Genomic DNA, 72,089 nt, shown 5'->3' on the forward strand with positions numbered 1-72,089 from the left:
GTGTATGCTATCGTGTTGGTGGAGAAGAGCAGGTTCTCTGTGAAATATACATCCGGATCCGGTCTGCAGTCAGTGCATTAAATAAGGAGTACACAGAATTCCAGTAGATTGACTTGCATTCATGACAAACAACTCCCCTGATTCACTGTACACTTTACTGTAGTGAAACCATTTTTTTTTGTTTTTTTTTTCTCCTAGTTGTTCCTGTCCTCCATCACGAGGTCTCAGACAAGAGCACTGGGAGAGACTGGACCTGTTGTTAACTCTGGATGAGCTGACCAAGGCCCTTGAGTCCTTAGAAAACAATGAAACCCGTTGAGGCGACAGCATAACGGCCGAGTTGTATTCAGCTCCGTGGGACCTGATTGGTAAGGACCTGATGGAGATGTACGACAGGTACCTGGCAGGTACCATCGGCGAATCCATGAGGAAAGTTATCATCATTCTCATCTACAAACGGGAGGGGGAGAGGGAGAAAATGAGAAATTGGAAACCAATATCATTGCTGAATGCAGACTACAAAACCCTACCTAAAATCGTCGCCAACCTTGTCAGATCTGCTTTGGGTTTAATGATTCACGCCGACCAAACTGTCCTACGCAAACCATCACTGAGAGCCTCGTGCTCCTCGGGTATGCGGTTGCATACGTACCGGACAGGTGGGTGAAGGCCTGCCTCATCAGCCTGGAGCAGAAGGCCGTTGACGGGATAATGAGCACCTACACGTGGGACATGCTCTCTTATTTTGGGAGGGACTATGTCGTTGAATCAGAATGCTCTAAACCTACATCGTTAGTGCAAGCTCAATTAATGGGTGGGAATCTAAAAGATTCCTGATCAGATCCGCAGTCAGGCAGGGATTCCCACTCTGTCTTGCCTTGTTTGTGCGTTATGTAGAACCCTTTGCGGAGTCCATCAGAAAGGATTCCAACCTGAGGGGGGGCGACTACTCCAGGCAGCGGATACCTGCAGGTCAAAGCCACCTTGTACATGAATGACGTCACTATTTTCTGCTGTCAATGCACAAACTCATGAGCAGCTGTGAGCAGGTCAAACTTACCTCAAGGGGCAAGGTAAATCCAGGCAGGAACGAAGCCATGTTCTTTTGGAACTTCGCAGACAAATCCTTCATTGCTTTCACCTTCAGGACCGATTACCTGGACAAACTGGGAATATGATCCATCGGGGCTGGGCCATGGATGAAATCTTGGGAGGACTAAAGCAAAGTAAAGCAGATACTGATCTTTTGGGATCACTGCTTCCTCCCCACTGTGGGTAAAAACTGACCACAAGTTGTGAGGCACTCTCCCCGTTATTCTACGCTGCACAAGTCTGACCCATCACCCAAAACTGTGCCTAAGATAGACCAAGTCTGTGGGGAATTCATATACAAATCTCTGAATAAGAGGCCTAAGAACGTAACTAATGTTCCTGTCATCCTGATGGCTACCTTTGTGTGTGGCTGCACCAAGCTTCGCACAGACCCTCAGCACTCAAACTCCAAATGTCGCTATATACTGAGGTTCTACTGCCCCCTGTGTTACGAAGGACGAAACCGTGGAACACTCCAAGTAGTTGGTTCACTCGTTTTCCCCAGTCCTGTGTACAGAAATTTACCAACGAAAACATGTTTCATCGCAACTCCATCAGAAGTGGTCAGCATCGAGTATCCTCGAGAGCCTGAGAGAAAAGGAGATAATGGATCATGTGCGTTTCCCTGAGCAGACTGTCAAAGTTACTTGGCAAACTGCCTCATCGCCAGAACTTTCCAACAAGCACTAATACATTGCTTGGCTGATGCAGAGAAAGGCACTACCTTTGGTATCCTTCATGAATACCTGGCCAGCCAGCGCCAGCGCCACCACATGTTTCCCTTGAAGTTGCTACGGGGATTTGTGACTGTCGTACATCTCCTTCTGGAATGTGCCTTTGCAAGTGATGTCTGCAGGAAGATGCAGCACTTTCTGTCAAGGTTCTTCCCAAGTGGGTGGCACGGTGGCACAGTGGTTAGCCAGGTTCAATTCCCGCCTCAGGCGACTGACTGTGTGGAGTTTGCACATTCTCCCCGTGTCTGCGTGGGTTTCCTCCGGGTGCTCCGGTTTCCTTTCCAAAGATGTGCAGGTCAGGTGAATTGGCCATGCTAAATTGCCCGTAGTGTTAGGTAAGGGGTAAATGTAGGGGTATGGGTGGGTTGCGCTTCGGCGGGTCGGTGTGGACATGTTGGGCCGAAGGGTCTGTTTCCACACTGTAATGTAATCTAAATTAATCAAGTAGCTCTGTCATGCGGGATTCTGTGCTCAACTTTGTTTTCATTAGGTGCACACCGAGATAGACATCAGCTGCACCAGGACGGACCATCAACGTAGTGAATGTTCGCTCTTCGGTCTGCCAGAACTTTGTTGGCCTTCCAGAACAAGGAGCTGACCTCGACTGAGTGTCGCAAACTGGCAAATTCCAACGTCCAGGACAACGTGCTCAGGGATGTACGAAAGACTGGGGCAGTTGCTGCCAAAGCGCATTGGGGAAAGACCACACTGTGAGGTCTTCCTGCTGTAGGTAAATGTGTGTTGAGTTATCAGACTCTCCTCGTGAGTAAGAGAGATCTTTGGTTTTGTGGATAGCCAAACTCCGATGTTTTGTGTATTTACTATTCAGCAACTTCAACTACGCTATCTATTGCTCTCGATGTGGTCTCCTCCATATTGAGGAGACAGAACAGCAACTCTCAGAACATCTCAGGTGTCGTCTGTGGGCCACATTTATCCTCCAACGCCACAGCTATGTGGCCGATTACTTCAACTCCATTCGATCTCCACCCAAGGACATACAAGCCTTGGGCCTCCTCCACGGAAAAATCAAATCTACCCCACGAGTGGAGGATGAACGCCTTATCCTCCAACTTAGGACCCTTCAAACATATGGCATCCCCTTCTATTTCATCAGTTTCCAAATGTCCCCTCCCCTATCTCATCAAAACTCCAACCCTCCAACTCAGCACCACCCTCGTTACCTGTGCCAGCTGTACATCCTTCTTCCCACCTATCCCCTCCATCGACGCCACTGACTTAGCCCCTCCATCGACGCCACTGACTTAGCACAATCAACCACCACCTGCATCCACGTATCACGTTCCCTGCCACCTTCCCTTCAACTACACTAACACTCGTAGAACTCTCAGTCCCCTTCAAACTCCCACAAACGTGACGAATGATTTATGCCCAAAACATCGACTTTCCTGCCCCTATGATGCGACCTGACCTGCTGTGCTTTTCCAGCGCCACGCTTTCTGAATCTGTCAATGTATACATAAAAAGAGATTTTGTTTTGGTGAACAGAGTAGAGTATTGAAATCAGAAAAGAAACACTGTTGTTCTCTCTTTTAGTCCCGAATTGACGTCAATTCTTGTTCTTGACAATTTCCGGGCTCCCTCCAAGTTCTCAACATTACCCCTGAGATTTCCAATCCATACGTACAACTTGTGAGCCCAAAATCTGTCCCTGCTCAAAGTTCAATCACACCTTCCACGTCTCTGACATCTCCCTCCCCTTCCTGGACCTCTCCATCTCCATCAACATTGACCGACTAAACACTGCCATTTCATACAAACCCACCGACTCCCACAGCTACCTGGATTATATCACCTCCTCCCTACCTTCTTCCAAAATGCTATCCCGTATTCCCAATTCCTCCGCCTCAACCCCATCCGCGTCCAGGAGGAGCAGATCCACAACAGAACACACTAGATGTCCTCCTTCTTCGAAGACCTTCCTCTCACACGTGGTGGAAGATGCCCTTCCACGCATCTCATCCGGCACCTCTGCCCTCAAATGCCAGCCCTAGAGCCACAACAAGGGCAGAACACCCCTGGTCCTCACCTTCCACTCCACCAATCTCGGTATAAATCACATCATCTGCTGACATTTCCACCACCCCTACCACATCCGATTTCCACAAAGACCGTTCCATCCACGACTACCTGGTCAAATCCACGCCCACCCCCACATAAACCCACCCTCCATTCCTGAAAGCTTCTCCTGCCACCGCAGGAATTGCAAAACTGCGCCCACACCTCCCCTTTCAGCTCCGTCCAAGGCCCCAAAGGAGCCTTCCACATCCAATAAAGTTTCACCTGCACTTCCACACGTCATTTATTGTATCCATTGCTCCCGATGCAGTGTCTTCTACACTGCGGAGACCGGATGCCTTCTCGTGGAATGCTTCAGGGAACAACTCCGGGACACCCACACCAATGACCTCATCGCCCCATGGCTGAACATTTCAACTCGCGCTCCCACTCTGCCTAAGAGATGTAGGTCATCGGCCTCCTCTACCACCATTCCCTCACCAACCGCACCTGGAGGAAGAACGTCTCATCTTCCACCCCAGAACGCTTCAACTCCATGGCATCAATGTGGACTTCACCAGTTTCCTCAGTTACCTCCCCCCCACTTTACCCCAGTTCCAACCTTCCAGCTCAGCACTATCCTCATGACCTGCCCCAGCTGCCAACCTTCCTTCTCACCTCTCTGCTCCACCCTCCTCTCTGACCTATCACTTTGACCACCATTTCCATTCACCTATTGCATTCTCAGCTACCTTCCCCCCAGTCCCACCAACCTCCCATTTATCTCTCCACCTCTGCGACTCCCAGCCTCATTCCTGATGAAGGGCTTTTGTCCGAAACATCGATTTTCCTGCTCCTTGCATGCTGCCTGACCTGCTGTGCTTTTCCATCACCACTCAAATCTACACTAATCTCCAGCATCTGCAGTACCCACTACTACCTAGCTGTGTTAACACACATACACATTCACAACACACACGAACAAATAGGGTACTTGTGAGCGTTAGTGTTGACCTGCATAAATAGGATAGAGGGGTGATTACGGGATGTCATGAGAGAGTCAGTGTGGGGAAAACAGACCTGGTCAGCGCATGAATTACAGATCCACCGAATCAAATCTTCTAAGGATGTTTCCTGTTTCAATTCAAACTCGTCCGACTCTTGAAACCTCCCGAGAAAACAAATCCAGGCCCTCCACTCTTTCCATGTCTATCTCAGGCCTGAATATAATCAGCACCCAAACTCTATGGCAAATGATTCCTTAGATTATTTTCACACTGACAGAAGAAATGCCTTCTCACCCTAACTTCAATGTATCATTCCTTATTCTGAGAATACGCATCTGTTCCTTTATTCTCCAACACGGTGATTGTTATTCCAAACTATCTCGTCCTTTTTCAAATTCAAATGCAGAGACAACATTATTAATGAATTTGTAAAATACGCCTTTCATTATTGAATGTTGGGTGGCAAGCCAACAAAAAAAAAGGCAGCACGTTACAAACCCACGGCCACTTACATCGAGATGACTCAGGGGAGCAAACAAATGGGAACACCATCAGCTGCATGTTCTCTTCCAAGTCATTCACCATTCTAACTTGGAAATGTAACGCCATCCCTTCAGTTTCATTTTGTGAAAATCTTGCCATTCCCTCATGTTCCACATGTTCAAATACGCAGAAAGTATGAGAAAAGCTTCAAAAGGCACGTCACTATTACCTTCTCCATGTGTATTAAGAGTGAGCAAGCCAGCCGGCGAAGCCCACATCTCCTCAGGGAATTAATCATCCCTCATTGGGGAATCATTGGGGAATCGAGTAGACATTTTATAAAAGCAAATGTTGTGAATTTGAGACTCTGTCACATGGCGGGCTAATGTGAGTGTGCAAATGTTTTTTTTTAACTACAACAGTGTGATGACAATAGACATGTCTTAAAACTTACTTTGAGAACAATCAGATTGTGTGAATATATACTCATATAAAACCGTTGAAATGGACGGCCAATTTCAATTGGGGAATATAATGTATTTCCACAAAGTAGGATGCTTGTACCCTTGTTGTCTCTCATAATTTCTCCTACGTTGCAGAACTCATGGCCAAACGGCGGATCACGCAGTCTTCCCTGGCACTGGTGGGCTATCGAAGGCATTCCAGTGACAATGACTGCAGACCCATACCTTCCTCAACGTCTTATAGTGGGCCGCTGTCGTGACAGACAGAGCTGCAAATTCTGAGCACTGCATTTGGCAAGGTGGCCAGAGCAGGGAGGATTCGGGCCACTTTTCTCTGGGAGCAGAAACGCAGCGTTTTTGTTGTCAGGGAAATCAGGAGACCTGATCTCATACATCTCTGTGCTGTGATTATCATCGAGTTACAATTGAATTGGCAGCCAGTACAGAAACTCCGGGGAAACAGGAATGATACATACAGCCTCATCATCTCAATGTCAACAACCGCGTACTGAAAAAATCACCAGTAAGAGAAAGTGAATTTTGTCAAGCTTCCATTTTCAATTTGGAAATATTCCCCATGATTTGTAATCTAGAGAATATAGAGTGTTTCCATTTCGAAACAATGTGTTCAGAGACTTGATGAGATACTTTTCTGCCTGTCTCGAACCGGAATCTATTTGAACCAGATTTAGGCACACTGCCGCTGCACATCAATAACTCCTCAGAATCTCAAGTTTAACACACTTGCTTTGAAAGAATTCGCTGTAATGGCGACAATCAATGTTAATTGCACCTCTACCTTTATGCCCTCTTGACAGGAATGCAACACAGAAATAAGCAACAATTCTCCTCTTGATGGTGATTAAGCAGGCCAGCACAGGAAATGAAACTGGTACTCTCCCATTCACACATTAACCAAAGGCAAAGATCTGAGATCACTTACACAACGCTTTGGTTAAACCCAAAGAATAACAGTGGAATCAGTAATAAGAGCTGTTACACGAAAATGCAGCGGAAAAGAACATTCCTTAAATTGACACTACATGAACCACCACGTGACGCATTTTTGTTTCATTATGAGATCTCCCATCAAAGTGAGGTTGATTCCCATGATACGGAAAGAATCTAAAAGAAGGACAGAATGAAGATGAAAAGCAGATAAACGGTAGTGGATGCGAATAGAGGGGGCTAAACATACTCAGTGTGGAGATTAAACTAAAGTACTGTGTGGAAGTAGAACTGAAAATGCAACTGTTACATTGAATCTCCACATGCTCAAACATGTTACCACACACATACACACACACACTAATAAACATGCACATGCATTTCATACACGGACACCCAAACACACAGAGAGCCTGGTGTCTATGTTCTATTCGAAGAAGGTAGAAAACGTTTCATGTGATCACATCAATGATGAAATTATGGAAAAAGCAGTCGAATCAGCATCTTCAGTGATCCCCCTTCTGAAACTCCACCTCCGTTAAACTGATGTCGTCTCTCTAGATGCTCCCACCTCATTCTTTTGTGGTGGAGATACAGATGTGAAACTTGGAGAAGGACTGCTGTCTGTAACTGCATTGGCTACAAATTACAACACAGCACACATCTTAGGGCGTCGATTGAAATGGGTGTGACCAAATATATGATGTTCTCTTTCTGTGTGCAATGTAGGAATCTGCAGTTTATTTTCTCAGCAGCTCCGAGAATCACTGGTTGACAGCCTTATCTTAAAGTGACTTCCTCTCAGTGTGTGTTTAACTTCCTGAAACACATAGTAGCTTCCAAGATGCTGACAAAACCTCAAAAGATAGATCAATCTCTGATCAAAAAGTAGTTTTTGTACAGGGGTGAGACAGTTCCTCATCACTGTGTCCCAGAAAGCACAGTAGTACACGAAACTGTCTGTTAGTTGTAGACCAGTGATAGTCAAACTGGTGAATTTATTTGCCGTCTGAAGGTCTACAGAGAAGCGATCTTGAGCAAAATCTGCTTTATCCTCATTTCCTTCAGAATATTTGCTCAGTATATACTCGAGTTGTGTGCCTGGGCGCTGTCGGAACCAATATAACCGATAATAGTTGGCTGTCGAATCATAGGTACAACTTAGAGTCACTGCATCGCCTTCTGTCCGAAAATCTGAAGAGAGTAACTGGGTGATTGAATTTCCATGACTCAGGCCTGAAACGAAAGCAGATATATATTGCAAAATATCAGGCTGACATCAATGCAAAATATGATCATATAAAGGAATATGAATGATACTTTCTCCATGCTTACCTATTAGAATTGATCCCCACACTACCCAGATTCTGAGTAGACACATTGTCTCTGTCCTTAATGGAATAGGGCTGCAGTGCATTTAAAGACAGCCGTTCTATAACTCCTCCCTCAATGCACTGCCGCACTGAACCTGCATGTACACAACTCACTGCCTTTTCTCAGTGATATATTGGAGAGGTGACTTCCGATTAATTCACATTCGCCAAGTTGGGTTCGAGTAACTGCCCTGAACAAGGGGCCTTGCGCATTCTAAGACTATGGCTTTCATCTATGATAAGCAATTTCCAGATTCCGAGTATACTTACTTCCAAGACTCTCGCCTTTTACTGTCACTCATCCCCAGTTGACGCTAATTCTTGTGAAAAGCCAATTAATGGGTGCACTGAAATTAACCATGTAAGCTGCATGCGAGATTTAGACACCTCGCGCGATTCTTGTGGGCTCAAGAACTGCTCTCTCTCTCTTAAAATACAATCCCTCCATCCCAATCTCCCCATCACTGAACCCAATCTGAACCTTATCCAGCAATATCTCTGAAATCAATTTTACTAGATTCCCCTTTATTCTCATCCTCTGTTGCTGTTTTCTTTCCTCGTGCTCAGGAAAATCGCGCTTCTAGTTTTTGTTTTGTTCCTGTCAGATATCCTCACTGAGCTGTTTCACAATCATTCCTCCTTCTCTTTGCCTTTCTATCTCTCTGAACACAGAGACTTCACAGAGCAGGATCCATTGTTCTCCAGAACAATCTCACAGATGCTGTCTTAGATTCCAGCACCCTCATAATCTATGTGTATGTGTGTGTGAGACAGAGGCAGAGACAGAGAGACACAGCGAGACTCTGTATGTATGTGTGTGTGTGCACGCATGCGTGCGTGTGCTTTTGTTTGCCCATGTTTGTTTAAGTGTGTTTATGTCCATGCGTGCATTCGAGTATGAATGTGTTTCTGTGTATTTCATTCAGTGTGTGCATTGTGCATGTGTGCATTCTGGTGTAAGTGCTTAAGACAGCGTGTATGATTGTCTGTACGAAGGTTAAGAAGCCCACATTTGTTTTCGCAGACTTACGTCTGTATTTGAATGTTTTTGCCGTTCTGCTGTGTGTGTTTTTGTTCTGTCTGTCCCAGTGTCTGATTGGAACCATTTTCAAAACATTATAAAATTTCAGCTAGAGTGTTGCTTCAGGAGTCTAACACACGGACTGAAAGAATTGGCCATTGCTTTGGAAGGTAAGTTGTTTAGAGAAATGTTAATGAATGGATTAATGAAATAAAACGCTGTTTCCAAATTTTCCTGCACATGTTAAAATTCCGCCATCTGTTGGTGTATGTCCGCTACTGCACATCAGGAATGTCAAGCATATCAGGGATTCAATCAGAGTGAAGCCAGCAGCTGACAGCACCATTCAATCAGACAGCAGCATCAAATCACACACGGTGTCTGTATGAAATATTTGCTGCTCTCAACTCGCTTGCCTGTAATTTCTCAGACGAATTTTGTTCTGAACAATCTTTTCTCCATGTAAGATGCCTCCATCTCCTGTAAACACAGTCCACAGTCTATTTAAAGGGTGCATTTGCTCAGAGTCACTTTGTGGATGAGGGAACTTTTGTACACATTGGGCAGAACTCCTGATTCAATGAGTTTGCTCATTATAGCAGACAAAAAATTGGATTATCCAGAATGTCACGGTATTGTGGGAAAATATTATTTCATTGTTGATTTTTTTTGTGACTGTTAGCAAACCAGACATTCATCCCCACCAGTGGATGCTAAGATGTGCAACTACTCCGATAGAACAAGACTAAAGTAACACAAAATTAGATGATGTTATTCCAGGATTGCATGTCTGCAGAGAGATGACTGGAACAAATATGCTTTGACTTTGTCAGAATGACGACAATATTTCCCTGGAGAAACAGGTGGATTGAAAGGGCTCTTGTGGCGTCGTGGGCAGTGTGCCTCCCTTTGAGTCAGGAAGCCCACGTTGACATGCCAACTGCTCCAGAGCTGTACAATACTACTGGGCAGCTTAATACAGAAAAATAGTTTTCCCGTGTGGGATAGTCCAAAACCAAAGGTTGCAATCTTAGAATAGGGAGTTACGCATTTCAGAGTGAGATTAGGAGAAACTTCTGTTCTCAGAAGTAAATTAATCTTGGGAATTCCTTAACAGAGAGCTTGGGTTATACAGTACGTTCAAGGCTAAGTTGGGAAATGGAATGGTATTGGGGAAATCGTAATGTGTGGGGGAGTGGTGGGGGTGTTATGGGTCTCTGTGAGAGAGTGCGTGTATGTGTGAGTGTGAGTGTGAGTGCAAATAGGTGTGAGTCTGTATGTGTGTAGGAATTTGTGTGTGTTTGGAAGTTTGTGTGTGTATAGGATTGTCAGTGTGTATAGGATTTTATGTGTGGGTGTGAGTGTCTGGCAGTGTGCGTCTGTCTGTGTGTGCGTACAGTGCAATGGGGTCACCTGTAGTGTGACATGAACGCGCCCAGCCACCCCCCTCCACACACACACAGACAAATATACACATACGTTTGTGGGATGAATCTGTACTTCCAGAATTAAATTTTACATGTAATTACATGTAAGATTCTGTAAATCCGTTTTTGTTTTAAGATTAGAATCCGTCTGACCATTGTGGCCCAGACAGTCTTACACAGGGAAGCTCACACCTTTAATACATTTCCTGGGCCAGCATGACACCAATTGTTAAAGTTCACTTGAGGGTGTAACTTTTTAAAATGTTTTGCAATTTACATACGAAAGAACTGAAAACAACATGGACGTTCTAACAGATGAGAGACTTAACAAGTTAATGCACAATCGATAAACTCACCCTCAGTGAAATGCTGACATGTCTCTGGAGATTCTCACCCCACTGCATTGAGGGAAAATGGAAGTGAGAAGACTCACAGAGAATTGATACATCCTGATCTGGGTTATGGAAACTGCACTTGAAATGTAGCACTGAGAATTCTGATAAATGAAATCTATCCATGATAAGCCTTTTCCCAGATTCACATGAGCCTTACTCTCGCGACTCATCTTCTTCTGCCGTCTTTCCCAAATGAGGCCATTTTATATTTTCAAGCAGTTCATGGTTGCCCCCAATGCCACGCTGTTCCCCAGATATCTGCCGCACCTGCAATCCCTACAAACTGTCACAAACAATCCCTTCTCAAATTACAATCTCTCAAAGTCCACCTTGCAGAACACTGAATTTAATCTCAAACTTAACCTGCTAGATATCTGATATTGATTTTATTGTCGGTTATGATGGTCCTCTCCTTCTGTTTCTTTTTACTCAATCTCAAAACTGGTACTATCCCTCTTTTGGTTTATTTCAAAATTCTCCTGAGCTCAGTCTCACCTTCGTTTCACAACTCTGTGGGCGTCTTTCTCTCTCACTGAACAGAGAGGCTTCACAGAACTGGACCCACTGTACATCTGAAAGATGCCACAAGTGATGTCTGAGGTACCAGCACTCGACATGTCAGTCTATTTATGTGAGTTTCCGTATATCTGATAATGTCTGTGCGTGTGTGTGTATGTGTGAGTGTGTATGTGTGTGTGTCTTTTTGAGCGTGCGCGCATCTGGACAGACAGATTAACTGCTTATGTGTATGCACAGATAGGTCTGTATGAGTGCTTCCGTTTACAAATTCGTTGGAGGTATTGACCTGTGTGTTTTGGTAGGTGCATTTTCACTGTGTATTATTCTATCTGTCCCAGTCTCTGGAAACATGTTCAAATGATTTTATCTCCGTTCATCTGCAGTGGTGTTGTGCAGATCGATCATTAGTTCAGAAGCCGATGGCTGTTGCGTTGGGGAGATAAATTGCAACTGAACTGATAATAAGGAATTCATGCAAAACAATCTCAGTGTCTTTCACCGGTTTTCCTCCCTGAGTTGAACACTATGAAATGGCACCTGCTACTATTGGTTTCCTACTCACTGCGCAAGTGGAAAATCAAACGCATCAAGGACTCAAACAGAGGGAGGGCAGAAGCACACTAGAACATTCAAAATGGTAGCAGAATCAGAGGTAGTGTGCTGTCTTTGATGTTCTCCCTTCACATGTCAACCTGACAAGGAAAAAATCAATATTGATATATTAATATTTATTTTGTTCTTTGTTTCGCTTTGCTCAAGTGGCCACCATTGTGAATACCCGTTCCCCATCTCCCATGTCAGTTTCCCAGAATCCACAGTTTGTGAAGAAGGCGTCTTTGCTCAGAGTGAGCTTAAGAATCGGGGACTGTGTTTGGATACACATCTCACAATGAAATGGCACGCATCATTAAAACGGATATCAAGTTAAGTTCTCTGCAATTGGGCCTACACTTCAAACTGTCCTCCCTGTGGCTGGGAAATTGTCCTAAATGATTGATTTGTTCATGGCAACCAGCAGACCAAGCATTCATCGCTATCACTGCACTCTAATGTGTGCAACTACCAACAGAGAGCATCACTAATCTTCCTCAAAGATACACTATATTATTGAAAGGCCAGATGTCTGCTGAGAAATGATGGCGAACAAGCTTGTTTTGTGCTTTTCTCAGAATGAGAGTAATTACTCATTATGTAAGCATGCCGACTGGAGGTCTCTTGTGGCGTCGTGAGATGTATCCAGACTTTTGAGTTAAGAGGTTTGTGTTCCATTCCCACCTGTTCTAGAGGTGTGCCATAATACCTTGATAGCGTGATGTGGAAAAGCTTTTACTCACTTTGGGAGTGATTAGGACCAAGTGTGCAATCCTAGAATGAGATGTCACCAAATCAAGACAGAGTGGAGGAGAAAGTTCTTCACACAAAGGGAAATGGATATGATCAACAGTTGTGCAGAGGCTAGTTTCGTCAGTGTATTGAAGGCTGACTTACGCAGATTCATTAGTCGGAAATGAATCAATTGTTATGTGGAAAGTGCAAGAAAGTCGATTAAATGATTATCAGATCAGCAACGATCTCATCGAATTCTGGAACTGTTTCGAAGGGCAACATTTCACACTTCTCCTGCCCTGTTTTACGTAATTAAAGCCTTTTGACAGCAGTTAAGTAAGAGAGTAGGTCTGTGATCATGAAACTTTCTGCAGTGATTTGTTAAAAACTGTTATGACTTGCTGGAGAGGTTAAAAATGACAATATGGTCAGTATGCAAACAGGTAAATGAATTGACATAGAAGGTATAAACTGCAGCATGCAGAAATGCCAGTATAAAGGACATCACTGAACAAAATTTTGAAACACACGGTAGATATATGAAGGGACGAATGATTGGTTTTTGCTCTTCGCTGTGATTTTCTTATATGACTTGCAAATGGTGGTGGGTGCGTTGGTGCTTTGAGAACAGTGAAAAAGTTTGTATTTTCTCTTGACAATTTTTGCACTGGTCTGGATTTTATCAGACTAACTGTTTGCCCTTATACAATGGCATTCCATGCTCTCTGACAATGGCTATATCCTGATATCAGAAGAGAATGTATGTTTTGAAAAGTGTTTGTGAACAACAGCTCGCTGTTCAACGTCTGGATTGAAACATTTGGTGTATTCATCTAGAAGTAACCGATCAAATGAACACACACGTACACACACGTACACACACGTATACACAAACACACACACACACACACGTGCCACGTTGTGTTGGAAGCAACACGATAAAGATCAAAATGATCACAACAATGATGATAGATTCAACATTCTATCAAAGTACTGAAATCATTATTTGCAGTCACACTCTACCTACAACGTGGCCTTCAGTAATGTCCTGCTGTGTTCCCATATGCTCACGCTTCAATCATTGTCAGCAGTGGGGATGTGAAACTCGGAGAAGGAAAACTTGTTCCCAGCTCACGGTCTGCATCACATGCTCCAACAGATTGTTGGTGGTGGGGATTTGAACGGATGTCTTCACGTGTAATTCTGTTCCGTCTCTGTTTGCCTCTCTTGAGAGTGTGCAATTTAGTTTCCCAGCAGCTCCGATACACAGCAGGGTTAAAGTTTGGTCCAAGGTTGCTTTCGTTTTCTCTTTGTGCTAGTTTGAGCTCGCTGCATCTCATTCTCATTGCCCGGATGCCAAACAAACTCCAACAGATTGATGTTGAACCACCATCGGAGGTCGTTTTCGTACAGGCCTCATGTTGTTGCTCATCACTGAGAGCAGCACTAAATGCATTAATACACGGCAGAGTCAGTCAGCTGTGGCCCGGTGATAGTCAAACTGGTGAGTTACTTCGAGGTCTGAAATACTGCAGAGATGCAACCTTTAGCAAAATCAGCTGAATGCTTATAGCCTTCATTGTCATTCTGCAGTGCGGCCTCTGGCTATATGTCTCGGCGCTTCCAGTATTAAAGTATCAAAGTACTCAACGTGGTATTGTATGCACAGTTTAGAGTCAATGCCTTACCTTCTTTCTGAGTATCTGAGGAGAGCGACTGAGTGACAGAATTGCCACGACTCAGGTCTGAAAAGTAAAATAGATATAAATTATAAAACGTCTGGCTGGTGTCTGTTTTGAAGATGATTAAATAAAGGAATGGGAAATGTCCTCACTCTACATTTTTCTGGAAGAATTTGTCCCAACAAAATCCAGATGCGGAGTTGATGCACTTTCACTGTGAACTATTTAACAAAGATGCGAGATATTTGAAGATACCCATTTTGAAACCCCGCCCACAATTTTGCCGTGATCCTGGACGTTTCAACCTCGTCAAATGATTGAATGATTTATTCTCACATGTTTTGCGGCCAATCCAGTGAAAAGTGCTTGTCTTGTGCTTCTGTGAGATGGGAGGAGGTGTGGAGAATCTTGATAAGTTGACAGACCACTAAGTGTGTTACAATTACTGACCTTAAAGAGGAGGATCAAGCATTCTGATGGATTGACTTTCCTCCATGAGAAGCAATTCATCATATTCCTAGTGCCCTTAATTTCACGTCTCTATCATTTTTCTGCCCCAACAAACGACCAGATTTACGAGCAAATAGTTAATGGATGGCGCTAAATTACCCGGGTACTTCATCTCCTGGCTTTCCACCCAACGCATAATCCTTGTGGCACCATTAAACTCAAACTCAAACTTATCCAGCGGGATCTTGGATGTTAATTCAGAAGCTGATGACTATTGCTTTGGCAGACAAGTTATCTGTAAGAATGAAAACGAATTAATTGATTAAAAGTCCTCACAGTCGTTTTTTTTCCATATTTTTCTTATCTTCAGCTGGATACAATACCACGTCAGCTGGCAGATCAGTGCTACTGCAGAAGAGGAAGGTCAAACTCATCGAAGATTCAATTAGAGGGAGACCAAACAACACACAGCAGCCTTCAAACTTGATAGCAGCAATAACTCGCACACAGTAACTCACACCAGCAATCTCTGCTGGTCTCAACCCGCATGTCCAGCTGATAGTCATAAATTCACTCGTGATATCTTAACGTTTATTTTATCCTTGTTTCACATTCCTCGCCGACATACAATGCTGAACAGTCATTCCCCCATCTCCTATGTAATTCTTTTACTGAAGTGATGGAGCACAGTTTGTTAAAAGGTTGGTGATACTCGAAATAAGTTCATGAGTAAACGATACTTGCCTTACACTGGATAAAGTGTCCAATGTGATGCGTTTGATCATTAAAACATGCAAAAAAATGCATTCTCCTCAACGTTAGTTGCACTTCAGACTGTCCTCCCTCTTCCTGGAAAATATTCTTTAATCATTGATTTGTTGGTGACAATTAACAGAACAGACACTCTTCACGAGACCTGACACAAAAAAACATATCACCAATGATATAATAGAAAAATCGATCCTGGTATTTCAGGGCTGGATAGCTGCTCAGAAATGAATGTGAACAAATATGCTTTCTGTTCATCATCATGAGAATAAATCTTTGGTATCTAAGCGTGGTCGTAATTTCCCATCTTTTGAGTTGGGTTGCCCAAGTTCAGGTTCCACCTGCTTCAGAGTGAAAACTAGGCAAGGTAGTGCAGAAAGGTTGTTGTCCCTGTGCAAGAGCCGAAGACAAGACAGCAGAATCTTGGCATAATGGTTCATATGTTTAAACTGAGATTAACAGCAATTTCTTCTCTCGAACGGAAGTAAGTCTGAGGAAATCTTTACCACAGAGGTTGGGTTGCTAAGTTAAATGCTGAGACAGACGACTGTATTCACAGTAGAGAAACCAAGCGTACTGTGAATTTGATACTTACCAGACTTCATGCTTCGTTAGGATGACTGGTCATCTAATACTTCTATGTCTTACGTTGCTAAGGCTTTATGATTGAGGTGTTGACGACAGGAGATGCTGAAACGTCAGAGCGGATGTAGAGTTGGATTGGAAGAAGGACAGAAGGTCAAGTAATATCGTAGGAGAAAGGGTGTTGACGTTTCAGGTCGGAACCTTTCATCAGGACAGGAGTAGGGGAAGGGGGCTGCAAAAAAAAGAGTGAATTGATGGGACTGGGGGAGGTAGGTGGTATCAAGTAGGGATTGGCTGTGATTGCTCATTGGGAAGGGTGGAGCCAATGAGTGGGAAGGAATATGGACAGGTCGGGTCAGGATATAGGGGCAGAGTGCAGCGGCAGAACTGAGCTTAGAATGGCATAAGGGAGTGGGAGATTTAGAAGCTGGCTAATACTCTGCTCAGGCCCTATGATTGCAACTAAATGACAGAGTAGGCCGTTCGGTGCGTATGTTCATGCAGAGACGTGTTAGCAACTGCGATAAGGAATAAGGGAAATGAGCTTGTAGTGCACAGCGAAGTTGGCAGGTATCATGGAGTCGCGTCTGCCAAGACATCAGGATTGGGAGGTGAATATTGAAGCTCGTGCATCCGAACAAAAAGATAGGCCAGTGGGTAGAGGGGGTGGGCTTGCCTGATGAGTAAGAAACGAAATTAAATCAATAGTAAGAAATGAAGCAAGTTCAGATAGTTTAGAATCTCTGTGGGTAGAATTGAAGAACAACAACGGTTAAAAAAAGTAGAGTTGGTTATGTACAGTAGTACAGGAACCGGGACACAAAATGTAGCAGGTAATAGAAAATGTTTATTGGAAAGGCAAAGTTCGAGTGATCATGAGTGATTTCAATATGCAGGTGGACTGGGAAAGTCACAGTCATAGTGGAGTTCAAGGAAAGGAATTTGTGGGATGTCAACGAGATGGCGTTTTGGAACAGCTTGTGTGGGAGCTGATTAGGGAACACGCAATACTGGACTTCGTGCTGTGCAATGAGGCAGACCTGATATAGGACAATAAGGTGAACGAAACCTTGGGAGGCAATGATCATAATATGATTGCATTTACTCTACAATTTGGTATGGAGTTGATAGAATCAGAGGTAACTGTATTACAGCTGAATAAAGGCAACTACAGAGGCATAAGGAAGGGGCATAAGGAAGGGTAGATTTGACTGTGCGAGGAGCCATGCAAGAAAGACAGTGGAACAGCAACGACTGGAGTTTCTGAAAGTTATTCAGGAGGCACATCTGAGGTTCATCTCGACGATAAAGAAACTTGGATTAGAGAGGAGGAGGCAACTATGGCTGACTTGGGAAGCCAGGGATATCATAAAAGCCATAAAGAAAGTATATAGTGTGGGGAAGGGCAGAAACCAAAGGATTGGGAAACCTGCAAAGGCCAACAAAGAGGAACAAATAAATAAGTAAGGAGGGAACAGGTTACATGTGAGGGTAAGCCGGCCAATAATGTACAGGAAGACTGTGAGAGTTTCTTTAAAAACATAAAAGGCAAAAGTGGATACTGGGCCATTGGAAAATGATGATGGAGAGATAGTTGTAAGGAACAAGGAACTGGCTGAGGGACTGAATAATTATTTTTCATCATTCTGCACGTAGACCACTCGAGGAATCTCCCAAAAGTTCAAGAAGGAGTTGGCAGTGCTGAGGATGTTGGCCATAACCAAGGAGAAACGGCTAGAAAAACTGAACGGCCTGAGGTGGAAAAACAACATTTAAAGGTAGCGATCTGAAGAAATAGCGGAGATGTTAGTGGTGGTCTTTCAGTAATCACTAGAATTGGGGAGGGTCCAATAGGAGTGGCTGTCTGGAAGAAAGCAGTGAGTGGGGATAAAAGGGTCCTTCTCACGCTGGCAACCAGTGACAAGTAGTGTTCCACAAGGTTCGATGTTGAGAATGCAATTTTTCACATTTTGCATGAACAATCTCGAGGAAGGAACTGATGGCATTCCGGTTACATTTTCAGACGGTGCAAAGGTAGGCAGAGGGCCCAGTAGCATTGAGGAGTTGGGAAAGCTGCAGAAGCTTTTGGACAGGTTAGGAGAGTGGGCATTTAGAGTACAACGTGGGGAAGTGTGAGATCATGCACTTTATTAAGAAGAATTAAAGCATGGAATTAAAGAATTAAAGCATACGCCCAGAACAGAAATGCAGCACCTTGAACATCAGAGACAATGGAAGGGAGGATCCTGCCGTCGACCTCACCTATAGTGATCATCAAATTGATACAATCAGTAACAAGACAGATACCCGGTACAGACAGGAGCACAGCGTCACCATATCAGCAACAGGAATCTTACAGAAGACCAGCAATGACTGAGTGAAAATGAATGTTCTTACGTTCAATTTGGAAATATCACATGAATCATAATCGGTCAGAATTTAGAGTACATCCATTTTCTAACTGACCTGTTCAGAGGTGTTATGCATACCTTTAGAACAGCTGATTCATTATACCGGATTTTTTGACCAAGATGCAAGGACATTACCACTCCATATCAGTACCCCCTAAGAATTTCAAGTGAAACTCTCCACATTGATTTCATTCAGGATAATGAGGATAATCAATGTTATTTGTGCCTACACCTTCACGTCCTTTGTACAGAAGTACAATACTGAAATCTTATGAAGAGGCAAGCCAGAGCAATAAGTACAGTTGTTATACTGCCACCTTTACATTAACCTAAATACAATTCCCAGAACGTCTCACCCATCATATTAGATATAGATAGAACAGTGGAGTGGGGGAAGAAAGTAACCACTGTAAAAACGCAGCTGCAAAGAGACTTGATGACTTGAGAATAAAGACACCATCATGTACTTCTTTACTTTTCCATTATGGTCTCTCCAACAAAATTCAGGCTGGGATCACTGAAGAAAATTCTCCTCACTGTCTAATGGATCACACGAAGGTGGTGATTTGAATGTGATTGCTCAAATATTAATCTTTTCTGTGTCTATTCGAGTGCTCCGTGTCTGTAGTTCATTTTCTCAGCGGCTCTGGGAAACAATTGAGTGACAGTTTGTTCCAAAGTTAATTTGATTTCCTCTTGGTGCAAGTTTGAACATCTGACAGTTAATTCTATCAGCCTTCCATTTGCACAAACTCCAATCGAGAGCCCATCCAATGATTCAAGGAAGTTTTTGGACAGGGGCGAGACTGGTTATCAATACTGTGCTGTCCCAGAAAGCTCAGTAATACATGGCAACATCAGACAGCTGTAGCCCGGCGACAGTCAAACTGGTGAATTTCGCCAAATTCTGAAGATCCATAGAGAAACGACCTTGCACAAAATTTGCTTTATGATCATCACCAAAAGGATCTTCCAACAAAATAAATTCAGGCTGTGAGCCTTGGTGCAGTCGGGTACCAGAACAGTGTATCATAGATGTAGTATCATAGGTACAGGTTAGTGTCACCACATCGCCTTCTGTCCGAACATCTGAGGGGAGTGACTGATTGACAGAATCTCCGTTAGTCGGGTCTGAAAGGGAAAACAGATATCAAATGTAAAGAGCCAGACTGCGCTCGGTTTATCCTATGAGTTAATAACAACATGTGAAATGCATTTCCTCCATGCTTACCTGTTAGAATTGCTCCCAACACAACCCAAATGCTGATTAGCCGCATTGTCACTACCATCTGTACAGAATGGCACTCGAATACTTGAAGACACTCATTCTATAAACTCCGCTCCCACGTAAAATGGTGAGGTGTCTGTAGATGTTTGCACATCTCTGGCCTTATGTGAATGATGATGCTGTGTGGGCGGGAGGAAGACAGCCCACTCTCAATGAATGGACACATCCACAAGATGGGTGACAGTCACTGCACCGAAAGTTCTGACAGATTATGGTCTATGCTCGATAAGCTCTTCCCCAGAATCAGGATATCGTTTACTCTCACAATTACTTTTCACCACCTATATCCTCAAATGACACCAAATTTTGTCCTTTACAATTTAGCAGAGGGGATTGCAAAAAGACCCACACCACCCCTGGATTTCTACCCTAAATGTACTGTCCCTCCTGAAATTACAAACCTTCAAGTACCCTGCTTCTACATTACTGAAACCTTTCTCAAAGTTATCCAACAACATCTTTATTATCACTTTAGCCAAATTACTCCTTTATTCGATTCCTCTTGTTGCTCCTCTGCCCTAAGATTCAACATTATAATTTTCTCCCTGTGTTAGTTCCTTTCATCATTGGTCACTCAGCTCAATCTCACTTACCTTCTGCTCCTCTACAAGTGTTTTCTGACTTACTGAAAGCAGAAACCTCACACAGTAGGACCCGCTGTATGTCTAAATAATTTTACAGTCACTTTCTTCGGTTCATGCACTGTGTATCTGTGTGTGTCTGTGTGTGTGTATGCGCGCGTGTGTGCGCATGTGTGTGTGTTTGCGTGTGTGTGCGTGTGTGTGTGCATGTGTGTGTGTGTGAGAGAGAGAGAGAGAGAGAGAGAAAGCGAGGGGGTTTGTGAGATTGCTCGCCTGTCTCTCTCTGTGCAAACGGAGATCCTTGTCAAGGTTTTGTTAGGGCCAAAGCCCACATGCGTTGCACTTCAACTTGCCTTGAATTGATGCCATGTCACTCTCTGCTGGCAACTCAGAGTTTTTTTTTAATTTCAAAATATACTTGATTCATAGAAATAAATCTTTGGTACCTCTACAATTGGTCATGCAGTTCATATATATACATTGCATGTCTTAACATTACAGAGAACAGATTGAGTTATTCGAGTTTACAGTTAATGTATTTACAGTTCTGTTTGTTGTACAGTTCTTAGTATTTAGCTGAGGCTTTAGCGGAACCCAACTACTGAGTGGGCCCCTTGTTATACGATAGCAAAGGAACCTTCTTTAACCCCCAGGTTATGGGGTTACCATTGTCCATTTGACTGTCCTGTCTGTAGGGTAGCTGTCTGCATCCCCATGGTGAGCACGAACTGCTGGACCCTCGCTGGGCTGAGGTAACTGTCCAGATCCTCACTGGAGTCATTTACCTGCTCTGGTGTCATTGAGCCAAGGCAAGGGTCCACACCGTCCAGTTCTGTGTCTGACAATGGGACTGTCAGAGAATCACGACTCTCAATTACCTGTAGCTGTGGGGCAGTGGGTACCCCCTGGTTCTCATTGGATGGAGGGTGGACTTCGGGGCGTCCGTTGTTTCCTGGTTGGGAGGAAATGCCCTCCTCTTTATCTACGGCGCTCTATCTCTTCTGGTGATGGCCCTCCTTGCGCCTGTCTTCACCATCCGAAGAGCTGGCTATCCCTCCCTCGTGCAGCTGTCTTTTCCCCCTTTGCTGGGAGACGTGGCCGGATTTTCTTTTCCTGTTTTTAACAGGTATCCACTCCTCTGCCTGCTCGATTACCTCCTCCTCCATTGCTTCCATCTGCCCAGCTAGAGCTAGGATCAGCTGCTGTGTCTCTCCACTGTCTGCCGCCTCCTCCACTCCAGTCTGTTGGTCTTTCTGGGTGCCACCATACTCCGTTTCCCTGTTGTCTTGGTGGACCTTGCTGGTCTTTGGGGGTCCACGGCTCACATTGCCACCTCCAGCCATCTGTGCGTAAGTGGGGCCGTCCGTCTTGGGCAGGTCTTGTACATGTGGCCCGCCTCTACGCACAGTTTGCAGCTCTTTGCTTCCTGATAGTCCTTGGTCAGGTGACCCTCCTGTTTGCAGTTCTTGCAAATGGTCACCTTGCAATCTGCTGCCATGTGTCCTGACTTCCCGCAGGTTCGGCACACTTTCGGCTGCCCTGCATATGTCAGGTAACCTCTGCTCCCTCCAATTGCAAAGCTCGAGGGTGGGTGGAAGATGTGCCCGTTGTCATTGACCCTCAGGTTTACCCTGACCTGCCGCTTTCTGGTCCAGATCCCGAAAGGGCCGACCACATTGGTGCTTTCTCCCTAGACTTGGACGTACCTTCCCAGGAAGTCAGGACATCAACCGCTGGAACATAGGGGTTGTACATATGGATTGTAACAACCCGACTCCTCTGTGCAGGAAGCACACACAACGGGACTGCTGACAGGATGGAGAACAAAGGCTCCCCTTCCTTCTCCTTGAAGTCCTTCAGGAGCTGCTCGCACTGCTTCACACTCCTGAAGGTCACGTGGAAATAGCCTGCCCCAGGGAAATCCTGCAGGCAGTACACGTCGTTTTTTTAATTTCAAAAATATACTTTATTCATAAAATAATTTGATGGTGTGTACAGTTGGTCATGCCATACATACGTGAACATTTGCATGCAGAGATCAGAATTTATCAATTGTATATACAAGTCTGTTCGTTTATCAATCGTATGTCCATCTATTTAGCTGAGGCGTCAGCAGAGCCCAAATGACTGCGTGGGCCCCCTGTTCTTCTTAGGCAGGCAGATGTTACACGGTGGTATTTCCCCACCACGCCTTGGCAGCAGCTGCCCCAAGCTTCAGCACGTCCCTCAACATGTAGTCTTGGACCTGGAATGTGCCAATCTGCAACACTCAGTCGGGGTCAACTCCTTCAGCTGGAAGATCAACAGGTTTCGGACGGCCCAGAGAGCGTCCTTCACCGAGTTGATGATCCTCCAGGCACAGTTGATCTTCGTCTCGGTGTGCGTCCGGGGGAACAGGCTGTAGAGCACGGAGTCCCACGTCACGGCGCTGCTCGGGACGAACCTCGACAAACACCACTGCATTCCTCTCCAGTCTTCTTCTGCGTAGGCACATTCCAGAAGGAGGTGTGTGACAGTCTCGTGCCCCCCGCAGCCGCTTCGAGGGCAGCGTGCGGTGTGGCTGAGAGTCCAGGAGTGCATAAAGGATCTCACCGGCAGAGCCCTTCTCACCACCAGCACTGAAAAGGTGTTGCTGAAAGAGCGCAGCAGGTCAGGAAGCATCCAAGGAGCAGGAGAATCGACGTTTCGGGCATGATCCCTTCTTCAGGAATTCCCGAAACTTCGATTCTCCTGCTCCTTGGATGCTGCCTGACCTGCTGCGCTTTTCCAGCAACACATTTTCAGCTCTGATCTCCAGCATCTGCAGTCCTCACTTTCTCCTTCTCACCACCAGCCAAGCCATGTCTCGGTGCTTGTTGGAAAGTTCTGGCGATGAGGCATTCTGCCAAATGGCTTTGACAGTCTGCTCAGGGAACCGCTCAATAGGATCTGCCGTCTCGTTTTCCCGAAGGGTGCCTATGACACTACGTGCTGACCACTTCCTGATGGACTTGTGATCAAAGGTGTTTTTCTTCATAAATTTCTCCACGAAGGACAGGTGATACGGAACGGTCTGTGTTCTGCGGCAGCGAGGCCAGGCACATCCTTCGCTACACCGGGAACAGGTAGAACCTCAGTACGTAGTGACACTTGGTGTTTGCGTACTGGGGATCCATACACAGCTTGATGCAGCCACACACAATGGTGGCCATCAGGGTGAGGGTGACATTGGGTGCGTTTATTCCCCCATTGCCCAGATCTTTATACATCGAGTCCCTTTGGACCCGGTTCATCTTTGATCTCCATATAAATTGGAAGATGGCCCGGGTGACTGCAGCAGCACAGATTCTGGGAATAGGCCAGACCTGCGCCATGTATAACAGCAATGAGCGACTGTAGCTTCCATCTGCCCAGTTTCTGCCTCACTTTGCTGATACGCTCCTCCCAAGACTTGGCGTACGCCCCAGACCTCCCCCCCCCCCCCCCACCCGCCCCGAACCAAATACCCAGCACCTTCAGGTGGTCGGTCCTGATGATGAAGGGGATCGAGGATTGGTCGGCCCAGTTCCCGAAGAGCATAGGCTCGCTCTTGCCTCGGTTTGCTTTGGCCCCCGAGGCCCGTTTGAACTGGTCACATATGCACATGATTCTGTGCACGGACAGCGGATCCGAGCAGAAAACGGCAACGTCATCTATGTACAGGGAGGCCTTGACTTGTAGGGCCCTGCTGCCAGGAATAGTGACCTCTCTCAGGCTCGCATCCTTCCTGATGGACTCGGCAAGTGGCTCTACGCAGCACATAAACAAGGCAGGAGAGAGAGGGCAGCCCTGCCTGACTCCAGATCTGACTGGGAAGCTGTCTGATTCACACCCATTGATTGAGACTGTACTGGCAATGTTGGTGTAGAGCAATCTGATCCAATTGCAGATTCCCTCCCCAAAGCCCATTTTGGAGAGAACATCTCTCATATACGTGTGTGATATCCTGTCAAATGCTTTCTCCTGGTCCAGGCTGATCAGGCAGGTGCCCAACCCTCTGTCCTGCACACAGGCGATCATATCCCTGAGGAGTGCGAGACTCTCAGTGATCTTCCTGCCCGGTACAGCACAGCTTTGGTCAGGGTAAGTCACTGACCCCAGAGCAGACCTGACCCAGTTGGCGATAACCTTTGACAGAATTTTGTAATCCACATTCAACAGTGGGATGGGTCTCCAGTTTTTGAGTTCCTCCCTCTCCCCCTTCCGCTTGTAGATGAGGGTAATGATGCCGTTCCTCATGGATTCACTCATGGTACCTGCCCGAAGCATACTGACATACGCCTCCAGCAGGTCCTGGCCAATCAAGTCCCACAGAGCAGAATAGAGCTCGACCAGTAAGCCGTCACTTCCGGGAGTTTTATTCTTTTCGAAGGACTCGAGGGCCTTGGTTAGCTCGTCCAGAGATAGCGGCTGCTCCAGCCTCTCCCGTGTTCTGTCGTCTAAGACCTCCGTTGTAGAGGACAGGAACAACTGGGAGGCCGCGCTGTCGGTCGGCTTCGCGTCATACAGACTGGCATAGAAGGATTTACTGATTCTCATGACGTCAGCCTGAGATGACATTATCGAGCCATCTTCTTCCTTCAGGCTGCTGAGCATGGAGCTCTCTTTGTGCACCTTCTGGAAGAAGAAACGTGAGCACGTCTCGTCCTGCTCCACCGAGCGGACCCCAGACCAGAAGATTATCTTGGAGGCCTCCGAGGCAAAGAGCGAGGCTTGCTGGCCCTTCACCTCCTTGTGGTCCTCGGTGACATCGACCCCAATCGTCTGCAGCAGGAGCATGTTCTGCATACCTTCCTGGAGCTGGGACAGTTTTCTCCGTCTCTCTCTCTCACCTCCTGAACACCTTTGAGGATGAAGGACCTCTTGATGTTCCCTTTTACTATTTCCCACCAGTCCACATGGGACTCAAAGAGGGGCTTCACGGTTCTCCAACCTGAGTAGTCCCTCTTGAGCTCTACAATGTTTCTCGGGGTCAACAGCTTTGTGTTCAGCTTCCACGTTCCCTTACCAGCCCGCTGCTCGTCCTGTAGGTGACACAGTCGGCCAGCAGGAGGCAGTGGTCAGAGAAGAACACCGGCTTGACGTCGGTGTATCTGACCAAGAGATTTCGGGACACAAATAGGTAATCTATCCTTGAGCAGATAGACCCGTCTGCCCGTGACCAGGTGTATCTACGCTGCCTTCGGTCTGCAGGGATACTGAAGACATCGTGCAGCTTGGCATCTTTTACCGTTTCCATCAGGGCTCTGGACATGGCGTCCAGTTTACTGTCCCTCCCGCCGAATCGCCCATCTGTATCAATGATACAGTTGAAGTCTCCGGCCAGAATGACCGGCCTGGACCTAGTCAGCAACAGTGGAAGCTGCTGCAGGACGGCCAACCGTTCCCTCTTCCCCACTGGGGCGTACGCATTAATCAGTCTCAGGCGAGCATTCCTGTACATGACGTCGGTGACGAGGAGGCGCCCGCCCACCACCTCCTTAACCTCGGAGATGGTGAAGTTGCCTCCTCGCAACAGGATACCCAGGCCGGAGGCACGGCTATCGTTGCCCCTCGACCAAACTGATGGCCCATGAGCCCACAAGCTCGACCATCTCCTGTCGCTGCTGAGGTGTGGTATCCCACACTCCTGCAGAAACAGGACATCGGCTTTAACGTTGGCCAGGAAGGCCATCGTAGAAACACATCACGTAGCCGATTTGATGCCAAGCACATTGATGCTGGCAAATCTTATCCCCATTTTAACAGTTTATGAGGTTACCAGTGTCCATTTGCTGCTGGTCTTGCCTCTCCGGGGTAGCTGTGTGCATCCCCGTGGTGATGGCAAACTGCTGGACCCTCCCAGGGCTGAGGTAGCTGTCCGGCTCCAGTTGGAGCCGTTTCCCCGCTCTGGTGTCTTCGCGTTGGGCCCTGGGTCCGCACAGCCCAGTTCTCTGTATGACAGCGGGGCTGTTACAGAACCGCTGCTCCCAGTTACCTGGAGCTGTCGGCCGGTGGGTACGCCTTAGATCTCACTGTGTGGGGACTAGTCTTTACCCATCCCCTCAGAGGGATCGTCTTTTCCTGCTTGGGCGGTGCTGCCCTCCTTTTTCCCCACGGCGCTTTGTCTCTTCCTCTGGTGACGACCCTCCTTGTGCCCGTCCTCACCGTCGGAAGACCTGCCTGTATCCTCGTCGTGTAGGTGTCGTTTCCCCCTTTGCTATGTGGCTTTGGGAGGTTTCCTCTTCCTGCTTTTGACAGTAATCCAATCCTCTGCCTCCTTTGTTCCCTCCTCTTCCATTTCCTCCGTCTGTCTTGAAGGAGCTTGGATCGGCTGCTGCACCTCCCCGCTGTCTGCCGTCTCATCCATTCCAGCCTGCCCTTTCTTCTGGGTGTCCCCAGACACTGATCCCATGCTGTTTCGTGGTACCTTTCTGGTCTTATACGGTCCACGGCTCGTGTTGCCACCTCTGGCCATCTGTGCATAGGTGGTGGCCCTCGTCTTGGGCAGGCCTTGTACATGTGGCCCGCCTCTCCGCACAGATTACAGTTCTTGGCCTCTTTACATTCCTTGGTCGGGTGGCCTTCCTGCTTGCAGTTTCGACAGACGGTCATCTTCCAATCCGCCGCCATGTGGCCTGACCTCCCGCAGGTTCGGCACACTTTTGGCTGCCCTGTATGTCAGGTAACCTCTGCTTCCTCCGATGGCAAAGCTGGAGGATGGGTGGAGGATGTTCCCACTGGCATCGACCCTCAGGGTTACCCTGACCTGTCGTTTGCTGGTCCAGATCCAGAAAGGATCGTCCACATCAGTGCTTTCTCCCTTGACTTGGACGTATCCTCTCAGGTAGGTCAGGACATCTGCTGCTGGGACGTGGGGATTGTACATATGGATTGTAACAACCCAACTTCCCTGCGCAGGAAGAACACACAACAGGACCGCCAACAAGGTGGAGAACAGAGGTTCCCCTTCCTTTGCCTTATACATGTCCGCTGCTGCAAACCCACAACATCCCAACAGTACCTTCTTGATGAACAGGGTCCGATCGACCTGTGTACGATCCTCCACCTTCTTCACCTGTTTGAAAACCCCCTGTCCGGGGCTGCGGGCGGCTGCTGAGGCCATAGCTCTGAGGTTGGCTGGTACCTGAATTGGTGTTAGGCCGAAGCCAGCATGAAGATCCACCAAGAGCAGGTCAGCACAACCAAACGACCCTCCAACGTCCAATCACGTTCCAGCGACGATCTCAACGCTCTCGACTGGCTCTAACAACTCGCCACTCGTCACCTGTTCTGATAAGAACAAGCACTTGATCTTTGCCAAAAGGCCTAGAAGCGATTTAAACTGATAAGTAAACATATTCGGAGCGAAAAGGCCGAGAAGCTGGCGGCTCAGAGTTACTGCAGCTGTGACCAGACATACGGCAGCAACTGACAGCAGCATCCAATCTGACAGAACCGTCATAACGCATACACAGACAAATAAGATCAGTGTGGTTATTAGAGAGCTGGCCCATGTGAAAATTACAGAATGGTTAATGTGGGGATCACAAAGATGATCAGACTGGGAAAAAAACAGGCATGGTGAAGGTGTGGATTACAGATTCTCCTAACCAAGTCCTCTCTGGACTTTATATGCTTCATTCAACCATGTGTATATCTTGCAACCTCCAGAAGATACAAGGCCAGGCTGCATAGTCTTCCATATCTATCTCAGACTTGTGCATATTTTGCACAAAATCTCTGTCGTAAACATTTCCACAGATTCTTCTCTATTTGAGAGAACAAATGTCTCCTCATTTTGATCTTAAACGTGTGCCTCCTTATTCTGAGCTTATGCCACTGCTCCTGGATTCTTCCACGGTACAACAAGCTTTCTGTGTTGATTCTGTCAATTTTTCATTTCACACCACTACAGCATACGACAGTTGAATGTGAGCCTGCTGACACAAATCGGGAAACTACCACACTGTCACAAGATCTCTCCATGCTGCTGGCATATATGCAGATGAATTATGCAGACATTGATAAGCAGAAAGTATGTTTAATCCTATTGATCCATTTGCAGAACTCCAGATCTGCATTAACACAAACGAATTATGTGCTATGTTAGTGGGATTCGGACAGGAATGCTTTCACACTTTAACATGCTGGAGTGAAAATGGATTGCCGTTATTGGACACGAACAAATCAAGAAACTGAGCAAGTGTTTCAGCATTAGGAAGACAGCTGACGTACAACCTGCCATGTAATGGGATCTAACTTTGATTCTGTTTTAAGGATTCGCTCCATCACATTGTGAGATCTGTCTGTTGTGCACAATGCAGCCTTGATCCAAAAATTAACCTTGAACAAACGCATCCCCTAATCAACCTGTGGATTGTTACTCCGAGAAACTGACATGAGAGATGTGGAAAGATCGGTCCGGAGTGACAGGCGTGTATAACAAGAGAAACAGTGGACAAAACAAATGTTAAAATGTCTCCAGTGAATTTATGAATGTCAGCTGTACATAGGAGTTGAGATCAACAAAAACTGCACATTGTCGCCATGTGGGCGCGTTGTTGATGCTGTCAGTTTGAATTGTACTGCAAGTTGCTGATCTGTAGTGTATGTTACTCTCTGATTGAACCATTGATTGGTTTGACGACTCTCTTGTACAGTAACGGGCATCCATCAACAGAGGGTGGCATTATATCTAGATGAAGGGAAGGTCATGAAGCGAGGGAAAAGATTTAGTTTTTTTTTAAATCTAGTCATTCACAATCACTCCTCTAATCAATTTATCTCAAAAATGCGCCAGTCTGCAGCTTATGTGCTGACATTAGATCCGTGATGAAACGCTCCAGATTAACGTTTCTAAATTTTGAGCATGTTTCCCATCAGGCAATAAGACAGACAGAACAATACACAGCACAACCGTTGAAACACTCACATAAAGGTATCAAATCAAACATACACAACGAAACGTTCTTATACACAAATACATATTTGCACTAACACGTGAAAACTCAGATAAATGAATACCAGGGATTGGTGGTTGGAATCAACGTCCAGTTTCCCTACTGGGAAGTCCAATGTGCTTCTAGGGAGCTGGAAGCTTGCACTCTTATCTCCTCTCATCAGTTCGTCAACCGGGATTTGAATTCGTGTTCGCGAGCTCCTGTCCAAAGAAACGATCACGCATTCTTCTCTGGTACTGCCAGCTGTGAAGTGCACGTCGTTGAGAATGAAACGCAGCACCTCTACCTTGCTCAGCTTCATGAAGTGGGGCGGTAGCGTGGCAAACGACGATCACACCTTCTGATTGTTGCCTTGGGCAGCCTAGTCAGAACAGGGAGGAATCTTACCACTCTTCACAGGGAAGAGAAATGCAACACTTCATCCATCAGCGACATCAGGAGTAAGGCTCTCAATATTTATCTCTGCCCAGTGATCTTCACCACCATGCAACCCAATAAGCAAACAATACAGAAACACCTAGGAGATAGGAATCTTACCGACAGCCTCGCCATCTCAAGCACAACAACCCTGCAGAAGAGCAGCAAGAACAGAATGAACATGCATTTTGCGGAGCTCCCACGTCCAATTCAGAAATGTTGCATCAGTATTAATTGGTGAGAACTTATATTGTTTCTATTTCCAAATCATTCTGAAAGATGATATTATTAATCTCTAGATCAGCTAAGTAGAGAAACCGGGAAGATTTTACCCAAAGGGATGCACACTACCATTGCATATCAGTACCCCGTCTGAATGTTAAGTGTGACTCCCCTTCTTCCATTTCATTTGGGACAATGAGGAATAACCAATGTTAATCGCACATCCATCGACATGTCCTATTGACAAGAATACAACATCAAATTGAACAGCAGCGCTCTGCTTTATGATGCAAAGCAGACCAGAGGAGGAAGTGATTTTGTTAAACTTCCATCACACACTTAATGAAAAGCAAAATCACGGGACCTCTCGTATACCATATTAGTTAAAACGAGAGAAAGATATAGGAATGAGTAATGAGAGTAATCTCCGTAAAATTGCAGCTGAAAAGAAGTCTCAAAAAATTGAGATGAAAGACCCCGTGGTGTAACTGGTTTCTTTTTTTACGTATGATACCGCCAATCAAACTGAGGCTAGAGAGGGATTTTGATTCACGTTCTGGGATTGTTATTGATTAATAAATTGTTGCATATTTCACTTAAACAGGCCCACATAACAACACAGAGAGAGAGAGAGAAAGAGAGATGGTTGCAATGGTGTGTACTCAATAGATACAGTTCAATGTGATCACATCGATGATGGGAAAACAGATACACTATTCTGGCAATACAATCAAATCAGCATCACCAGCCTTTCGAATAACTTGTCTTCAATAATCTGTGGTCGTGTCGCTAGATGTTTCTCCTTACTCGCATGTAAGCGCAGTTAGGGGGAGGGTGTTTGTGTGAGTGCTGAGTCTGTGAAACTTGGAAACTGAGATCTTTCTCCCAGCGGACCGTCTACAAACCACATGACAGGAAATTGTTAACCATGGGGCTTGCAGTTGAGTGTTCAGACATGACTCTCTTCCGTATACTGTGTGAGTGTTTGGAGTCTTCAGCTTATTTTCTCAGAAGCTCCAGGAAGCCATTGTGTAACAGCCCGATCGAGGTTATTTTGGTTTCCTCTTGGTGCAAGTTTAAACAGTACGTTACAACAGCCCAGGATCAGACCAACTCCAACCAACAGAGAGCCAATTTATGGTTCAAGGAAGTTTTTGTACAGGGGCAAGACTGTTTCTCATCATTGTGTCATCCAATAAAGCACAGTAATACATGGCAGTGTCAGAGAGCTGCAGCCCGCTTATAGTCAAACTGGTGAATTTCTTTGAGGTCTGAAGTTCTGCAGAGAAACGATCTTCCGCGAAACTTGCTTTACTTTCAGAACCATCGCTATACTTCCACAGAATAAATTCCGGCTGGGTGTCTCGGCGTTGCTGGTACCAATAAAATGTATAGTAACTCACTGTAGTTTCATAGGTACAGCTTAGAGTCACCTCATCTCCTTTTGTCCGAACAACCGAGGGGAGTGACTGAGTGACGGAATCTCCATGACTCAGATCTGAAAGGTAAAACAGAAATCAATTGCAAACTATCAGGTTGGTGTCAATTTAAACCATGAGTTGATAAAGAAATGTGCAATGCATTTCCTTCGCTGTTACCTGTTAATATTGCTACCAATAGAAACAAAATGCTGAGTGGCCTCATTGTCGCTGTCCTCTGCGTAATATGGTAGTCGGGTATTTGAAGACATCCATTATATAAACCCCGCCCATGGGAAGAAATAGTCCTGTTATTGCTGATTCCCACCTCACTGCCTTGTGTGGGCGGTGATGCTCTGTGGGCGGAACGAAGACAGCAGACTCTCAGAAAAATGATACACCCAAGCTGCGCACAGTCAATGAAACACTGAGAATTCTGAAAGATTGACTTCCATCTATAATATAATCACTGTACCAGTTACACACAATGCTCATATTCTTTCACTGATTTAATTCTAAATTCATGCCAGTTTATTCTTATTCAGTTAGCGGGAGCGGGAGAGGGAAGTCATTACCTGATGTTACACCCAGAATTTCCAACATTCACGTAAGTCCTGTGGAACCACAAACTGTTCACTCAAATATAATCCTTCTGATCCCACCTTCTACATGAATGGAACCAATCTCAGTCTTATCCAGCGTCATCTCCATTCTGACTTTTGCCAAATTTGCCTTTATTCTGCTCTTCAGTTGTTATTCTCTGTTCTCTGTCCTCAGCCTCAACATGGCCAATCTGTGCTTCTGTTACTCCCTCTCAGCATTCTCCACTGAGCTCAGTCTAACCATTCTTATTCCTTCTGTGGGTGCTTTCTAACTAACTGAACATGCTGACCTCACAGCACGTTACCCGATATGTGTCTGAATAATTTTGCAGTAACTATTTCAGTTCGGCTAGTGTGTGTGTGTGTGTGTGTGTGTGTGTGTGTGTGTGTGTGTGTGTGTGTGTGTGTGTCTGTGCTCAATTGTCTCTCTGGGTGATGGGAGATTTATCTTCATGCTTTGACGGGGTCATAACCATTTTGTGCTGCACTTCAACTTGTCTTGAAGTAATAATGTGCCACCCTGTACTGGCGGCGTGACGTTTCTACAACCAAAAACCAAAATCGCCAGGAAATCACTCAGAGGGCAGCACCAGCAGACAGCAGCATTCAATCTGATCGCACCATCAGCACACACAAACAATCGCACGGTACAATACACAGAGAGAGGAAAAGTGACGTTATAACAGTTAGCCAGTGTGAAGATTTAAGAGAAATCACTTTGGGGATTACAGAGATAGTTACTATAGAGAAAACAGGCATGTTCAGGGCATGAATTACAGAACTTCAAATCAAGTCTTGTAAGGATCTCTTACTATTTCTGATCAAACACATCTGACTCTTGGAATCTCCCGAGAGCACAAGCCAATGCTATCTAGTCTTTCAACGTTTATCTCAGCCTTGAGCATATTTGGCTCCCAGGTTCTGTGGCAAATCATTCAACAGATTATTTTCCCTCTGAGAAAAGAAATGCCTCCTCACCTCGAGCTTCGATGTGTGATTACTTCCTCTCACATTACATCATCTGCTCCTACATCCGCCATCAGAGCGAAACAACTTTGCCACGTCTGCTCTGTTACGTTGTTATTCCATACCTCTCAAACATGTGGGACTGGAAGTTGTTCCTCAAGAATCAGAGTAGGATGCCACCATCCCGCTTATATGCAACTCGCTTTTGCACTGACGAAATTTCCGATGTTGATAAATACAAAGGATGTTTGCACACATTCATTCCCCTTCAGACCTTCAGCCGTGTAACAATGCAATGTATTTTTCTGTTAAATGAGTGGGGTTGTAATTCCACATTTTAGAGTGCAGGAGTGGAGATGAATGTCTGGTCTGCTAATCGTCATGAACAAATTAGGAAATTAAGCAGGACTTCCAGCATTTGGAAACACATGAAATACAACACGCTCTTGAAGAGAATCTAAGTTTGAGTTCGTTTTAAGAATCAGACACACTACATTTTGAAGTCTATCCATTGTGTACAAACTGTCTCGAATCCAGAAATTCACTCTGAATAAATAGAATTTCTTAATAAACTGGGAATTGTCTTGCTGGGAAACTGGCATGAGAGATTTAGAAAGGGCTGTTCAGAATGACAGGCGGGTGAACATAGGGTAGTGAAGGAAAAAATGAATCATTAGAATATCGCCAGTGAATTTATGAATGTCGGCTAGACATGCGAAGGCTGTGAGTTGATGATGCTGTCAGTTAGAATAGTGCTGTGTGTTGCTGTTCCTCCTTCTGATTAAATTTCTGCATAGTTTGAACTTTCTTTTGTGCACTCTTGGGCATGCACCTGGAAGGGTCAACGTTGTTTGCGTTGAACAGAAGGGGGCGAAACACAGAATGATCTTTTTGATCAATTCATTCATTATCATGCCTGCAGTCAACATATGCCACAAAGCAACAGCCAGTTGCTTCTGTGCGAACATTAGATCCGTGAGAGAACTGTCCAGGTGAACGTTTCTGATATTTTGAACATTTTCCCATCAAACATTAAGGCAGACCGAATAATATATAGTACAGCACATCGAAACACACTCGTAAAGAACTCAAACAAATATGCACAACAAAACTTTCATGCAGACATATGATGCACACACTTTAGCACTTGCAGCTAAATGCATAGATGGAAACCGATGATGCACCAGTTCGTCGGCTACTGATTACTGTGTGTAGTTGGAAATATCACAACTACACACAGCATTTCCTGCTGTCTCCTGATGTGTACCATAAGAAGGGGAATTGGTGTTTCTTTTGGATTTGGACATCCATCAATAGGACATTAATCTGGAGTTGTGATTAGCATTGATTATACTCAAGCTGAATGCAATCACCCCAAGTGTTTCGAATCACGTCCCTTATCTTCGTGGGACCTACACAAATCTTGATTTTGCGATAATATTATTGTGACTGAGTTTTGAAAGCTACTGTTAATTATTGAGAAAAGTGGTAAGCAAAATGAAATCAGCAGCACCGACCAAACGAGCCACTATTTCCACCTGTAAGAATAAGAGCGGAAAAAAACATCTTGCAATATCTCCTCCAAGTCACTCAGAAGAATCCAGAATTGGAAATGCATCACCCTTTCTTCAGTGTCTCTGGATCAATATTCTACCTTCGCCACCTATCTCCCCGCCAAATGATACAGCCACGTGAAAGGACAGTTTTAGATTAGATTACCTCTGTGTGGAAACAGGCCCTTCAGCCGAACATGTCCAGACTGACCCTCCGAAGAGCAACCCACCCATTCCCCTACATTTACCCCTGAAAAATCCACCTACCACTATGGGCAGTTTAGCATGGCCAATTCACCTGACCTGCATGTCTTTGGACTTTGAGAGGAAACTGGAGCACCCAGAGAAAACCGACGCAGGCACGGGGAAAATGTGCAAACTCCACACAGACAGTTGCCCGAGCCAGGAATTGAAACCGGGTCCCTGGCGCTGTGAGGCAGCAGTGCTAACCAATGAGCCACCGTTTCGTCCCACAGACCAAAGATGTGCAGGTCAGATGATTTGGCCGTGCTAAACTGCGCATAGTGTTAGGTGCATCATTCAGACGGGAATGGGTTACTCTTCGGAGGGTTGGTGTGGACTTGTTGGGCTAAACGGCCTGTTTCCACACAGTAGGGAATCTAATCATTCTGCCTCTGGAAGCCTCGAACTAACTGCAGTACCGATACCTTGCTCAGATTTGTGCAATGGTTCGGTTGGTGTCACAGACAGGATATATTTTGGCAGCTTGTTCAGAGCAGGGAGGATTCGGGTCATTCTTACCTGAAATGAAAATACAGCACTTTGACCATCAGAGACATTGGGAGAGAATGTGCTGCAGAGTACCCCTTCTATACAACCTAATCAGCCGCAAGTGCAGAAACCCCGGTGGAGACAGTAGCAACAAGCGAATGCAAATGAATTTTTTGGAGTTCCCACGTGCAATGTTGAACTTCAGACGTTGCTGTGGCTTTGAGAAGTTGTTTTGTCCTGATTTCTTTTCAGAGAAACATTTAATAAGAGGTGCAGAGATGTCCAGCGAAGATTACTTGAGTAAATATCCGGGGAAGTCCTGGGTGGCTGGTTAACAGCATGAATGGTTATGACAAGCTCAAGAGGATCAGAAGTATTGGATTTTAGCGTTTCCGCAGTATCGGAAGTCGCTGGGGGTCACACCACAGTTGAAAGCGGCAGAAACGCCTCCTGGCTGCTACTCTCTCTAAATGTTCCCTTTTATCCCCTCCTGGATTGGAGAACTGCATGTGAGACTTTTCTCTCTGAATTTGCTTTGTCTCCACAGGGTGCGTTTATGGTATGTTATTATATTGAAACTATATGAGTAATTGTCAATGCATCGATCATTCAGATGAATTATCCAGTTGAGGTAAGTTATTCCAAACGCCTCTTTCTTGAATGCATTTTAATTGTAGCGTTTGAACAAATTGTCTTTTGCTTAATGTCGAGTAGTTGAATCAGTTGAATTGCAATCTGAAACACAACACATTACATCTGTCTTTAATACTGGAAAAAAATAGAGTCTGGACTAGCTGACTAAAATACTTTGAGAGGATCTGGTCTGATCTATACCAATTATTACATAAACCTGAATCTGTGAGAAGATAGAGTATATCAATTTTCTACACAACTTGTTCAGAGGTGTTCTACCTACAACTGGACCAGGTGAGGCTAGAACTGGGATCTACTTGACACAAAGTGACAATAGTCGACAGTGTGGTGCTGAAAACGTACAGCAGGTCAGGCAGCATCCGAGGAGCGGGAGAATCGACGTTTCGGGCATAAGCCCTTCATCCTAAAACGTCGATTCTCCTGCTCCTCGGATGCTGCCTGACCTGCTGTTCTCTTCCATCAGCACACTCTCGTCTCTGATCTCCAGCATCTGCAGTCCTCACTTGCTCCAAAAAGTGACAATATCACTGCACATCTGTAGCTCCTACGAATCTCAAGTGGGCAACTGGTTTCGGTGGATTATATACAGGATAATGTTCTGATTTCCAGCATCCATAGTTCTGTCCGTTTTTTTTTTTAACTCAGTTAACTGCTGTGGTGTCCCTGCATGCGTGTGTGGGCGTTGAGGATGTAAAGCTCCGTGCTGTCTCTCAGTTCATGAACTACAAATCACAGGACAGCAAATTGTTTGGTGTTGGGGAGTACAACGGGGGGGGGGGGGGGTCACACATCAGTCTGTTCTGTGTCTGTGCGCAAGCTCAGGGTTCACAGTTTGTTTTTCTCAAGCAGCTCAGGGAAACATTTCGGTGACAGTTTGTCGCAAGGTTAGTTTGGTTTTCTATCGGTGTTTGTTTAGACTCCTGAAAGCACGTAGTAACTTTCCAACAAACTGTGAAAACCCCAATAGATGGAACTATCTGTGGTCTAAAAGGCAGTTTTTGTACAGTGGAGAGTCTGTTTATCATCACTGTGTCACTCAGAGCGCAGTAATACACGGCAGAGTCAGTCAGTTCTAGCCCAGTGATAGTCAAACTGGTGAATTTATTCGAGGTCTGAAGTTCTCCTGAGAAGCGACTTTTCGCGAAGTCTGCTTTATGATCAAAGCCACCATTAGATTTCAACAGTATATACTCAGGCTGTGTACCCAGCTGCTGTCGGTACCAGTATAACCAATAGTTGCTCCATGTAGTATCATAGGTACAGCTTAGAGTCACCACCTCTCCTTCTGCCCAAACAGCTGAGGACAGTGACTGAGTGACAGAATTTCCATGGCTCGGATCTGAAAGGGAAAGCAGATATCAATTGTAAGGTGTTAGGCTCGGCTGGTTTTAAATTGCGTTTTAAATAAGAAATATATCTTCGATTTCCTCCACATTTACCTGCTAGAATGGTGCTCCACACAACCCAAATGCTGAATAGCCGCATTGTCACTGTCTTCTGTGTAAAGATGCAGTCGGATATTTGAAGACACCCATTCTATTACCCTGCCCTCGGTAAACTGCTGACGTGTCTCTGGAGATTCCCACCTCACTGCTCTGTGGGGGTGATGGGAGGGGATATGCTATTCGTGTGGGTGGAGAAAAGCAGATTCTCTGTGAATTGTACATCTGGATCTGCACTTAACAAGGAGCGTCGAGAATTCCATTAACTTTCATTCATGATCAGCAACTTCCCACTTTCATTGTGCCCTTTACTCTAAAGACACTGTTTTTTTTTTTGTTTTGTTTTCTTTCTACCCGTTGTTCCTATCCTCTATCACGAGGTCTGACACAAAGCACGTGGGAGAGACTGGAGCTGTCGTTAATTCTGGATGAGATTACCAAAGCCCTTTAGTCCTTACAAAAGAATGAAAGTCCTGGAAGCGACAGTATACTGGTCGAGTTGTATTCAGCGCTGAGTGACCTGATTGGCCAGGACCTGCTGGAGATGTGCGAAAGGTACGAGGCAGGTGCCATTCGCGGCTCCATGAGGAAAGGCATCATCATTCTCATCTACGAACCGAAGGGGGAGTGGGACTAAGTTAGAAATTGGAAACCAATATCATTGCTGAATGCAGACTACAAAGTCCTGCCGAAAGTCATCTCCAATCTTGTCAGGTCTGCTCTGGGTTTGATGACTCACGCCAACTAAACTGTAATAGACAGACAATCTCTAAGAGCCTCGTGCTCCTCTGGATATGTGCAGGATACGTGGGTGGACGCCTGCCTCATCAGCCTGGAGCCGTTGACACGATAATGCACACGTACGGGTGAGCATCCTCTCCAAACTGAGGAGGGAATCTGTAGTTGGATCCGAATACTCTACACCAACATCATTAGAGCAGTCTCAATCAATGAGTCAGAATCTGAAAGGTTCCTGATCAGATTCGCTGTCAGGCAGGGCTGCCCAGTATCTCTTGCCTTGTTTGTGCGTTATGTAGAGCACATCGCTGAATCCATCAGGAACGATACACGCATGAAGGGGAGTGACTGGTCCAGGCAGCAGAGGCCTGCAGGTCAAAGCCATCTTGTACATGAATGACATCGCTATTTTCTGCTCAGATTCGCTGTCAATACACCGACTCATGAGGCAAGGTAAATAGAAGCAAGGGCGAGGTCATGTTCCTTGGGAACTCAGCCGACTACTACTTAATTGCATTTACCGTCAGGACAGGCTACCTGGTGGTGCTGAGAGTATGGTGCAGTGGAGTCGGGCCGTGCACAAACTCCTGGGAGGAGGGCATCACCAAAGTAAAGTAGAAAGTGGCCTTTTGGGATCACCTCTTCCTCTCTATTGTGGGTAAAACTGATCATCAGGTGTGAGACACTCTCCCTGCTACTGTACACAGGACAGGTCTGACCTGTCCCCCAAAACTGTCCTGTTCCACTCACCAGAGACACCTTTCATCCAGAGGCCTAAGGTAGACGGAGTCTGCAGGGAATTCATATAAAAAACTCTGAATATGGGACTGAAGAACGTACCCAATGTTCCCCTCATCCTGTTGGCTACCTTTGTGTGTGGATGCACTAAGCTTTGCATAGACCCTCAGCACTGAAACACCAAATGTCACCATATACTGAGATTCCACTGCCCCCCGTGTTACGAAGGATGAAACCGTGGAACACTCCAAGTACTTGGTCCACTCATTTTCCCCTGTCCTGTGTACAGAAATTTACAAAGGAAAACACGTTTCATCTCAAGTCCATCAGAAAGTGGTCAGCATGGACCGTCCTCGAGACGCTGATGGAAAAGGAGAGAATGGATCATGTTGTGTTTTTTTTTCCCTGAGCAGACTGTCAAAACTATTTGACCGACTGCCTCATCACCAGAACTTTCCAAAAACCGCTAAGACATCGCTTGACTCGTGCCGAGAAGGGCAGGACCTGTGGTATTCTTCATTCATACCTGGTCAGCCTGCACCAACGCATGCTGAATTGGTCGCAGAGGGGTTGAATCTGTCATACATCTCCCTCTGGAATGTGCCTTTGCATGAGAAGGCCGCTGGAAGATGCAGTACTTTATGCCGAATTACTTCCTGAGCAGCTCCATACCACAGGGCTATGTGCTCTACATTGTGTTTCCTGGGGTGTGCACCAAGGCAGACATCATTGGCGCCTGGTGCAGCTTCAACTCAGTGAATGACGCTCTTTGGTCTGCCCGAATTTTGTTGGTCTTCCAGAACAAGGATTTGACCCTGACCGAGTGTCGCAGACTGGCACATCACAACGAGCAGGTCTACGTGCCGAGGGATGTACTAAAGCCTGGGGCAACTGCTGCCCAGAAGCAGTGGGGAAAGACCACGCTGTGAGGTCTTCCTGCTGAAGAAAAATGGGATCCTGTTCAGTTATCTGATCCTCCTAGTAAGTAAGAGAGATATTTGGTTTTGTGGATAGCCAAACTCCGATGTTTTGTGTATTTATTGATATGCTACCTGCACAGACGCAAACTGCTTTCGTTTCAATGTAAGTAGAGAGAAAGCGAGGACTGCAGATGCTGCAGAGTCAGAATCGAAAATTGTGGCGCTGGAAGGGCACAGTAGGTCAGGCACCATCCGGGTCTTTTCACCTCCACAGACATTTACCTGCGCATCTATCCACCTCATCTACAGTGTCTGTTGCTCTCGATGCGATCTCCTCCATATCGGAGCGACCGGACACCAACTCTCTGAACATTTCAGGGAATATCTCTGGGACACACGCACCCTACATACCTACAGCCCTGTGGCCGAACACTTCAACTACTTCTCCCACTCCACCAAGGAGATACAAGCCCTGGGCCTCCTCACTGCCAAATCCCACAAAGATTTTCATTGTGCCTCAGTACACGTGACAATAAATTCAATTCAATTCAATCCACCCGATGACTGGAGAAAGAATATCTTATCCTCCGCCTTAGGAACCCTCAAACACACGACATCAACTTCGACTTCACTAGTTCCTAAATTTCCCCTCCTCCCATCTCACCCCAGTTCTAAACTTCCAACTCAGCACCCCCCTCTTGACCTGTGCCACCTGTCCATCTTCCTTCCCACCTACCCAGGCCAGCGACTATTACAATCAACCATAATTTGCATCCACCTACCACTTTCCCTGCTACCTCCCGTCAACCCACTCACCCTCCTATTAGCTCTCAGCCCCCTTTCTCTTCGCTACAAACATGATAAATGGCATATGCCCAAAACGTCGATTCTCCTGCTCCTATAATGTTACCTGACCTGCTGTACTTTTCCAGCACCACGCGATCTGACCCTGTCAATGCATACCTAAAAAGAGATTTATTTTCCTTGTGAACAAAATAGATAATTGAAATCAGAAAAGAAACACTGTTCTCTCTTTTTTTTCTGTTGTTCTGCTGTTTTTCTCTCTACCCTTGAGATTTACAACCCACATGTGTGACTTTTGAGCCCAAAATCTGTCCCGTCTCAAATTGCAATCAGCTTCCATAGCACAGGACTCAACCTCAACCTTATCCAGCAAAAGCTCTGTTATCAATTTTACCAAATACCTCTTTATTCTGCAACTTCTCTGTCCTTCCGGTTCAAAATTATCTCTCTCACCCTCTGTTAGTTACTCACAGAATTATTCATTCATCTAAACACCATCTTTCTTCATTGCCTCAGAGACCAGGATACACTGTATATATGAATAATCTTACAGTCGCTACCTTCTATTGAAACACACTCAGTGCTTGCATGTGTGTGTTTGTTGTGTGTGTGTGTGAGCACGTGTGCGTCTTTTTTACACAATAGAAGAGTTTACAAGGCTTTCACTGAATTTTAAAGAGTCAAATCCTCTCTGGTTGCACTTCAATCCGTGTTTAAAGTAATACAACGTCACCCTTTGCTAGAGCATGATGGTACTACACTGTCCATAACGAAAATCGTTAAGAGCATAAACTCAGTGGGAGAACATCAGCACACCGTAGCAACCAATCTGACAGCAGCATCAGCACGTATATACAAGGTAAGTGTGGGGATTTGTGATGGCCAGTGTAAATATCACAGAGGGGTCAGTGGGGGATTTTAAAAAGTGGATAAGTTTACGAGAGCAAACGTGGACACCACATGGATTACAGATTCAACAAATCAAATCCTCTCGGGATTTTCTATGTTTCGCTTCGATCACATCAGACTTGCAATTTCCACAGAGTACAGTCTCAGACCATCTCGCCTCTCCAGGTCTATCTCACACGTGAACAGATTTATCACCCAGACTCTGCGAAAGATATTCCCTCTGAAAGAAGAATTCCATCCTCATTTCTAACTTCAAGGTGTGATGCATTATTCTGAGAATCTGAATCTAGATTCTGCAAATGGAAAAATGACTTTTCTGCGTCTGTTCTGTCAAGATTTCATGACAAACATCGACACTTGAAGGTGTGCCTCTTAACTTAGGTAGGGAGCTACCAAAAAGTCACAGTTGTCTCCATGCAGCTCGCTTTATACACTTACGAATTATTCTGATGCGGATAAGCTCAAAGAATGTTTGCTCACGGAGATACCTCTCCTGACCTCCAGCCTTGGAAGAACAGAAATTGGTTTTTCATTGTGTTGATGCATCCTGATGGGAATGTTAAGGAACTTGAGACTTTAAGATTGGAGATGAATGGCTGGTTTGTTAATTGTCAAGTACGTAGCAAGAAAATGCGTTTCACGGCATTAGTGGGACAGCTGAACTTTAACATGAAATTCTGGCATGAATATCCTCTGTGTCAGTGCACATGCTCAGAATCTGCTGTAGATTTTCTCAGCAGCTCAGGGAAACAGTTGCATGACAGTTTGAAGCGAGGTTAGTTTGGTTTCCTCTCGGTCTGAGATGGAACTCCTGAAAGCACATCATAACTGACTGAGGCTCTGTAAAAGCACCAATAAATGAATGAATCTATGGTCCAGAAGCGGTTCTTGTACAGAGGGGAGGTTTTTTATCATCACTGTGAGGTCCTGAAAGCGCAGTAATAAACGGCAGTGTCAGTCAGCTGTAGCCCAGAAATAGTCAAACTGGTGAATTTCCTCTCAGACTGAAGATCTACAGAGAAGCGACTTTTAGTAAAATCAGCTTCGTCTCCATACCCAGCATTACTTTTCCAGAGTATGTGCTCGGGCTGTGTGTCTGGGTGCTGTCGGTGCCAGGATAATATGTAGTAGCTAGATGCAGTATCATAGGTACAGTTTAGAATAACCGCCTCTCCTTCTGTCCGAACATCCGAGAAGAGTGACTGAGTGACAGAATCTCCTTGACACAGGTCTGAAAAGGAAAAGAAGCATCAATTCTAAAGTATCGGGCTGCCCTCGGTTTAAACTGTGATTTGAAAAAGTAATAGAAATTGGATTTCCTCCACATCTACCTGCTAGAATTGGACCCCACACAATCCAGATGCTGAATAACTTCATTATCACTGTCCTCTGTGTAACAAGACACTCAAACATTTGAAGACAGCCATTCAAATACATGGCTTCCCGTAAACTGCTGAAGTGTCTTTGGAGCTACCCACCGCACGGCCTTCTGGGTGCAATGATGCTGTGCACGGAGGAGGAACAGAGCAGACTCTCAGTGTATTAATACATACCGATCTGGGTTGCAGTCGCTGCACTTAAAGTGAAGGACTGAAAATTCTGATCGACTGGCCTACATTCATCATAAGCAATTCCTCAGATTCATTGTACCATTTACTTTCAAGGCTCTGCTCCTTTTCTGCCAAAATTCCTCAACTGATGCCATATTTGTAAATAAGCAGTTTAGGATTACCCCAAATTTATCCACACCGCCCACACCGATAATTCCACATCACACATTCTCCTTACAGCCCGACAACGGTCCCCTCTCAAATTACAATCCTACCTTCCACATCACTGGACTCAATCTCAAACATATCCAGCGTTATCTCTGATATGACTTTTACACGATTTTCCTATTTAGTTGTTTTTTTTTCTGTCCCCAGGCTCAAGGCTCTCTCTTTCTCTATCTCTCTCCCTCTGTCTCTATCTATCTATCTATCTATCTATCTATCTATCTATCTATCTATCTATCTATCTATCTCCTTCTTCTCCCTCCCTCTCTCTGTCATCTATCTTTCGTCCACCGCTCTCTTTCTCTGTCTCCTCTGTCTTTCTTCGCCACCATTCCCCCCCCCCCCCCTCCACCAGCTCTTCCCCCCAACTCCCCGCCTCTCTGCTCTGTCAGTTCCTCTCAGAATTCTTCACTGAGCTCCATCTTATGTTACTGGGGATAAATCCCCAGGACCTGATCAAGTGTGCCAGAGAACTCTGTGGGAAGCTAGAGAAGTGATTGCAGGGCCTCTTGCTGAGATATTTGTATCATCGATAGTCACAGGTGAGTTGCTGGAAGACTGGAGGTTGGCAAACGTGGTGCCACTGTTTATGAAGGGTGGTAAAGACAAGCCAGGGAACTATAGACCTTTGAGCCTGACCTCGGTGGTGGGCAAGTTGTTGGAGGGAATCCTGAGGGACAGGATGTACATGTATTTGGAAAGGCAAGGATTGATTCGTGATAGTCAACATGGCTTTGCGCGTGGGAAATCATGTCTCACAAACTTCATTGAGCTTTTTGAAGAAGTAATAAAGAAGATTGATGAGGGCAGAGCAGTAGATGTGATCTATATGGACTTCAGTAAGGCATTCGAAAAGGTTCCCCATGGGAGACCGGTTAGCAAGGTTAGATCTCATGGAAAAAAAAGGAGAACTAGCCATTTGGATACAGAACTGGCTCAAAGGTAGAAGACAGAGGGTGTTGGTGGAGGGTTGTTTTTCAGACTGGAGGCCTGTGACCAGTGTAGTGCCACAAAGATCAGTGCTGGGTCCTCTACTTTTTGCCATTTACATAAATGATTTGAATGCGAGCATAAGAGGTAAGTTTGCAGATGACACCAAAATTGGAGGTGTAGTGGACAGCGAAGAGGGTTACCTCAGATTACAACAGGATCTGGACCAGGTGGGCCAATGGGCTGAGAAGTGGCAGATGGGAGTTTATTTCAGATAAATGCGAGGTGCTGCATTTTGGGAAAGCAAATCTTAGCAGGACTTATACACTTAATGGTAAGGTCCGAGGGAGACATTAGAGTGCAGGTTCATAGTTCTTTGAAGGTGGAGTCGCAGGTGGATAGGATAGTGACGAAGGCGTTTGGTATGCTTTCCTTTATTGGTCAGAGTATTGAGTACAGGAGTTGCGAGGTCATGTTGCGGCTACGCAGGACATTGGTTAGGCCACTGTTGGAATTCTAGTCTCCTTTCTATCGGAAAGGTGCTGTGAAACTTGAAAGGGTTCAGAAAATGTTTACAAGGATGTTGCCAGGGTTGGAGCATTTGAGCTATAGGGAGAGGCTGAACAGGCTGGGGCTGTTTTCCCTAGAACGTCGGAGGCTGATGGGTGACCCTATAGATGTTTACAAAATTATGAGGCCATGGATAGGATAAATAGACAATGTATTTTCCCTGGGATCGGGGAGCATAGGTTTAGGGTGAGAGGGGAAAGATATAAAAGAGACCTAAGGGACAAGGTTTTCATGCAGAGGGTGGTACGAGTATGGAATGAGCTGCCAGAGAATGTGGTGGAGGCTGGTACAATTGCAACATTTAAGAGGCATTTGGATGAGTATATGAATAGGAAGGGTTTGGAGGGATATGGGCCGGGTGCTGGCAGGTGGGACTAGATTGGATTGGGATATCTGGGTCAGCGTGGACGGGTTGGAAGGATCTGTTTCCGTGCTGTACATCTCTATGACTTCTTCTTCCTTGTTGGCGTTTTTCTTTTGACTCACTGAACACAGAGGCCTCACAGAATAGGATCTGCTGTATATCCGAATAACGTTACAGTGGCAATCCTTAAGCAACCTCAGCAACTGTGTTCATGTCTGTGTGTGCTTTTCTCTGTGCAATGGGTGATATTTTTCCACGTTTTGAATTTTAATCATTTCACTCCTCTGCAGTTGCACTCGATTTGACGTTTTAAGTAATAAAACGTCAATCTCTGCTGTTGGCCAGAAGCTACTACAGCTGTGAATTGTGAAAATCGCCAGGGAATCAGTCAGACAGAGAGCAGCAGCAGACAGCAGCCTGCAATCTGACGGGTGCAACAACACTCATTGAGTGGAAGGTGTTTCTTGATTCATTGGATGAGTGGCATCGCTGTGAAGGCAGCATTTATTGCCTGTAACTGCCCAAAGAACAGTACAGCACAGAACAGGCCCTTCAGCCTGTTGTGCCCACCACTGATCCCCATGTATGCACCCTCAAATTTCTGACACCATATGCATGTCCAGCAGGCTCTTAAATGTCCCCAGTGATCTTGCTTCCACAGCTGCTGCTGGCAACGCATTCCATGCTCTCACAACTCTCTGTGTGAAGAACCCGCCTCTGACATCTCCTCTATACTTTCCTCCAACCAGCTTAAAACTATGACCCCTCGTGTTAGCCATTTCTGCCCTGGGATATAATCTCTGGCTATCGACTCTATCTATGCCTCTCATTATCTTGTATACCTCAATTAGGTCCCCTCTCCTCCTCCTTTTCTCCAATGAAAAAAGTCCGCGTTCAGTCAACCTGTCTTCATAAGGTAAGCCCTCCAGTCCAGGCAGCATCCTAGTAAACCTCCTCTGATCCCTCTCCAAAGCATCCACATCTTTCCTATAATAGGGCGGCCAGAACTGGACGCAGTTTTCAAAGTTTTATAGAGTTGAAACAAGATCTCACGACTCTTAAACTCAATCCCCCTGTTAATGAAAGCCAAAACACCATACGCTTTCTTAACAACCCTGTCCACTTGGATGGCCATTTAAGGGATCTATGTACCTGCACACCAAGATCCCTCTGTTCCTCCACACTGCCAAGAATCCTATCCTTAATCCTGTACTCAGCCTTCAAATTCGACCTTCCAAAATGCATCACCTCGCATTTATCCAGGTTGAACTCCATCTGCGACCTCTCAGCCCATCTCGGCATCCTGTCAATGTTCCGCTGCAGCCTACAACAGCCCTCTATACTGTCAACGACACCTCCAACCTTTGTGTCGTCTGCAAACTTGCGGACCCATCCTTCAATCCCTTCATCCAAGTCATTAATAAAAATTACAAACAGTAGAGGCCCAAGGACAGAGCCCTGTGGCACACCACTCACCACAGACTTCCAGGCAGAATATATTCCTTCTACTACCACTCACTGCCTTCTGTTGGCCAGCCAATTCTCTATCCAGACAGCTAAATTCCCCTGTATCCCATTCCTCCTGATCTTCTGGATGAGTCTACCATGGGGAACCTTATCAAATGCCTTGCTGAAGCCCATATACACTACATCCACAGCTCAACCCTCATCAACTTTTCTAGTCACATCCTTAAAGAACACGATAAGGTTTGTGAGGCATGACCTGCCCCTCACAAAGCCGTGTTGACTGCATTTAATCAAGCCATGGTCTTCTAGATGGTCATCACTCCTATCCCTCAGAATCCTTTCTAACACCTTGCAGACCACAGACGTGAGACTTACTGGTCTGTAATTGCCGGGGATTCCCCAATTTCTTTTCTTGAAGAGAGGAATTACATTTGCCTCTCTGCAGTCCTCAGGTACGACTCCAGTGGAGACCGAGCAAGCAAAGATCCTCACAAGTGGCGAAGCAATTGCATTTCTCGTTTCCCAAAGCAGCCGTGGACAAATCTGGTCTGGGCCTGGCGACTTGTCAATCTTAATGTTTGACAAAATTTTCAGCACATCAGCTTCCTCTATCTCTTATCCATTCCAGCATGCACACCTGCTCTTCAAAGGTTTCATTCACTACAAAGTTCTTTTCATTCGTAAAGACAGAAGCAAAAAACTCATTTAGGGCTTCCCCTACCTCCTCAGACTCCACACACAAGTTCCCTATGTTATCCCTGATTGGTCCTACTCTTTCTTTGACCATTCTCTTATTCCTCACATAAGTGCAAAATGCCTTTGTGTTCTCCCTAATCCGTTCTGCCAAGCCTTTCTCGTGCCCCCTCCTCGCTCTCCTCAGATCATTTTTGAGCTCCTTCCTCACCTGACTGTAATCCTCTAGAGCTGAGCTTGACCCTTGCTTCCTCCATCTTATGTAAGCTAGCTTCTTCATTTTGACGAGAAGCTCCACCGCTCTCATCATCCAAGGTTCCTTTATCTTACCCCTTCCTGCTTGTCTCAGAGGGACATATTTATTCATCACTCACAACAACTGTTCCTTTAACAGTCTCCACGTGTCTATAGTGCCTTTACCATGGAACAATTGCTCCCAGTCCATACTTCCTAACTCATGTCTAATCGCATCATGGTTTCCCCTTCCCCAATTAAATATCGTCCCATTTTGCCTAATCCTCTCCTTCTCCATAGCTATGTAGAATGTAGGGCAGTTGTGGTCACTATCTCCAAAATGCTCTCCCACCACAAGATCTGAGCACCAAGTCGAGAATGACCTCTCCTTCGTCGGCCTGTCAACGTATTGAGTTAGGAAACTCTCCTGAACACACCTTGCATAAACAGCTCCATTCAAATCTTCTGCTCGAAGGAGCTTCCAATCAATATTGGGAAAGTTAAAGTCACCCATTACAACAACCCTACTACGTCCACACCTCTCCAAAATCTGCTGACCTATGCTTTCTTCAATCTCGCTGCTGCTATTGGGGGGCCTGTAGTAAACCCCTAACGAGGTGACTGCTCCCTTGCTGTTCCTAATTTTCACCCATACTGACTCAGTAGGGAGATCTTCCTCGACAATGGAAGCTTCTGTAGTTGTGATACCCTCTCTGATTAGTAGTGCCACAGTCCCTCCTCTTTTCCCCTCTCCCTATTCTTTTTAAATGCTCTAAACCCTGGAACATCCAGCAACCATTCCTGCCCCTGAGAACCCCATGTGAGTATACAGAATACCGTTTTTTTCAGTTGAATTCAGATTTCACTATCTTCCTTAACAGAACCTCAAACCCAGTTTCCCTGAATATGACTGGTTACCTGCGTCAATAATCCAGCGAAAATACCATGAGACCATCGCCTCCCCTAAAAAGTTAGCCAGCACGAAGACTACAGAGTGGTAAGTATGAGGATTGCAATGAGGATGAGTGTAGAGAAAACAGACATTGTCATGCTTGGATGACTGTTTTAAGATGTGGGTGTACTGTACTTTTAAGAAAGTTAAAAGCATCCAGAACTATCTGACAGCACCAAATGTTCTCAATAAGGTAACGATGTAACACTTGCTCAAAAGCTAGATCTGTCTCCCAGCTCACTGTCTACAACTCACAGGGCACCACATTGTTGGTGGTGGGGATTAGAACGTTGCGCTCACACAGGATTCTGCTTTGTGTCTGTGTACATGCTTGGTGCCTGCATTTCATTCTCCCAACAACTGCTAGAAACAGTTGGATGGCAGTTTCATGCGTGGCAAGTTTGGTTTCCTCTCGGTGTCTATCTAAGCTCCTGAAAGCACATAGTAACTTCCCAAGACTCGGCAAAGGGCCCAATAAATCAACTTACGGTCTCAAGGCAGTTCTTGTAAGGGGAAGATACTGTTTATCATCACTGTGCCCCTGATAGCACAGTAATACATGGCTGTGTCAGTCAGCTCTAGTCTGATGATCGTCAGACTGATGGATGTTCTCCAGGTCTGAAGCCCTGCAGAGAAGCGACTTTGAGCAAAATCTGCTTTATCCGTACCACCACCATTAGTTTTCAAGAGTATGTATTCGGGCCGTGAGCCTGGGTGCTGTCGGTACCAGTATAATGTATAGCTGGTCCATGACGTGTCATAGGTACAGCTTAGAGACGCCACACTTCCATCTTTCTGAACAACTGAGGAGTGTGACTGAGTGACAGAATCTCCAAGACTCAGCTCTGAAAGGGAACATAGACATCATATGTAAAGTGTCACGCTGGGCTGCTTACATTATGATTTGTTGAAGAAATTTGAATTGCACTTCCTCCACACTTACCTGTTAGAATTGCTCCGCACACAACCCAGATGCTGAGTAGCTGCATTATCGACTTCCCCTGTGTGTCAGGGCATTCAGATACTTGAAGACACCCATTCCATAAACCCCGCCCCCTCAGTAAACTGCTGACGTGTCTCTGGATGTCCTCACCTCACCGCCATGTGTGGGCAGTGATGCACAGAGAGTAGGAGGAAGAGTGCAGACTCTTTGATTTGTCACATCCAGAGCCGGGATGCAGTCACTGCACTTAAAATGGAGAACTGAGATTTCAGATAGATTGACCTCAATCCACGATAATCAATTCCCCAGATCCATCGTATATTTTTCTTGGAATTATCTCTTCGTTTTCCGTCCAATTTCTTCAATTGACCCCATTTCCTGCTCTTTGCCATTAAAGGCGTCCCCTAAATTTGCCTACATGACTCTGAGATTTCCGCCACTTCACGTAATCCATAAATTGTCACCACTCAATTCCACTCACAGTATTCCATCACTCAACTCAATCGCAACCTCTGATATCACTTTCACCAGATTCTCCTTTATTCTGTTCCTCTATTGGTGTTTCCCTGGCCTCGGGCTCAAAATTATCTTTCTCTCTCTGTTCGTTCTTTTCAACAGTCGCCACTGAGCTCAGTCTTCCCTTCCTCCCAGCATTTTCTGACTCACTGAACACAGAGTCCTCATAAAACAGGATCCATTACACGTCTGACTGATAATACAGAAGCTATCTTCGGTGCCAGCACCCTGGGAGATGGATGGATAGGGAGAGAGACAGACAGAGAAAGAGAGAGGGGGAAATGTTCAAATCCTCTCTTCGTTGGTAGTCACCTTGTGTTGATTTGATACAGTGTCCTCCTCTTCTTGAGACCTGAAACTACCACACTTGCGCAGAGCAAAAATATCCGGGAAATCAGTCAAAGGAAGAGGAACGGCAGCCACCTAAATTCAATATGACAGCAGCATCAACACACACACAGGTTAAATGTGGAAATTAGACATGGCGTGTCTGAAGAGTATATAGGGGTCAGTGTGGTGAAAACAGACGTGGTCAGTGCGTGTATTACAGATTCACGTTATTAAACCCTCTCAGGTTCTTTTATGTTATGTCATATTGAATTTAGGTGGCTGCCGTTCCTCTTCCTTTGACTGATTTTATGTTATATTTCACAGCTGACTCTTGCAAATTCTAGAGTAGACAAGCCCAGATTATCTCGCCTTTCTATGTCTACCTCACATTTAGGCATGTTTAGCTCACGTTTCCGTGTCTGTTCTGTCAGGCTGACATCTCACACCTTTGGATTATGTGGGACTTCAATGTCTGCCTCCTGACTCAGGTAGGGACGCTACCACAACGTCACAAGAACCCTCCATGCTGCTCGCTTCTACACTGATGAATAATTCTGATGTGGATGAACACAATCTATTTTTGCTCACGTTCAATTCTCTGCAGACGTCCAGACCTGGAGTAACACAAATTAATGTTGTTGCACGTTCATTGGGTCCTAATGTGAATGGTCAGACACATGAGGGTCCAGAATTGGAGATGAATGCCTGTTTATTAATTGTCACGAGCAAATCAAGACATTACGCTCGTTTTCCAGCATTGGGAACACAGCTGATGTGCAACACAAAACGCTGACGTGATTCCGTTCTGCGTCTTTGTGCATGTCCTGACACAGTAAAACAGCTGAGTGACAGTTTGATGCGAGGTTATTTTGGTTTCCTCTCAGTGTGTGTTTAATCTCCTGAAAGCACAAGTAACCTCCAGAGATTCTGCGAATGCCCAAGTAGATACATCAACCTATGGTCCAAAGGTAGTTTTTGTACGGGGCAAAACTGTTTATCGTCACTGTGTGGTTCCGGAGAGCACAATAATATATTGCAGCGTCAGTCAGTTCTAGCTCAGTGATTGTCAAATTGATGAATTTGTTCGAGGTCTGAAGTTCTGCAAAGAAACGACTTTTCGCAAAATCTGCTTTATCCTCACTGCCAGTAATATATTTTGACACTATGTACTCCGGCTGAGTGTCTAGGTACTGTCGGTACCAGTATAATGTGTAGTAGCTCGATGTGGTATCATAGGTACAGTTTAGAATCACCGCCTCTCCTTCCCTCTGGACATCTGAGGAGAATAATTGGGTGACTGAATCTCCATGACTCAGGTCTGAAAGGGAAAAGAGTCATCAATGTTTAAGCGTCAGTCTGTGCTCAGTTAAACTATGATTTCAAAAATGCATATAAATTGGTTTTCTTCGACATTCACCTGCCATAATTGTTCCCCATGCCATCCAGATGCTGAGTAGCCGCATTGTCGCTGTCCTCTGTGTGACAGGGAGCTCCGAGATTTGAAGACACCTATTCCAATACCCCGCCCCTCAGTAAACCGCTGATGTGTTTCTGGAGGTTCCAACTTTCCTGCCTTGTGGGGGCGGTAATGCTGTATGTGGTGAAGCAAGAGAGCAGACTCTCAGTGAATTGACATTGCAACACATCCAGAGCTGTGGTGTAGTGACTGCACTTAAATGGAACACTGAGAACTTAGACAATTTGCCTCCATCCCCAGATTTACTGCGTCCTTTATCCTCAAGACTCTGCTCCTCTTTTTTTGCCCAACTTCCTGAACTGACAACTTGCTTTTTGTTTTTAAGCCAATCAATGTGGCCGCCAAATTGCCCACATGGCCCCCAAGATTTCCAATCAGCCGATGGCCCTTGCAGCCCCACAAACTGCCACCTCTCAAATTACGGTCCCACTTTCCACATCATTGGACTCAATCTTAACCATATCCGACAGTATCTCTGATGTCACCAGATTCTCCTTTATTATGGTCCTCAATTGCTGTTTGTCTCCAGGCTCAAGATTATTACATTCTCCGTCCGTTAGTTCATCTCAGCATTCTTCACTGAGCTCAGTCTCACCTTCTTTCCTCCCCTCTATGGGTGTCTTCCTCCCTTGCTGAACACAGAGGCCTCACAGAATAGAACCTACTGCACATCTGAATAATGTTAGAGGAGCTATCTTCGGCTCCAAATACCTGTTTGTTTGTACGTGTATGTGCATACACGCGCTTGTGTGGCTGTGCATGAGTCCAAGTGTCAGCACTTCACTGGAAGCAATGGGAGATAATTGTCAAGACTTTAACTGAATTCAAAAGTGTCAAAGCCTCTCCGTGTTGTAATTCAATCTGTGTTGAAAGCGATACAATGCCGGCCTCTATTGGTGACCTGAAGTTATTACAACTGGTATCACAAAAATCGCCCAGGAATAAGTCAGAGGAAGCACAGCAGCATTCAATCTGACAGAAGCATCAACGCACCCACACACACACACACACATATACACACACATACACACACACGCACACACACACACACATACACACACACGCACACATACATACACACACACACACACGCACACACACACACATACACACACACACAGGTTCAGGGTGGGGATTCGAATTGGGCAGTGTGAAAATTATGGAAGGACCAGGGTGTGGATTTTAGAGATGGTCAGTGTGTTGAAAACAATTGAAGTCAGCGCACCGAAACAAGTTCACTAGGATTATATATGTTACAATTCAATCATGTCTGTCTGTCTGTTGTAACCTCCAGAGGACACAAGCCCAGGATATCTAATAGTTCCATATCTGTCTCACACTTGAAAATATTTGGCATCGAGACTGTAATAAATACATCCACAGATTATTTTTCCTCTGAAAGAAGAAATGACTCCTCATCTCTAACTTCAATGAGTGACTTCTTATATTGAGATTACGCTGTCTGATGTTAGATTTTCCAATAGGTGAAAACAACTTTTCTAGTCCGTCCTATTTAATTTTATTTACATACCTCGACAGTATAGGTGAATTGAACATGTGCTGCCGCACTCAAAGGCAGGGGCATTACCGCAATGCAAAAAGACCACTCACGCTGGTTGGTTACATACTGGCAATATTCTGAAGTTGAGGAACATAAAGTATGTTTGCTCAAGTTCATTTCTCTGCAGACTGGAATAAACTCAGAAGTCACACAACATCAGGTTATGGTCCAAAAGGTTTAATTGCAATCACGTTGCTTTCAGAGCAGTGTTTTTTCATCAGATTAAGTTATTGGGATTTCAAACAGACCTGTTGGGAAAATAACCTGGTGTCATGTGAGTTCTGACTTTGTCCATCAAGACCAACACTGGCAACACCAAATCATAGCCCTAGAATAGCACGAACTAATTTTATGTTATGCTAGTGGCGTTCAAAATGAAATGATTCCACACTTGAACCTCCAGCAGTGCAGTTGAATATCTGGTCTGTTAATTGTCAATAAAAATCAATAAATTATACACGTTTTCCAATGTTTGGAAACAGCTGAATTACAACCCGCCATTGTAGAGAATCTAACTTCGACTCTGCTTGAAAAATCATTTTCATTTCATTTTGAGAGCTGTCCTTGTGTGCAAACATGGACAGCTGAAACTCACACTGAGTAAACACGTCCTTTTGATAAACTGTAGAACGTCAGGTTCCAAGCAATCGATTGTGGTCGGGGACTCTCGAGTCAGAGGCAAGACAAACGTTGCTGTGGCCGGAAGCAAGAAATCAGAATGGCGTGTTGCCTTCCTGGTGCCAGGATCAAGGATATCTTGGAGAGAGTGAAGAATAATCTCAAAGCGGAGAGGGACCAGCAGGAGGTCATTGTACACATTGCAACTAACGATATAGGAAGGGGAAAGGATGGGAATCTGAAGGGATAATATAGAAAGCTAGGCAGCAATTTGAAAAGGAGGTCCTCGGGGGTAGCAATCTCTGGCGCGATGAGCTAGTGAAGGTAGAAATAGAATGATAGAGCAGATGAATACGTGGTTATGGAACTGGTGCAGGGGAGAAGGGCTCACAGTTTTGAATCATTGGAATCTCTTCTGGGGTTGGAGCGACCTGTATAAGAAGGACGTATGTTCCTGAATTGGAAGGGTCCAAATATACTGGCAGGGGGATTTACTAAATCTGCTCAGATGGATTTAAACTAGTAAGGTGGAGGTGTTGGGGTGGGACCCAGCGAGATAGTGAGGAGAGAGAGCAGTCTGACACTGGTACAGTTGGGAAAAGGAGCAAGTCAAAAAGTCAGGAACTAAACAGAACGAGCTAGGACTGATTAATTAAACTGCGATTATTTAATGCAAGAGGCCTCACAGCGAAGGCAGATGAGCTCAGAGTATGGTCAGGAACATGAAAGACATGGAAGATACAGAATATGGGGAAATAGACAGTGACATCTTGAAAATGCCCATATTACAGAGGAGGAGGAGGTGCTGGATGTCTTAAAATGCATAGAGGAATATAAATCCACAGTACCTGATCAACTGTAACCTAGAATCTGTGGGAAGCTCGGGAAGTGATTGCTCGTCCCCTTGCTGAGCTATTGATGTCATCAATAGTCGCCAGAAGACTGGAGGTTGGCTAAAACGGGACCACTTTTTAAGAAAGGTGGTAAGGAAAATCCAGGAAACTCGACACCAGTGAGACTGACATTGGTGGTGGGAAAGTTGTTGGAGGGAATCCCGAAGGATAGGATTTACATGTATTTGGAAAGGCGAGGACTGATTAGGGATAGTCAACTTGGCTTGGAGTATGGGAAATCATGTCTCACTAACGATTGAGTTTTTTGAAAAAGCAATGATGAACATTGATGAGGGCAGAGTGATGGACTTATCTATATGGACGACAGAAGGCGTTCAACCAGGTTTCTGGTGGTAGACTGGTTACCAAGGTGAGGAAACATGGGACACATGGAGAACTAGCCATTCGGATATAGAACTGGTTCGAAAGTTGAAGACAGAGGAAGGTGGTGGTGGGTTCCTTTTCAGACTGAAGACCTGTGACCAACGGTGTGCCACACGGATCGGTTCTGGGTCCTGTGTTTATTGTCATTTGTATAAAAGATTTGGATGTGAACATTAGAGGTATCGTTAGTAAGTTTGCAGTTGATACCAAAATTGGAGGTGTAGCAGACAGCGAAGAAGATAACCTCAGAGTACAATGGGGCCTTGGTCAGATGTGCGAATGAGCTGAGGAGTGGCAGATTGAATTTAGTTTAGATACATTTGAGGTGCTGCATTTTGGAAAGACAAATCAGAACAGTAATTATACACTAAGTGGTTCTGGGAAATGATGCTGAACAAAGAGATCTTGGAGTGCAGGTTCATAGTTCTTTGAAAATGGAGTCACAGGTAGATAGGATAGTGAAGACGGCGTTTGGTATGCTTTCCTTTATTGGTCAGAGCATCGAGTATAAGAGTTGGCAGGTCATGCTGTGGCTGTACAGGGCATTGGTTAGGCTAAAGGAATGTTGGAATATTGTGTATAATTCTAGTCTCCCTCTTATCAGAAGGATGCTGTGAAACTTGAAATGATTCAGAAAAAGATTTACAAGGATTTTGCCAGTGTTGGGAGGGGTTGAGCTATAGGGAGTGACTGAATAGGCTAGAGCTGTTTCTGTGGCGTCCGATGCTGAGGGGTGATCTTACAGAGGTTTATAAAATCATCAGAGGCATGGACATGGTAAATACACAAGGTATTTTCACTGGGTTAGTAGAGTCCAGGACTAGAGAGCAGAGCTTTATGGTGAGAAGGGAAAGATTTAAAAGGAGCCTGATCGCCAAGAGCTGGTAAAGAGGACGAGATTAGTTTAGACTATCTGATCAGCAAGGAGGAGTTGGATCAAAGTGTCTGTTTCCATGCTGTACATCTCGATGACTCTGTGATTCTATGTTGTTGTGCTGAAAAAGCTTGACCTACCTCTTATGCAGTAATAAATATCTGCCGGCAGAGGGAGGCATCGCATTGCATAGATGGGAAGGGAATGAAGCATGGAAACAGATTGAGATTTTTTTTAACCATTTCATTAATTCTCATCCCCCAGTCGAAAATAGCGACAGTCAGCTGCTTCTGAGGTGACGTTAGACCTGTGAGACGATGCTCGACTTGAACGTCTCTAATTTATTCAGCATGTTCATCATCAGTCATTGAGACAGTCAGAATACTACACAGCAAAACACATTGCCATACACACGAAATGACCTCAAAACAAATACACACAACAAACATTTTAAATACACAAACATGCACGCACGCACATACACATACACACTCATTCTCATTAACATCGGCGAGCACAGATGGAAACGTTTGGAGACCCAGGTCATTGTTTTTTTGTGTGTGTGGGGGTGGAAGTTATCATGTGGGTGGATGTATATCATCAGCACTTCCTAGTCTGATCTATAAACAAGAGAGCTGCCATTCATTTCAGTGCTGCACTTCGAACATAGGACATGAAAACGGAGGGGCGATTAATGTTGATCATCCTCAGGCTGAATGCAATCATCCCAGGTGAGTTGCACTTTAGATTCTCACCATAATCATCATGCGATCTTTTTCACGTCACCGTTTTGAGACAGCATTATGACTCGACTTGTTAAAGCTGCCCTTTATTATTGAGTGCTGGAGGTAAGCACAAAAAAAGGCAGCACCTTCCAAACCAACGACCATATCCTACTCGAAGGACAGGGCAGCTGATACATGGAACGCCATTAGTGGCAAGTAGCCCTCTAAGTCACTCACCACCCTGACCCTATGGTGTCACTGGGTCAATATCCTGCACTCCTCTCTCTAACGGCTCCCTGGGCCTACCTCCATAACAAGTGCTATAGCTGTTTTAAAAGGCAGCTCACCATCTTTTCCATGGGTATTGGGGGTAGTAAACAAACGCTATGCCAGCCAGCAACGCACACAACTCTTCAGGCATCCAATCACCCAGTAGCTAATAGCATATTGGGGCATCAGGTCGAGACATTTCCTCAGAGTGAATGTTGAGAAGCAAAGACTCTGACATAAGGACGGATAACGTGAATGCTGTAAATGTCTCTTTTTTAAAAAACTACCAGACTGTGAAACACAGGGATGGGAAGAGAAAAGACTTTATTTAAAATAGTTTGAGAAGAAACAGGGAATGTGAGTATATACCCATTGGAATAAATGACCAGTTTCCTGTTGGGAAATGCAATGCGTTTCCAGGAGACTTGATGCTTGCACTGTTATCGCCTCTCATCATTTCTCCCATGGAGATTGATTCTATGTTACAGAGCTCCTGGCCAATGAGCAGATCGCACAGTCTCCCCTGGCACTGGAAGCTGTGGAAGGCTCCACAGTGACAATGCACTGCAGCACCAATGCTTTGCTCAGCTTCGTGAAGTGGTATCAATGGCGGGGTGGACGGGATCTGAAACTTCTAATCGTCGCCTCGGGCAGCCTGGTCACAGCTGGGAAGGTTCAGGCCACTCTTGACCGGGAACAGAAACGCAGCACCTTGACCATCAGCGACATCGGGAGGGATGATGCTGCCATCTACCTCTGCGGGGTGATCACCACCGTGATGCAATCCCATGAGCATGCAGTACAGAAACCCCAGGGAGAGAAGAGCTATATCGACAGCCTCACCAGCTCAAGGTTGCGGAGTAGCAGCGATAACTGATTGAAAATGAAACTTGTGGAGCTCCTGTGTGCAATCTGGAATATGTGACGATGCTGTGGCTTTAAGGGGTTACTTTGTCCCGGTATCTTTTAACAAGACGAGTAGAGCTGGCTATTGAAGACCACTTAACTAAAAAGCTGAGGAGGCCTTGGCATTGTTTTATGGCCTCAATAGAATGTTGCCTGTTCTTACAGGTCAGGATTTCTGGGGTTTGGATTTTCCAGTAGCATCAGAAGCTGTTGGGGTCTCAGCAGAGTTGAAAACTTCAGTAGATGTCTCCTAACTGCTCCTCTCCGAATTTTCTCCTGACGACTTTTTCCACTTGGATTGGAAAACCGCATGTGGTAATCTGTGTCTGAATTGGCCGTTTTGCCAAGGAGAACATGTACGCGATGTTACTACACTGGAACAGTTAATTAGTAACAGTCACTGTGTGCATTATTCTGTGAGTTTTCTTTTGGAGTCAATTCATTTAAAAATGCTTTTTTTTTGTTTTTATGGTAAGTAATGTTCAAATAAATTGCGTTTGCATCACATCGATTACTTTGACCGGTTAAATTGCACCTCCAACACAGCAGGCTATTTCTGCCTTTAAAATAATAAAAAGTTAGGTTCTAGACTACGTTCTTCAAATAATTTGAGTGGTTCTGAACTGATCCATAACAAAATATCACTGAAATCTTACTCGATGTGAATCTAGAGTGCATGCATTTTCTAAACAATCTTTATCAGACATGTTGCACAAACATCTAGACTAGGTGAGGCTAGAAACTATTTGTTCTAAGGGCGCGACAATGCCAGTGCACACAACTAACCCTAAGATTCTCAAGTGTAACTCACCTGGATTGATTTTATTCAGGAGAAAGTGAGGACTGCAGATGCTGGAGATCAGAGTCAAAATGTGTGTCCCGGAAAAAGCACAGCAGGTCAGGCAACATCCGAGGAGCAAGAGAGTTGACGTTTCAGGCATAAGCCCTTCATCAGGAATTTCCGATGAGGAATGTTGGTCCTGATGGAGTATGTTGCTGAAAAAAAGAGACCTTGGAATACAGATTCATAGTTCCTTGAAAGTAGAGTCGAAGGTAGATAGGGTAGTGAAAGGCCATTTGGTATGCTTTCCATTATTGGTCAGAGCATCAAGTGTAGGAGTTGGGAGGTTGGAATTCCTGATGAAGGGCTTATGCCTGAATTGTCGACTCTGCTGCTCCTCGGATGTTGCCTGGCCTGCTGTGCTTTACCAGCGGCACACTTGATTTTATTATATACAATGAGGATAATCAATTGTCAATAATCATAGAAACACATACATCCTGATAGGACTGGGCAGGCTAGATGTGGGAAGAATGTTCCCGAATGTTGGGTAAGTCCAGAAGTAGGGGTCACAGTCTAAGAAGAAAGTGCAAGTTATTTAAGACCTCTATCCCTCTAATTCCTAATCATGTAAACCATACAGATGCCTTTTAAATATTGCAATTGAGCAAGCCTCCACCACTTCCTCTAGCAGCTCGTTCCACACATGTGACACTCTGCGCGAAAAAGTTGCCTCTTCGGTCCCTTTTAAATTTTTTCCCCTCTCATCCTAAACCTATGAATTCTAGTTCTGGACTCCCCCAACCCAGGCAAAAGACCTCATCTATTTACCTGATCTATGACCCTTATGATTTTGTAAACATATATGAGATCAGCATTCAATGGTCCAGGGAAAACAACGACAGACTACTCAGCTCTCCCGATAGCTCAAAGACTCCAAGCCTGGTAATATCCTAGCAAATCTTTTCTGAACCCTTTCAAATTTCACCAACATCCATCTTATAGGAGTGAAATCAGAATTGCACTCATCATGCAGTCCATGGATTGTAAGGAGAGTATATTTGATCAAGGTAAGCTTCAGGATCCGAGATTTGTTTTTGCACTCTTGGACCTGCATCACAGCGTTAATAAAGCTGATCTTTACTATCCTGTCACACGCCTGTGCAGTGGTGTTTATCTACCAGCAGAGAGTGGCAGTATGTCACTTTAAACACAAAAGGGAAACGGAGAGGATTTGAGACTTTATCATTCATTCATTCCCTGGAAGAAATATCTCGCACTCTATGGAGAGGTGGATATGCACACATATAGATATACATGGAGAGATTGCACAAACTTTTAATACACACAGTGTTTTGAAGGTGTAGGTGTGTACTGTACCTTTAAGGGAGACTGGAAGCTGGCACTGTCTTAGAAAGGCACCGAACATACTGAAAGAATTTAAACTGTAACATTTGACTATGAAACGAGTGGATTTATCATGATTTAGAAACAAATTCAAATTCGCCAAACGATTTAAATTATGCCCCTGGATATCAAAATCCATTCAAATTTGAATTTAGCATTTTCAAAATATTAAAACCAATCAAATGATGTGATGTTTTGAGACATAAAACTGGACATTTTGAACAGTGAAGGGGAGAACTGCCAAGCCACCAACAAGTACAGACTGCCAGCAGAACAGTTCTCTGGAAGGTACGTGTCTATAAGACGTTTGTTCAGGAGAACATCGAAAAGATGACAGAGGAAAATCTGCAGAGGAAGATACAAAGAGAAGATTGGACAACTGACCAATTTTGAAAAATGATTTTTTTTTGTAAATCTTTATTGGATTTTTTTATCGGGCTAGTACTGTAGAGTGGGAGGTTAAAAAATAGGTTAAAAAAAAGGAGTTGCAAGTGGTTGTTGATTTTCATATTCTCTCTAGGACTTAAAGAATAAAGCTGTTAATTTTTACTTTAAATAGTGACCGCCAGAATCGTTCCTTGCCTCTCGAATTTTAGTAGGTTACAGCACGGGGTGAATCTTTTCTATGTTGCTAGTTTAAATTAACAGAGTGGTTTACTCCATGTCATAATAGTTGTGGGATTTCATCCACGAAACGCAGTTTAGACAAATCCACTCTGAGATTAGGATAGATTTCAATATATTTGGGGTCCGTAAAAGCCCAGTCGAGTTAAACACTTGCAGGTAAGAGTTCTAGGTATTTAAATAAAACGTAGGTGAGACAATTTGTTTAATCTCGGTGACTTCTGGTTGGTGAACTTAAAAGTGAGAGAAATGGCTCATAAAATTGCTCAAGTGGTTCTGGGATTTGAAGATGATTCTCAAATTTGCCAAAGAAGTTTAAAAGGAAATAGAAAGGCCATTCTTTTAGAATAAGCAAACAAGTTAGACTTGGGTTTAGCCAAGGACAAATGTAAAATTGAATTTGTAAGGGAATGACTCAAACAGTTAGGTGTATCAGAGACACAGACAAGTGCAATAGAGCTAGAAAAGCCTAAATGACAATTGAGGAAAATGGAATTAGAAGATAAACAAAGCGAGAGAGAAAGAGAAAGAGAGAGACGAAAAGAGAAATAGAGAGAGAAGAGAGGGAGGTGGCAAAAGAGAGTGAGAGAAGTTTCTTAGCTGGGCACAGAGGGAAAGAAGAAAGGGACAGGAAGAGGGAGAGAGGGAAAAAAATGAAGCAAAGGTTCTTAGCTGAGCAAAAAGAGAGAGAATTTGAGCTTGAGACGCTGTGACTTAGTCAGCAAAGTCAAGTTAACAGGATGGAGATTGAAATAGAAAGTAGTCATATCTACAAATGTCAAAACTCTGCCACATTTTGATGGGAAAGATGTTGAAGCCTTCTTTGTTCCATTGGAAACATTCGCTAGGCAGATGGAGTGGTCCAAGGATTTATGGGTAATGCTAGTTCACGTTAAACTGGTAGGTGACCTAATGAGGTATTTGCCACGCTGTCAGATGAGGGGTCAAGTGATTATGAAGTGGTCACACTGATTATTTTAAGTGGTTATGAATTGGTACCAGAACCATATAGAAAGCAGTTCAGAAACATAAAGAAGGAACCATGTCAGACTTATGATGCATTCAAAAGAATCAAACATAGTCATTTTGATAGATGGGTGGGGAGGCTTTTAAGATAGATAAGACCGATGAGGCTCTAAGAGAGATTATTCTGCTGGAGGAGTTTAAAAACTCACTTCCGGAAATGAACAGAATTCACGTCGAAGAACAGAAAGTTCGGGAAGTGAGAAGGGCAGCAGAATGAGCAGATGAATACATGTTGGTGCATAAGACAAGCTTCCGGCCAGAACTTCGTCCTGTGAGGGATAGACGTTGGGAGAAGGGGAGATCCTACACATCGAAACAGAGTAGGGAACACTGGTAAGTGTTTACCACAGGTTAAAAAAGAAGCCAGGAGGGAGGAAACTAGGTGAAAGGCCTCAGATGTTTCCATTATGGCAACTTGGGACACGTAAAGTCACAGTGCTGATCGTTAAAGAAAGGCACTGTGGGAAAGGACGTGGTCAAAGAAGCTGAGCCAGTGGTATTAGTGAAAGTAGTAAAGGAAACCTAAAGATGAGCCAAGGAGTTACAGGAGAGTGCACAACCTAGGCAGGGGCTGGGTATGGAGTTAGTACCTGATCTCCGCAAAGAATTTTCCTCTGTGGGTAAAGTTTACTCAGAAGAACGGGGGAGACGTACAACACGTTATAATTTTGAGAGATACATGATCTAACCAGCCCTTGACAATAAGAGATCGGCGAATTTACAGACTTTCTGATCTGTTACCCGCGAGTGTGGCAATTTGTGGGACAGATGAGCAGAAATCTAAAGTGCCCTGTGTAAGATCTGGTTGGAGAGGCAAATTAAGACTGGGGAAGTTACAATGGGAGTAATTGACAGAGTTTCACTTTCAGGAATCGAGATTGTTCTTGGAAATTACTCAGCAGATCTAAGGTGGGAGTGACACCCTGTGTTGTGGAGAAGCCCGAGGAAGACCAGAAACTGAGGAGTTAAAACCGAAATATCCTTGTATTTTCCCACTCTGTTTAGTAAGAAGATCCCACTGTCATACGTCACAGCACGAAATAAACACTAGAGAGAAAAATGAAGGAGTTGAGCCCAACTTCGCAGACACCCTGTTTTACGAAAAACCTGCACAGGTACAGGGTCAGACAGAGGTGTTTCGTCCTGAAAGGCTAAGGGTCTTGCAATAGAAAGACAAGGCAATTAAAAATTGATATGTGGGTGCATACTCTGACAAGGAGGCAATGAATGTTCCTGAGGGTTATTATCTGAAAGATAGAGTCCTAAGACGGAAATGGAGACCACAGCAGGTTAGTGTAGAGGAGAAATGTGCTGAAGTGCATCAGATTGTGTTGCCAATGGCACACAGACAGGAGGTGTTACGGGTAGCACATAAGCTTGGGGTTCGAAAGATGCAGACTAAGGTTTTTTTAGATTAGATTACTTACAGTATGGAAACAGGCCCTTTGGCCCAACAAGTCCACACCAACCTGCCTAAGCGCAACCCACTCAGACCCATTCCCCTACGTTTACCCCTTCACTTAACACTACGGGCAATTTAGCGTGGCCGATTCACCTAAGATGCACATTTTTGGACTGTGGGAGGAAACCCACGCAGACACGGGGAGAATGTGCAAACTCCACTCAGTCAGTCGCCTGAGGTGGGAATTGAACCCGGGTCTCAGGCGCTGCGAGGCATCAGTGCTAACCACTCTGCCACCGTGCTGCCCATTTACAAACGCATTTTCATTGGCCTGGAATGCACAAGGATGTGGTTAACCTTTGCCATACGTGTTTACATGTCAAATGGGAGGTAAGCCACAGGCGGTATTAGTCGGTCACTTCCCAGGAATAAAAATGCGGAACCAGTATTTGTTAACCAGAATTGATGTGTTTAACAAATTTCTGAAGGCAATTCCATTATAGAGTCTTCAAGCAAAAATGTTGGGAGAGGAGTTAGTAGCTCTCTTCACGCAGTATGGGCTACACAGAGAGACTCAGTTGGACCAAAGGATAGGCTGTTTAATGAGGTCATGGATCGATGAGGTATACAGCACTTTACATCCATTGCAGATCATCCTGAATACCAAGGAGCTTTAAAAAGGTGGCATCAGACCTTGAAGACAATATTGAGAGCAGGCTGTCAGGATTACCTGAATGATTGGGATACCTTTATCCCCATTTGTATTGTTTGCCATTAGAGATGTCCCAAATCGATTCAGTTCACTCCCTTCGAGTTAATATTCGTGCATGAAGTGAGAGGCCCTTTGAAACTAATTCAGTAAAAATTGACAGGACCAAAGTCAGAGATCTCACACTTCGATTATTCATCGGAGGTGAGGGACAGATGAGATCGAATAGGTGGGTTACCTAAACAGCACCTAAAGAGGGCACAACGTAGAATGAAGCAGGTGGCAGATAAAAGCTTCGAGACTCGAACGGTTTCCCGAGGGGATGACGTATTAGTATTATTACCAGTGATAGGACATCCCTTCAAAGCAAGTTTTAGTGGTCCTGAACAAATTAAGAAAACGTTGAGTCAGTTGAACTATCTAGTAAAGATGCCATGTAGAAAAAAAAAGTATCAGGTATGTCATGTGAACATGTTGAAACCATTTTTTCGAGAGGAAGATCTGGAGAAACATGTGTTAGTTACTGTTGTGCAAAGTGTGGAATCAAATCCAGATGGGGTGGATTTTGATGTGCCTCAAAATATATCTAAAAAATGAAGAAGTCCTTGAGGAATTCGATAGGTTAGTCAAATATCTGTATTAGGAGCATCGAACAGACTTGAATGGTTTGTAACTGTAGTGTAAGGACTCATGTAAGTAATAGATAGAGAGGACTAATGCCTTTGTACATGAAGTAAACATAGGAAATACTATAGAACAACACTCCTATTGGCTTAATCCGTTCAAAGCCAGACAGGTCCAGAAGAGGTGGAGGCCATCCTCAATAAGTATATCATTCAACAAAGCCACAGCAAGTGGAGTTCATCGATTGTCTTAGTTCCCAAACCTGATGGGGCTCAAGAATTTTGCATGGATTATGGGAAGGTCAATGTCATTACAAAATCGGACTCAGACCCAAGAACTAGATTGGAGGACAGTATCCAGAAAGTTGGCGAAGCCAGTTACATCACCAAGTTGGACTTCCTGCGTGGTTACTGGCATGTACCTTTATCAGAGACAGCGAAAGAGCTTTCTGCGTTTGTATCCCCAAATGGGCTGTATCAATTTAAAGTGATGCCCTTTGGAATGAAGGATGCGCCTGCCACATTCCAAAGACTCATGAACAGTGTTGTGGTTAGGTTATCAAACTGTGTAGTCTATTTGGACGATGTAATTATCTTTAGTAAATCCTGGAAGCATCACAGGGTACAGTTGGCAGAGCTCTTCGAACAACTATGAGAAGCAAAACTGGAAATAAACTTGACAAAAGCTGTGTTCGCAAAAGCAGAGGTGACCTTCTTGGGACATTATATCAATCATGAAAGTTTGACTCTATGGAATACAAAGACGAAGGCTATCGAAGATTTTCCACGACCAGCCTCGAAGAAAGAGGTGCTTAGATTCTTGGGACTAAGCGGATTCTATCGGAAGTCTGTTCCAAACGTCAGCAGTGCAGTGGCACCATGAACCAATTTGCTGAAGACGAACACAATGTTTCGGTGGACAAAACTATGCCAGGAGGCTTTCGACCGTTTGAAAGCAACATTAACCACCCCTCCACTTTTAGCTCCACCAAACTTTTCAAAAACTTTTAAAGTTGCCAACGATGCTAGTGACATCGGAGTTGGAGTTGTACTGCTACAGGAAGATGATAATGGGACTGAACTGCCAGTTGGTTACTTTTCAAAGAAACCCAGCATCCACCAATGGAAATACTCCATGATCAAAAAATAACTATTGCATTTGGTACTGGCCTTACACCTTTTTAAGGCATACATCACAAACAATGTCCTGGAGACGGTTGTGTACCCGGATCACAACCCTCTTATATTCTTCGAACGCTGTAAAGACAAGATTATGTGACTATTTTGTTAGAGTCTTATGTTACAGACTTTCAATTTACATATCGTACATGTTGCAAGTCCTAAGAATGTAATCACAGATGCGTTATCATGGATTTAACTGATAAAGTATCGATAACATTGGCATCTATTCAATGTTTTATATATAAATATATATATGTGTGGGAAGATGTTAATACAAACTCAAATTAAAGTCATATGTCTGCCATGGTATTGTGGTTAAGGTACAAAGACAAAAAAAAACTTAAGCCATCATTTCATTATGATGTTTCATTTTTTCCTCAGGGAGTAGGTGTTATAAAGGTGTAAGTGTGCACTGCACCTTTAAGAGAGACTGGAAGCTGGCATGGCCATAGAGATGACAGAGCGTATTGAAAGAACTTCAAAAGTAAAATTTGACTGTCAAACCAATAGTGCAGTTGAGTTACCATGTAACAAAAACAAATTCATATTCTGCCAATCTGTTTAAATTATGCCCCAAGATACCAAAATCCAATCAAATTTCAATTCAGTATTTTCATAATATTAAAACCAATGAAATGATGCGATGTTTTAGGGTATAAAACAAACATTTTGAACAGTTAGGGGGAGAGTTGCCAAGCCAATAACAAGTACAGACTGCCAGCAGAACAGATATCTGAAAGGTATCTGTCTATAAAAATTTAGCACAGCAGAACATCGAAAAGACAACAGAGGAAAATCTTCAGAGGAAGAGGCAGTTTGAAAGCTGACCGGTTTTGAAAGTTGAATTTTTTTGTAAATCTCAATCCGGATTTTTTTATCGGAGGAGGTAAAAAAAAGATAGGTTCAAGAGACCAGAGTTATAAGTATTTGTTGGTTTCCATATTCTCTGTTGGACTTAAAGAATAAAGTTGTTAACTTGTACTTTAATTAGTGACCACTGGGATAATTACTTGCCTCTCGAATATTAACAGATTACACCGTGGGGTGATTTTTTTTCTGTGTTGCTAGTTTAAATTAACAGAGGGATTTACCCTGCGTCATAATATTTTGGTGCTTCCTTCTTCAATTTGAACACGTTTAGCCAGACCCACTCTGAGATTTGGACATGTTTGAATAAGTTTGGGGTACGAAAAAGCCCAGTAGAGTCAAACACTTGCAAGTTAGTGCCCTAGATCTTTAAATAAAACGTATGTGAGACAGATTTCTTTAATCTCGGTGACTTCTGTTTGGTTAAGTTGAAAGTGAGATAAATGGCTCTTAAAGTTTGTGAAGAGGTTCTGGGATTTGAAGATGATTCTCAAATTGACCAAGCAAGGTTTGAATGTAAGAAAAAAGCCATAATTTTAGAATCCGCAAAGATGTTCAATCCGCAAAAGAAAAATTGAAATTGTCAGGGAATTACTCAAACACTTAGGTATCTCAGAGAAACAGACAAGTGCAGTCGAGGTAGAAAAACTTGAAACTTGAAATACAATTAAGAAAAGTGGAGTTTACTCAGCGAGTCGTGAGTTCATGGAATGCCCTGCCAGTAGCAGTGGTGGACTCTCCCTCTTTATGGGCATTTAAGCGGGCATTGGATAGGCATATGGAGGATAGTGGGCTAGTGTAGGTTAGGTGGGCTTGGATCGGCGCAACATCGAGGGCCAAAGGGCCTTTACTGCGCTGTATTTTTCTATGTTCTATGTTCTATGTTCTATAAACAGAGGGAGAGAGGGAGAGAAAGAGAGAGAGAGAAGAAAGAGAACAAGAGAGAAGAAAGTGAAAGAGGAAAAAGAAAGAGAGAGAAGGTTCGATGCTGAGCAAAAAGAGAGAGAATTTGAACGTGAGAAGTTGCTTAGTCAGCAAAGACACGTTAACAGGATGGAGATTAAACAGAAGGCAGTGATATATACAAATATGTCAAAACTCTGCCACATTTTGATCAAAAAGATGTTGAAGCCTTCTTTATTTCATTGGAACAATTGACTCGGCAAATGCAATGGTCCAAGGATTTATGAGTAATGCTAGTTCAGGCTAAACTGGGAGGGAGAGCTGGTGAGCCGCACTGTCAGATGAGAGGTCAAGAGATTATGAAGAGGTCAAACAGGCTATTTTAAAAGCTTATGAGTTGGTACCAGAAGCATATAGACAGTGGTTCAGAAACATAAAGAAGGTACCAGGGTCAGACTTATGTCGAGTTTGAAAGAATTAAACATAGTCATGCTGATGGAACTTTAACGATGGATAGGACCTATGAAGCTCTAAGAGAGATTATTCGGCTGGATGAGTTTATAAAATCGCTTCCAAAGATTATAAGATTTCACGTGGATGAATAGAAAGTTCAGGAAGTGAGAAGGGCTGCAGAATTAGCAGATGAGTACACGTTGGTACATAGAGAAACGTCCAGGCAGAATTTTGTCCTGAGAGGGATAGAAGCTGGGAAAGGGGGAGATCCTACACTTCGCAACAAAGATTGGAGAACACTGGCAAGAGTTTACCACAGGTTAAAAAAGAAGCCCAAGAGGGTAGAAAGGAGGTAAAAGGCCTCAGGTATTTCCACTGTGGTAAAGTGGGACATTTAAAGTTACTGTGCTGATCTTTAACGAAAGGCACTGTGAGAAAAGATGTGGAAAAGAAGCTAAGCCAGTGGCATTAGCGAAAATAGTAAAGGAAACCCCAAGAAGAGCCGAGGAGCTGCAGGGGAGTGCACAGCCTAGGCAGGAGTTGGGTATGGAGTTAGTACAGAATTCCCCTCTGTGTTAAAGTTTACTCAGAAAGAAAAGGGGAGAAGGAGAAGAAGTTGTAAGTTTGTGAGATACAAAGTCTAACCAGTCGCTGATAGTAAGAGATGAGCAAATTTGCACTCCTTCTGCTCTGTTACCCGAAAGTGTGGTAATTTGTGGGATAGATGGACAAATATTCAGTGTTCCCCTATGTAAGATCTGGTTGGAGTGCCAACTCCAGACTGGGGAAGTTACAGTGGGAGTGATTGACAGTGTTAGTTCCAGGAATTCAGTTTGTTCTTGGGAATGGTTGAGCAGGATCCAAGGTGGGAGTGACACCCCTTGTTGTGGAAAAGCCAAAGGAAGACCAAGAAACTGAGGAGGTGACACAGAAGTGTTCTGGTATTTTCCCAGACTGTGTAGTAACCAGATCCCACTATCATAAGTCACAGCATGAAGCAAAACCTAAATAGAAAGATGAAGGAGTTGAAGTTTAGTTAACAGACACCCTGTTTAACATAATGGTACAGGAAGACCTGAACAGAGAGAGTGTTTAGTCTTGAAAGGCTAAGGGACTTGCAATGGAAACACGAGATGATTTTTTAAAATGTGGATGTGTACTCTGAAATGTAGGCAGAGAATATTCCGGAGGGTTATTATCTGAAAGATAGAATCCTAGGATGGAAATTGAGACCATGGCCGGTTAGTGCAGAGGAGAAATGGGTGGAAGAGCACCAGATTATGTTGTTGGTAGCATACAGGTCGGAGGTGTTACAGGTAGCACATGAACTACCTGTAGGAGGTCACTTTGGGGTACGAAAGACTCAGGCTAAGGTTCAAATCATTTTTATTGACCTGGAATGCACAAGGGTGTGGTTGACTTTGGCCAAATGATAGGTAAGCCACGGGTGGTAAGAAAACCAGCACATTTGCTGCCAATTCCCGCAGTTGAAGAATCTTGCATGCGGGTTTTATTTGTTTGTGTAGGATCCCTCCCGGAAACGGAAAATGGGAACCAGTATTTGTAACACAAAATGAATGTGCCTACCAGATTTCAAGCGGCAATTCCATTACGGAGTATCAAGGCAAAAAGGAGTGCAGAAGAATTATTAGCTTTCTTCACGTAGTATAGGCTACCTGGAGAGATTTAGTCGGACCAAAGGTCAAGTTTTACTGCCAGGCTGTTTAAGGAGGTAATGTGGAAAGCTTAGGGAGACAGCAATTTAAATCCAATGCGTATCATCTGAATCCCAGGGAGGTTTAGAAAAGTGGCATCAGACCTTGAAGACCATGTTGAGAGCTTACAGTCAGGATTACCAGAATGATCGGGATAAAGGTGTCCCATTCATATCATTTGCCATGAGAGATGCCACAAACGAACCTACTCAGTTTACTCCCTTTGAGTTAATATTCGTTCATGAACTGAGAGGCCCTTTGAAATTAATTAAGTAAAACTTGACCAGACCAAAGTCGGAGATGTCACACTTAGGTTATGTATGGAAGGTGAAGGAGAGATTGAATTGAGTAGATGAGTGTACTAAACAGCACCAAAATAGGGCGCAGCATAGGATGAAGCAGGTGGCAATAAAAGCTTTGAGACTCAGACTTCTTCCCGAGGGGATAACATATTAGTATTGTTACCAGTGATAGGACATCCCTTCAAAGCCAGGATTAGTGGTTCCTATCAAATTGAGAAAAAGTTGAGTCAGATCAACTATCTAGTAAAGATGACAGATAGAAAAAAAAAGTATCAGGTATGTCATGTGAACATGTTGAAACCGTATTATGGGAGAGGGAAAGAACTGGAGAAACACGTGTGAGTTACTGCCATGCAGAGTGAGGAATCAAATCCAGAATGTGTGGATTTTGATGTGCCTCAAAATATGCTAAAAAATAGAAGTCCTTGAGGAGTGTGAAGGTTTCGCAAGCTATCAGTCTCAGAAGCATAGAACGCAGTTAAAGATTTGTTCCTGCAGTATAAGGACATAAATAAGAATCAGTTGGGAGGTCTAATGCTATTGTACATGAAGTAGATGAAGGAAGTACTACTCCAATAAAACAACAAGTCTATCACCTTAATCATTTCAAAGCCAGACAGGCCCAGAAGGAGGTGGCAGTCATGCTGGAGGATATTATTGAACCAATTCAGAGTGAATGGTGTTCACTGATCATCTTAGTTCCCAAACCAGATGGGACTCAATCATTTAACATGCATTATCAGAAGGTCAACGCCGTTATAAAATCAGACTCATACCCAATACCGAGATCAAAGGGTTAAATCCAGGAAGTTGGACAAGCTAGTTACATCACCAAGTTGGACTTATTGCGTGGTTATGGGCAGGTACGTTTATCAGAGAAGGTGAAAAAAAACTTTTGCGTTTGTAACCCCAAGTGGGCTGTATCCATTCAAAGTGATGCCCTCTGGAATGAAGAACACGCCATCCACGTTCCAAAGACTCATGAACAGGGTTGTGGCTCGACTAACAAACTGTGTAGTCTGTTTGGATGATGTAGTGATCTTTAGTAAGTGTGCACATGGTACAGTTGGCAGAGCTCTTTAAATGACTACGAGAATCAAAACTGATAATGAACTTGAACAAAGCTGAATTCGCGAAAGCAGAGGTGATGTTCTTAGAACATAACATCGTTCATGTAAGGTTGACCCCACAGAACTCAAAGACAAAGACCGTCGAGGAATTTCCATGACCAACCTCGAAGAAAGAGGTGCTTCGATTCTTGGGACTAAATGGACTCTATCGCAAGTTTGGTCCAAACTTCATCAATTTAATGGCACTGTTAACTGATTTGCTGAAGAAGAACACAAAGTTTCGGTGGGCAGAACAGTGCCAGGAGGCATTCGACCATTTGCAAGCAATATTAATCACCGCACCAGTTTTAGCTACACCAAACTTTACAAAACCTTTTTAAATTGCCATCGATGCTGGTGACGTAGGTGTTGAAGCTGTACTGCTGCAGGAAAATAATGATGGGATTGAACTGGCAGTTTTGAAGAAATTCAGCATCCACTAGAGGAAATACTCCATGATCGAAACAAAACTATTAATTTTGGTACTGGCCTTGCAAGATTTTAAGTTGTATGTCATGAACAATTTGTCAGAGACTGTCATGTGTATGGATCACAATCCTCTTGCATTCTTGGAACGCTGTCAACACAAGAATATGCCACCATTTTGTTGGAATCCCACTTTTAATTTACATATCATGCATGTTGCAGGTCATAAAAATGTAATCACAGATGATTTATTGCAAATTTAACTGATAAAGTATACAAAAGATTAATATCTATTCAATGTCATATTTGTGTGGGAAGAAGTTCATATGAACGCAGATTAAAGTCATATGGATGTCATGGTATCGTCCTTAAGGTATAGAGACAAAAAAACTCAAGACATCATTTCATTATGATAGTTCATTTTTCTTAA

General features: G+C 44.5%; 7 gene segments (V, D, J or C); 1 reads left to right on the top strand and 6 right to left on the bottom strand.

Annotated features, from left to right (window-relative positions):
• Positions 1-19,542: 19,542 nt before the first annotated feature.
• Positions 19,543-19,981, bottom strand: LOC122543608. The segment is given in 2 exon segments: positions 19,543-19,835; positions 19,936-19,981. Coding segments are annotated over 2 exon segments (339 nt in total).
• Positions 19,982-31,314: 11,333 nt separating this feature from the next.
• LOC122543733 lies at positions 31,315-31,816 on the bottom strand. The segment is given in 2 exon segments: positions 31,315-31,670; positions 31,771-31,816. Coding segments are annotated over 2 exon segments (402 nt in total).
• A 3,519-nt stretch (positions 31,817-35,335) lies between these two features.
• On the bottom strand, positions 35,336-37,582 carry LOC122543734. The segment is given in 3 exon segments: positions 35,336-35,473; positions 37,048-37,436; positions 37,537-37,582. Coding segments are annotated over 3 exon segments (573 nt in total).
• Positions 37,583-42,562: 4,980 nt separating this feature from the next.
• LOC122543735 lies at positions 42,563-43,025 on the bottom strand. The segment is given in 2 exon segments: positions 42,563-42,879; positions 42,980-43,025. Coding segments are annotated over 2 exon segments (363 nt in total).
• Positions 43,026-49,125: 6,100 nt separating this feature from the next.
• LOC122543736 lies at positions 49,126-49,622 on the bottom strand. The segment is given in 2 exon segments: positions 49,126-49,478; positions 49,577-49,622. Coding segments are annotated over 2 exon segments (399 nt in total).
• Positions 49,623-51,372: 1,750 nt separating this feature from the next.
• LOC122543737 lies at positions 51,373-51,885 on the bottom strand. The segment is given in 2 exon segments: positions 51,373-51,740; positions 51,840-51,885. Coding segments are annotated over 2 exon segments (414 nt in total).
• Positions 51,886-56,813: 4,928 nt separating this feature from the next.
• On the top strand, positions 56,814-58,641 carry LOC122543602. The segment is given in 2 exon segments: positions 56,814-56,960; positions 57,713-58,641. Coding segments are annotated over 2 exon segments (447 nt in total).
• Positions 58,642-72,089: the final 13,448 nt, after the last annotated feature.

Source organism: Chiloscyllium plagiosum, chromosome 44 (genome assembly GCF_004010195.1).
Source record: "Chiloscyllium plagiosum isolate BGI_BamShark_2017 chromosome 44, ASM401019v2, whole genome shotgun sequence".
Lineage (NCBI taxonomy): Eukaryota > Metazoa > Chordata > Chondrichthyes > Orectolobiformes > Hemiscylliidae > Chiloscyllium > Chiloscyllium plagiosum.